At 36.0% G+C, this 72,089-nt stretch overlaps 3 protein-coding genes and 1 long non-coding RNA gene across 4 annotated transcripts; 2 read left to right on the top strand and 2 right to left on the bottom strand.

The window, feature by feature from the left end:
* Positions 1-42,410: 42,410 nt before the first annotated feature.
* LOC113313690 lies at positions 42,411-44,146 on the bottom strand. The gene is made up of 3 exons (XR_003341994.1): positions 44,091-44,146; positions 43,855-43,967; positions 42,411-42,447 (listed from the first exon to the last, which is right to left on the bottom strand). It is a non-coding gene; the product is annotated as an uncharacterized LOC113313690 (long non-coding RNA).
* A 616-nt stretch (positions 44,147-44,762) lies between these two features.
* On the top strand, positions 44,763-46,173 carry LOC113308741 (annexin-like protein RJ4). Its single transcript, XM_026557207.1, has 6 exons — positions 44,763-44,893; positions 44,979-45,124; positions 45,215-45,436; positions 45,496-45,708; positions 45,788-45,877; positions 45,976-46,173. The coding sequence occupies exons 1-6, from the start codon at positions 44,818-44,820 to the stop codon at positions 46,171-46,173; spliced, it is 945 nt and encodes a 314-aa protein (XP_026412992.1). The 5' UTR covers positions 44,763-44,817.
* Positions 46,174-47,263: 1,090 nt separating this feature from the next.
* LOC113314071 (magnesium-chelatase subunit ChlH, chloroplastic-like) lies at positions 47,264-52,836 on the top strand. The gene is made up of 4 exons (XM_026562850.1): positions 47,264-48,885; positions 49,143-49,225; positions 49,790-51,592; positions 51,759-52,836. Exons 1-4 carry the CDS (start codon positions 47,484-47,486, stop codon positions 52,611-52,613), a joined length of 4,143 nt encoding a protein of 1,380 aa, XP_026418635.1. The 5' UTR covers positions 47,264-47,483; the 3' UTR covers positions 52,614-52,836.
* Positions 52,700-54,337, bottom strand: LOC113314073 (probable protein phosphatase 2C 33). The gene has a single exon (XM_026562851.1). It carries the CDS (start codon positions 54,155-54,157, stop codon positions 52,940-52,942), a length of 1,218 nt encoding a protein of 405 aa, XP_026418636.1. The 5' UTR covers positions 54,158-54,337; the 3' UTR covers positions 52,700-52,939.
* Between the last annotated feature and the right edge of the window lie 17,752 nt (positions 54,338-72,089).

Raw genomic sequence — 72,089 nt, 5'->3', positions numbered from 1 at the left:
GTCTCTCTATGCAGTCAGGGAACATCGAGTCACCGACGTCCTGAAGGCGTTGTTGCTCTCAATCTTACGGAGAACCTCTCAATTACGTTATTCTACATAGAGGTCATGATGAAATGCGAGGTATCGAACGCTCAGCTAGTGGAGGCCTTTCGAGAAACATATTCATCATGGCTCGTAAAATATGAATCGTCACATGTCGGAAGTCGTGCAAGAAACATGCAGTATCATGATTTTACGATTTTGACCTTTGTTGAAAATCCACTATCTACACTGCTATTCAGCCAGAAGATCACAAATTTGAATTCCAATAATTTAATGTTTCTTTCAAAAAAAAAACTCAAGCTGGAACATATGAATATTACGGTTGTTGATGAAGCAATAAGTTCATGGGCGACAAACCCAAAAAACTGTCGTCCAAGGTATGGAGATACTATCACCGGAAGAATAAAAGTTGATCTGAGTTATCCTCTTCTCAGAGGTGGATGGTGGGATACAAGTATGAATTAAATATTATTGGGATTTTCAACCTCATAATATTTATCCTCTATGTGATTGATCACATTGAAGAGAATTGTGCAATTGTAGCATATCACTTATTTCCTAATGGACTTACCCTTAGAGAATATGCTAAACATCAAGAAGAACATCTTGAAGATCGAGAAGATATAGATTCATATGAAAATGATGTTGAATACCGTAAAGACCGGAGAATAGTGGAATTTGACGGAAAAGATGAAGCTGATCGTAGGCAGTCTAAAAGAATGAGAAACTCCACTCTGAAGGATGAGCCTTATAATAATCCCCATGACATCCACATCAAACCCCCCATGCATAACACCAACATGTGTTAGAGAAATGCTCGGCTGAACCCCATGAGTTTTGCTATCTCAAGCTTGTTATCAATGTTAAATGATTAACACTATATCTTGATTTATAGTCTACTAATTCAAGTCTCGGACTAAGTTAGAATTTGGTAATTAAGTATCAGACATTATCCTTGAAGACTAAACACAGACAAAGACATTTTAAGAACTTTATTAATAAGGTATATGAAGACTGAACCGTTCTATTTTACTCACTATCTTACCATTATATCTTTTGAGCCTATTTCGTATGACTTCTAGTAGATTTACAAAGAAGAAATTTCGAGTCAAGCTTGTCTTGTTAAAAATCTTAAAATATGATTCAAACATAGATGTTCAAAGATCATTAACAATATTAGTTCAAAACAATTTATTGTTCAAGAATTTATTTTTAGATCAATTGAAAATATCTCATGCAAATGATTTTATCATTTGGGAATCTTTCAAGCATCAAAAGAGAGAAATTCAGAACTTTTGATATTTCTGCTCAAGGTAGGTTGGCAAACCACTTCGAAAACCATAGATATCTGAGTTCCACAAATACATAAAAGGTTGGCGAACCAGTTCGCAAACTGCAAGTTCAGTTGGGAACAATTCAAGAAACGTGGTGAACTGAATTTTGATATTGGTGTAAAAGGTGTAAGGTTGGCGAACCCAGTTCACGAAGTGTGTTCAACTACGGTTGGCGAACCCAATTCACGAATAATGTACATCTGAGTTTGTTAGAGCATTGCTCGGTCGAACTCGCATGCGTTGCTATCTCAAGCATGTTTGTCAATGTTAGTGATCAAAATTATAAGTCTTGATTTCTAGCCTACATAGCTAAAGGTCTCAGACTAGGATAGAAAGTATAGTTGAGCTCAAGACTCCATGGCAATCATCATGGAGATGGCTCACGGAAGGAGTTCACAAACTCCAGCAGAAATTATCGGATCGAGAATTTCCGCCGGTTCGCGGACTTGGCTCACGCCACATTCCGTTTCTCTTGATCAACAAAGTTCGCAAACTTTGGTTCAAGGAATAAGGAATTATACATATATGTGTTTCCACAACAATGCTTATATCCTACCAATGGTTATGTAATCTAAACTCTCATTTCAATCATTGAACATTCTCAGAGGACGTTATATAGCCGTTATTCACAGACCATTTTTCGTCAGGGCAATTTCCAAAGTGATTGAAACATAACATGACTTTCGTCACTAGGTAAACATGTCTCCTCATACCTTTTAGTAGATGAAGATCCACCAGTTCCTTGAGTAGTCCTTCGTCTTGTATGATGATTTCCATGGAGTCTTGAGCTCAACTACACTTTCTATCCTAATCCGAGACCTTTAGCTATATAGGCTAGAAATCAAGACTTATAGTTTTGATCACTAACATTGACAAACATGCTTGAGATAACAACGCATGCGAGTTCGACCGAGCAATGCTTTAACAATCTCCCCCTTTGTCAATTTTAGTGGAAAAACTATTGATACATATGGAATACAAAAAAAAAAAAAACTTTTGTAGCTCCTATTCCACATGCCTAATCTTCAACATTACTCGAAATCTTCGTTACTTCCAAGTATTCCTATGATCCCAAAGGTTGTAAGTTTAGCATCATCGTTGTTGAAAATCCATAGCTATAACAACAAGAAAATAATAGTTCTCAATCATTGTTATACAGTGTCATAATATCATTACACAACGTCAAAGTCCAATTGCATCACAACTTCAACAACAATACTATGGTGATATGTATCACTCCCCCTTAGTCAATACTCCATCTCACATGGAAACCACTCCCCCCTACATAATGATCCGAAAACCTTATGTATTTGTAGTGTGAACCACATATTAATTCTCCCCTTTTTGTCAATAAGATTGGCAAAGGTACAAGAACGGGATCCTAATGAAATTTCGGAAAGAGACATTTATTGACTAGAAGAAAGCAAAAATATATCATCTTTTTCTTTAGATGCAATCATAAAGCCGAAGCTAAATGCATTCATCAAGGAGTTTATAAAGATACAAGATAACCCCTATAATATTCCACAGCCGCACTCCCCACAAAGATTTGGCAATTAAGTGCAAGTTCAAAAGAACTCTCCCTCATTAAATGTCATTCCCGAAAGAACAACAAGAGTGACCTTAATTTCGAAAGAAAAGAAGGATTTATTTGGACATTAAAAATCACATACGAGTATGAATTTGAATCCAAAATACTCAATTAAATTAACCACAAGAGAACCCATGATTAATTTAATCGAAAATGCTCAAACATAAGTGAACTTAAGGAGACTCAAAATTGTACAATTAGATTAATCACAAGAGAACCCATAATTAATCTAATCGAAATACACAACCAAACTAATCACAAAAGTAATCAATTTAATTGGTCATGCTCATCATAAGAAAACTTACGGAGCAACAACTAAATAACCAAACAAGATGATTAATTTAGTTGTAAATGCTCGATATAAAGTACCTCACGGAACAACAACATAGCTAATCATAAAATAATCAACTTGTTTGTTTAATGCTCAACATAAGACACTTTACGGAGCCTCACGGTAATACATAAAATATGGATCAGGGAAGATTAATTACTGCGGAATACACAAGTTCATTCTATTTTCCATCAATATTCGCATAACGACATTCAATAGACATAATCCTTGTAAACAAAGGATTTTAACCTATCTTCCATCAATACTTGACATAATAGGCTTAACTTTTGTATTTGTCAAAAGTCCATTCATTCATACGAAATACTTTACTTTTGACAAGATACGGAATAGTCAAGTTCACGGACGTAAACACACAAATCCCATAAAAAATTGCAATATATAAAACCATAAAGATTAATACTTCAAAAATCATCTTCCAAACAAATTTAGAATTTAAACTAATAAATCTAAAAACATGAAGATGAAAATGTCGGACATAGCTATGTGTAATCACAATATTGGCTATTCCAAACTCTAGTTATTCTTCTAATAAAAACAAGAAAATAGAAGATTTACTAGACAATAAGACCTTTGAAGAATTCTTTATCGTCTCCGAACTCCTTGTCGTCAACATCCATTGAGACATAAGGTTCATTAAGGTAGGAGTTTATATCAATAAACCTTCTCGGCTGATGTTGTCGAACCAGGGCCTTCTGAATCTCATGAGTCTTATATACAAAAGCCTTTATTTGTTGAATCTCCTTTCGCATCTCCTTCAACTCTTCAAGAACACCAGAAAACTTCTGAGAGTTTGAAGGAACGGCTCTTGGCTTCCTCACATTCCTTCTTTTTCGTTCAAGGTAGGAGATAACGGAGATTTTTCTTTTTCCTTCATGATTGATGGCTTAACAATCATATTAACATCTTTTCCATCAAGACATCATGCTTGGAGTATCCATAACGTATGGGTTTGTGAGAGGAAATCACAAATTTAACTCAACAAGTAGTCTTGGGATAAAAAGAGGTTTTGAGGAAGGAAAAAAGAATGTAGGGTTTCGAAACCTTTAACAGGTTCGCACAGGTCCAACTCACGACCCTATAAAGAGTGAAATTGTCGATAATAACCCTCTTTTGTTGATAAACAGGAAAGAACAAAAACTAAGAAAAAAAAGAAAAACTTTTCCTAAGGCTTGAGAGGTATAAAATCATTGTCTCTTTTGATCAGGCACATGAGACAAGATTTCGAAATCAACACAATCAAGTTACGTTGCAGTGAACAACAATTTTTCCACCATTTTCCACTTGAGAGGAACCCACAAAACCTCTGTCTATCAAAACGATTCGACCATACTCTCTTTTCTAATGGTCTTGGTTTATCCTTGGAAACTAACTTCTTAGAAGAAGATAACATCCTGCATACCTCAGCGGTCTTATGAGCAAGTTTAAGCTTATTTGCTAGTTGATTTGCTCTTCGTTGAAGTTTGCTGACGTGCCTCAATTGGTGTTTGTACTTGTAACACCTTGAAAGTTCATGACCCTTCAGAGAACAATACGAGCACGTCAAACTAGGATAAAAGTCAGGCTTCTGAGATGTGCACGCAGCTAGACACATGGTGGAACCTGAAACATTAGAAACAGAGTTTCCAAGAATTGGGTCAATTTTTTCTTCCAGATTAGTTGGGTTCTCTTCTGAAAGAATATTGAGATTGATGTATGTATTGCTACAGTTATCAAAATCAATATTTTCACAAAGTAGTGCAACACTTGATTTCTCGTCTTCATTAGAATCATAGTTGTCAGACATTTCATCAAGAGTTGCAGCAAGACCTTTGTTCCCAGTGTATTTTCTACGATTTGGGCACTCGTTTGCAAAATGACCAAATCCCTTACACTTAAAGCACTGAGGCATATCCTCATCATAAGTTTCATATGTTTCTCAGTTTTTAGGAGGAATACGATTATGAGGTTTAACTGATGCTTTAGCTTATCTCTGGAGAACCGTTTACTTCTCTTCAACAGAAGATCCCTAAACTGTCTTGTGATCATCGAGACCGAGTTGTCAAGATCTTCATCTGATGAATCTGTCTCAGATTGATCATCTTCAGAGATATACACTTTTTTACTCTTATCAAGTAATTTAGTGTCCTTTTGTGCTTTGAATGCAACATCCTTAGTTTTGGACGAATGTTCGTGATCAAAGATCTTAAGCTTCCCAACTAGCATATTTCTGGAGAGATTATCAAGGTTATTTCCCTCAACGATCACATGCTTCTTAGAATCGTATCTGGATGGCAGCGATCTGAGAATTTTCATCACAATGTCCTTTCAAGGAATAGTCTTACCCAATGCAAAAGATGCATTAACAATTTCAGACACTTTTTGATTTAACTCATCAAATGTTTCTTCATCTGCCAGACGAAGGTTTTCCCAATCGGAATTAAGGTTTTGAAGCCTAGATTCCTTTCCACTGGAGTTACTTCGAATACGGTTTCTAAGATATCCCAAGCTTCTTACGACTTAGTGAAATTAGACACATGGTGCTGAAGATTTGGGGTAATGGCATGTATGATAGCATTCAAACCGTCGGAATTTTGCTTTGTAGCAAGTATCTCAGAAGGGCTGTATTCACCAATAGGTTTGGGAACGTTTACATCTCCAACTGCCACGACGGGAGGATCATAGCCATTAACAACATATACCCATAATTGAAAATCACGCGCTTGAAGAAAAGCTCGCATAGCAATTTTCCACCATAAGTAACTAGAGTCATCGGAGACTGGTGGTACGTTAATAGAGATAACTCCTCTGTCCATAGAGTCAGATCGCTACAAACACAGACTTGTAAGGTCTTTAACGTGTTTGCCTGCTCTGATACTAATTGAAAAAACGGGGGTACAACGACCACACCCAATATTTCGCTTAGCAATCTGTATGGACAAACTCCAATATACTTTCTAGAGAATCAACTAGAAAGTCAGACTCAATCTAGATAAAAGTATATCAAAGAGTTTATATCTCAATCTCTCGATTTGATATATACTCAAGCAAATAGAAATCTGCAAGTATTTATCAAATACTGGAGAGATAGCTTAGATGGTACCAAAACCAATATCCAAGTGTCAATCAATAAATCAACAACCAAAAGGTCGGATATTCTTATTGATTGAACAACTCACAACCTGTGATATTTCAATTATATAAACAAATATAATGCGGAATAGAAATAACACAGACACCAAAATTTTGTTAACGAGGAAACCGCAAATGCAGAAAAACCCCGGGACCTATTCCAGATTGAACATACACTGTATTAAGCCGCTACAGACACTAGCCTACTCCAAATTAACTTCGGTCTGGACTGTAGTTGAACCCCAATCGACCGAGAAATGCTCTAACATTAGGCTCTGACTCGACTTACTGAGGTTTCCGGATAACTTCTAGGACATCCCCGCTGGATAAACTGGTTATTCTACCTCTAAGCCTTTTCGACAGACTCCTAGAACATCCTTTCGAGATACACTGGTCTTGTTTGCTCACTATATGGACACGCAATTGATTCCTAGCACATCTCTACAAGATACGCTGATCAAAGACAAGTGAGCCAAGACGTTAATTGGGCGTACAAAGCCTTTTTCTCTTTCTCTCCAGACCTAGTCCCAGCTGACTGCAGGGAGATACGGATCCGTTAAGAAAATCTTTAGAAAGATTTTTGAGCTGTCCGCAAAAATCTCTGAGAGATTCAAAATCTCTCTGCAAAAATCACAGAGAGATTTTTGAGTTGTCCGCAAAAATCACAGAGATATTCAAAATCTCTCTGCAAAAATCACAGAGAGATTTTTGAGTTGTCCGCAAAAATCTCTGAGATATTCAAAATCTCTCTGCAAAAATCATAGAGAGATTTTTGAGTTGTCCGCAAAAATCTATGAGAGATTCAAAATCTCTCTGCAAAAATCTCTGAGAGATTCAAAATCTTTCTGCAAAAATCACAGAGAGATTTTTTAAGAGGCGCGCGCCTTACCTAGCGCTCAAAGCCTATTTCTCAGCCTCTCAAATACACTCACGGCTAGTAAATTAAGCCTGAATTATACATGGCTATCCAATAACGTGGATAGGCTCTCTTGAGCACCGCATGCTTATCAAAGGGACCTACAAACAATAATATGGTTTTCACATGACATGTGTGACCGGCGGAGAGAGGGAGATCAACATCATCTCCTCTCACACTATGCACACGATTCTTAAGGAATTTCATTCCTTTTCATGTGACTCATCCTAGTCATTCTCACAAATCAGAGAATATCTCTCTATCTTGGCCAAATCGGCTAAAGAGAATATTTCTCTCTCAAATACGTCATCACAAAGGCTGATTCAGCTTCACATAAATTGGGGGATATCAATTAGGGTTTTGGTCTGGCGGTCTACAACACGTGTGAGAAATATCCGGATTATTTCTCGCCGCAGAAGAGAATAAAGACGGTGGAATAATGAGATAAACTCAACTAAGTTTATCCCTATACCTGAAGAGACGGGAGAATTATTCTGCACCGCACGGAAAGCAATCCTTATCTTCATCGACTTGAGATTAGAGAATCTAGCCATAAATAGGTTATCTATTTTCCAAGCTACGATCATCTTTCTCATAAACTCTCAGAACAATAACTTGTTCTCTGATCTCTCTCTCCATCTGCTTCCCTCCCTAAGACCATCCCTAATCCTTCTTCCCTGTGACTGAAGCAGCCTTTGAATGGCCACTGTGCGTGGTTTAGGACAAGACTGTTCATGCTCAACCTCTCGTAACTCACTTTCAGAAAGCCTAGAATCCCATCTCTAGCCTCTCACCGATTTTAGGTAACTACATCTTGGCGACCACAGTGAGAGGTTGTCCACTCAGTCACAGTTCCAAATCAATCCCAGATCGTATTCATCAATCTTCATCATGGTCACAACTAGGGGAAATGAAGTCGAGACGACAAAGAAGAACGATGTTGCTGCTAGAACTGTTGGGATTAAGACCAACATCGAATGTCCTGTAGTTACGGAACGTTCTAACGTTAATCCTGCTATTACCGAACGCCCTGTTATTACGGAGCGTCCCAATATTGGTCATGTTGTTACGGAACGACCTGTTGTTACTGAAAAGCCTAATATTGGTACTACTGGTATTAATATTGGTAAAAAACGTCCTGATAATCCTAATATGGTTAATGCAAGCACTAAGCGTCTTGTCACCAGCCTCAAGTGTCATGTTGAAACCACCCAGTCAGATCCACCGACTCTGTAAAGTTTGGCTACAAATAAGGAACAACTTTATGAAGCACAGAAGAATATGGGAGAAACTCAAATCGCAATTTTGGATAGTTTGAAAGCTCTGATCGAGAAATCGGCAATCCTTGATTCTTCGCGAGGGCAGTTTCGTCCTTATAAGCGCAGAGAACCTGAGTCTTCCAGAAATAATGATAGCGGAAGCCCGTGTACACCGATCCTATTCGTGATGACGTCAACTATAATACTAGTGATACTCGTGAGCCCCAGAAAGATAAACAGTCACCTGAATATTTGACACTGGCAGATCTGGAGAGGTTGATGAACGCTCGAGAAAGAGATAGAGAGAATGTTTATTTGCTACATAAAGTGACTTCATACGTAGGTTTTCCTCAGAATCCTTTAGGATAGATTCGTTAGAACGATTCGAAACATAAACACCTGCGTAACATCTTCTCAATTTCTTGTTTGCACGATAGAGATTAAAGGTGTGACATGAGAAGTTTTAATCTTCTTCTTTTCCATGGAATCCAATAGCTTAACATACTCCGAGACTTCCTCATCAACATCTCTATCAATATCTGAATCACCTTCATCCAACTGTTCTTATAGGCATGATTCCCAGTTATCAACAGTTTCTACATAAAGAGAATGTTTAGATATTGACCTAGATGTGACAGTTCTCTCAGGTGAATCCAAGATTTGAAAAACATATGGTAATTTATGAACTGGTACGTTATTAGAGATAGACTTGTCCATAAATCAGATTGCTAAAACACAAACTTATGAGGTCTTGAATGTGTTTCCCTGCTCTGATACCAATTGAAAAAGCAGGGGTCTAACAACCTCACCCAATATTTCGTTTAGGCAATCTGTATGGACAAACTCCAATATAATGACAAGTGAATCAACTAGACAGCCAGACTCAATCAATGGAATTATATCCAAGAGTTGTATCTCAATTTCTCAAATTAATCTGCAATTGAACAGATGGAAATCTGTGAGGCAGATTAATATGAGAAATAACTTGGATGGTACCAAAGACCAATATCCAAGTATCAATCAATTTATATCAACAACTAAAAGTTGTATTATCTAATTGATTGAACTACGCACAACCTGTGATATTTCAATTATATAAAAAAATATAATGCGGAAATGAAATAACACAAACACCGGAAATTTTGTTAACGAGGAAACCGCAAATGCAGAAAAACTCCGGGACTTAGTCCAGATTTGAACACCACACTGTATTAAGACGCTACAGACACTAGCCTACTCCAAGTTAACTTCAGACCGAAATGTAGTTGAGCCTTAACCAATCTCACACTGATCAAGGTACAGTCGCGTTCCTTATTGAAAAAGCGGGGGTCAGAAACCACACCCAATATTTCGCTCAACAATCCGTATGGACTAACTCCAATATAATTTTGAGAGCACCAACTAATAAAGCGATCTCAATCAAGAAATATACCAAAGAGTTCGTATCTTTGTTTCTTAATGTAATCATCAAATCAAATAGATAGAAATACGTGAGCCTGATTAATATAAGAAACAACTTGGACGATATCAAAAACCAATATCCAAGTGTCAATCAATTTAATCAACAATCAAAGGTTGGATTCACAATTGATTGAACTTACACACAACCTGTGATATTTCAGTTATACAAACAAATATAATGCGGAAAACAAATAACATAGACACCAGAAATTTTGTCAACGAGGAAACTGCAAATGCAGAAAAACCCCGGGACCTAGTCCATATTTGAATACTATATTGTATTAAGCCGCTACAGACACTATCCTACTACCAAGCTAACTTCGATCTGGAATGTAGTTGATCCCTAATCAATCTCACACTGATCAAGAGACAGTTTCGTTCTTTACGCCTCTTGAACTACGCCGGATTCTGCGGAATTGGTTCCCTTAGATGATCTCACCCATAACTAAGAGTTGCTATGACCCAAAGTCGAAGACTTGATAAACAAATCTGTCTCACACAGAAAAGTCTATATAATAGATAAATCTGTCTTCCACATATATACCTATGAGTTTTGTTCCGTCTTTTGATAAATCAAGGTGAACAGGAACCAATTGATAAAACGGACTTATATTCCCGAAGAACAACCTATTATTATCGATCACCTCACAATAATCTTAATCGATTAAAGAAACAAGATATTGTGGAATCACAAACGATGAGACGAAGATATTTGTGACTACTTTTAATCTTTCCTACCGGAGAATAAATTTCGAGTAAATCTTAAAGAAGATAGTACTCAACACGATAGAAAACAGCAAGATCAGAACACACAACTACAGAGAAAATAGTTGGGTCTGGCTTCAGAATACCAATGAAGTCTTCAAGTCGTTAACCTACAAGGTTTCCTGAAAAACCTAAGGTTAAAGGAGAATTGACTCTAATCGCAACTAGTATCACACATGAGGTGTGAGGATTAGGTTTCCCAGTTGCTAGAGTTCTCCTTTATTGGTAACAAAGCATTCAATATTCACCGTTAGATGAAACCTTGATTAGATTCAAGCTAATATCTTTCAACCGTTAGAACGAACTTAGCTTGTTATACACAAATGAAATGTACCATCATTTAGATAAAGGTAACCGTACCTAAACGTGTTCACTTAGTCGGTTCAACAATAGTTAACCAATGGTTAGCTATATGAGAACTTTCATATCAACCTTATTCATCTTTTTCATCACTAGTTCAAATGACTCATATGTAACTAGTTAGAGAGTTGTTCGATTGTTTATATTCTCATAAAAGTATACAAGAAACAATTAAAGCAAAATCGATTTTGATTCAGTCAAATCATTTCATGAACATTATACCCACGGTTTGTAAAAGATTGCATTCCTTATTATATAAATATATTAGTTTATGAACAAATCGATTTTAGAACATAACCTACTTCAGTATGCAAACGGGTACGCATACCTTAAGTAGCCGGACTGAGTTTGGTTACGCCAGTATGCGTACGGGTACGCATACCATTTTACTCTTCCAAACTCTAGCAGAAATTCACGGAACTTGAATTTCCACCAGTATGTGTACGAGTACGCACACCATGGTTCCCGGCTTTGGACTTTACACAAATGTGAATACACACTATGTTTAAATCCAATCATGGTTATATGTTCTAAACCCTCATTTCAATCATTGAAACATTCTTGGAATAAGACAATAGCTGTCTCACACAAACTATTAGCTTCAAAGCAATTTTTAAGTGATCGAATGATCAATACGAAACATTCTGAGTCTACATCAAATGACTGTCTCACACAAATCATGTAAGATGTTACAAGGCAATTTTCACATGATCATCTTTTGACTTTCGTCACGAATAAAAAATGAACTTGGTTAAAGCGAAAGCTTACCAACACATATTTCGAGATATAGATAAGCGAGATAAACTCGTCTCGAAATACCAAATGTGTATAGTTGAAGTCTATATAGCTATACGACTTATTGTCTCAAATAGGAGATAGAGTAGATAGACTTTTGAGTGATAGATGAGTTCAAGTCTCCACATACCTTTTGTTAATGAATTTCCACAAGTTCCCTTGAATAGTTTTTCGTCTTCATTCGATGAACGCCGTGAAGTCTAAAGCTTAACCGCGCTTACTATCCTAATCCAAGACTTAGCTATAAGTAGACTAGAAATAAAGACTTATAGACTTGACGAACAAGCTTGAGATAGCAACGCCTGCGAGTTCGACCGAGCAGGGCTCTAACAGTCTCCCTCTTTGTCAATTTTAGTGATAAAACTATCAATACATATGGATTACAAAATAAATAAACTTTGTAGCTTCTTATCCAAATGCTTGATCTCCTTGGTTCTTCAACATTACTCGAAATCTTCGTCACTTCCAAGTACTTCAATGATTCTAAATGAGTTCAATTCAGCATTATAGTTGTTGAAGATCCGTAGCTATAGCAATGAGAAAACAATAACTCTCAATAATTGTTATATAGTGTCGTAGTATCATTACAAAGTATGAAAGTTCAATTGTATCACAACTTTGATAAAAATACTATTGATATGTATCACTCCCCCTTAGTCAATACTTCATCTAACATGAAAACCACTCCCCCTTACATAATGATCCGTAAACCATATGTATTTTTCGTGTGAAGAACTACACATTAATTCTCCCCCCTTTTTGTCAATATAAATTGGCAAAGGTACGAAAACTAGTGGAATCCTAATGAAATTTCCATAGAGATACTTCATGACCAATAGAGAACCACATATCAACTTTGTTTGGATGCAATCATATAGCCGAAGCTAAATGCATTCATCGAGGAGTTTATAAAGATACAAGATAACCCCTATAATATTCCACAGCCACACTCCCCAAAAAGATATGGCAATTAAGCACAAGTTCAAATAAGAAATCCCCCCCATAAAATGTCATTCCCGAAAGAACAAAAAGAGCGACCTCACTTTCACAAGAAAATAAGGATTTCTTTGGACATTAACAAATCATATGAAACATGAATTTGTATCCAAAATACACAATTAAATTAACCACAAGAGAACCCATGATTAATTTAATCGGAAATGCTCAACATAAGAAAACTTGTGGAGCCGCACGGTATTTACACAAAAATGTAGATCAGGGAAGACCAATACTGCGGAATAAACAAAGATCCGTTCTATCTTTTACCACTATTTGCATTGAGACATAATAGACTTAATCTTTGTAAACAAAAGTTCATCCTATCTTCCATCAATATTTGCATAATGACATAATAGGTTTAACTTTTGTTGTCAAAAGTTCATTCTATCCTTTATCAATATTTGCAAAATGACATATGAAAGACTTAACTTTTGACCATGTATGGGACAATCACAGTTCACGGACGCAAACACACATATCCCATAACAAGTTGCAATATATAAAAACATAAAGATTAATACTGCAAAATCATCTTCCAAATAAACGTTGGAATTTAAATAAATAAATCTCATAAGAAGTTTCCTAGAAATTAAGACCTTTGAAAAATTTGTTATCGTCCCCGAACTCTTTGTCATCAACAGTCATTGGAACATAAGGTTCATGAAGATAGGAGTCAATTTCAACGAACCTTCTTGACTGATGTCGAACCATGGCCTTATGAATTTCAAGAGTCATAAACACAAAGGCCTTTATTTGCTGCATCTCTTTTTTTGTTTCTTTCAACTCTTCAAGAACACCAGAAAACTTCTGAAGATTTGAAGGAACAACCCTTGGTTTTCTCACATTCTTCCTTTTTTTTTTTCAAATTTGAGGGTAAGGGAGATACCAGTTTATATTTTTCCTTCATGATTGACGGCTTAGCAATCATATTAACATATTTTCCATCAGAAGTCATGATGCTTGGAGTCTCCATAAAAATGGGTTTGTGAGAGAAAATCACTGAACAAGCTCTACATCAAACTTGTGATAAAAAGAGTTTTTTAGAGAAGGAAAAAGGAATGTAGGGTTACGGAACATTTATACAAACTAAGGATTCATATATGCTCAATTCTCAACCCTAAAGAGGATATAATTGTCGATTTGAACCCTTCTTTTTAAAGAAAAAGGTTGTTAGAGAATTGCTCGGTCGAACTCGCATGCGTTGCTATCTCAAGCATGTTTGTCAATGTTAGTGATCAAAACTATAAGTTTTAATTTCTAGTCTACTATACTTAAGTCTCGGACTAGGATAGTAAGTGTAGTTGAGCTCAAGGACTCCATGGCGATTCATCATACAAGACGAAGATCTACTCAAGGAACCGGTGGAACTTCTCGACAAAAAGGTATGTGGAGACTTGAAATTATATGTCACTCAAAAGTCTATCTATTCTATCTCCTATTCTTTGAGACAAAAAGTCGTATGCTATATATATAGACTATGATTATACACATTTGGTATTTCGGTCCGAGTATACCTCACCTATCTATATCTCGAAATATGTGTTGGTAAGATTTACGCTTCAACCAAGTTTATCTTTACGTAGTGACGAAAGTCATGATATGTTTCAATCACTTTGAAAATTGCTTTGACGAGAAATGGTGTAACAACTATATAACGTCCTCTAAGAATGTTTCAATGATTGGAATGAGAGTTTAGATTACATAACCAATAGTGGACATAAGAATTGTTGTGGAAACACAGTTATGTATAAGTCCTATTCCTTGAACCAAAGTTTTCGAACTTTGTTGATCAAGAGAACCGAAAGAATGGCAAGTGCCAATTCCGCGAACTCAGTCCGCGAACTACCGAAGTTCTCAAACCCGAGAATTTCTGCTGGAGTTGACAAACTACTTGCGTGAAACTAAGTCCGCGAACTCAGTCTGCGAACCAGCGAAGTTCTCATCCCGAGAATTTCTGTTGAAGTTTGTAAACTATGTCCGGTATCTTAAGTCCGCGAACCTAATCTGCGAACTTGAGAAGGTTATATATCTAGAGATGATTTCTGAACTTAAACTTAAAAAGACTAAGGAATGCTATTTGCAAACCGTGGCTATAAAAGTTCATGAACCGATTCGAGTGAATCAAATCATCTTTGCTTCAATTGTGTCTTGTGTAGTTACATAAGATTTCCTTGCAATTGAACAACTCTCTAACTAGTTGAATTTAGTCATTTGAACTAGTTATGGTGAAGAAGAACATGGTTGATATGAAATGCTCATATGGCTAACCTTTTGGTTGACTATTGTTGAACCAACAATGTACACGTTTGGGTACATTTAACAAACCTAGAAGCGTGCATTTCATTTGTGTATAACAAGCTAAGTTTTCGATCTAACGGTTGAGAAATATTAGCTTGAATCTAAATCAGGTTTTCATCTAACGGTGGATATTGATTGTTTTGTTACCAAGGAAGACTATATAAAAGGACATCTAGCAACTCTGCAAAACTAATCCCCACACCTTACGTGTGATATTAGTTTGCGTGCTAGAGTCGGTTCTCCTTTAACCTTTGGTTTTCTTCTTCTAAAACCAGGTTAAACGACTTAAAGACTTCATTGGGATTGTGAAGCCAGACTGATACTACTTTTATCGTAGTTGTGTGATCTGATCTTGCATCTTCTATCGTACGAGTACAATCATATTGATTGGCTTGAGATTGATATCTCCGATAGGCAAGATATAAAAAGTAATCACAAACATCTTCGTCTCATCGTTTGTGATTCCGCAACATCTTGTTTCGCTACCATACGATTAAGATTGTTGTGAGGTGATTGATAACTCTTGGCTGTTCTTCGGGAATATAAGACGGGATTATCAATTGGTTCCTGTTCACCTTGATTATTATCAAAAGACGGAACAAAACCTTTTAGGGTTTATCTGTGGGAGACAGATTGATCCTTCGATAGACTTGTCTGTGTGAGACAGATTTGTTTGTCATCATGTCTTCGACTTTGGGTCGTAGCAACTCTTAGTTGTGGGTGAGATCAGCTAAGGGAATCAAGTGTGCAGTATCCTGCTGGGATCAGAGGCGTAGGGAGTACAACTGTACCTTTGATCAGTGGGAGACTGATTGGGGCTCAACTATAGTCCAGTCCGAAGTTAGCTTGGAGTAGGCTAGTGTCCGTAGCGGCTTAATACAGTGTGTATTCAGTCTGGACTAGGTCCCGGGGTTTTTCTGCGGTTTCTTCGTTAACAAAATTTCTGGTGTCTGTGTTATTTCAGTTTCCGCATTATATTATTTTATCTTTATAATTGAAATAATACAAGTTGTGCATTTAGATCATCAATTAGTATAATCCAAACTTTGGTTGTCGATTGTCATTGATTGATCCTTAGATATTGGTCTTTGGTACCGTCCAAGTTATTCCTTGTATTTGATTAGAACTCGCAGAATCTACTTGAGTAAATCAAATCAAGAAAGAGATATAAACTCGTTGATATAATTTTAATTGATTGAGTGTTGTTGATTCTCTTGAAAGTATATTTGAGTTTGTTCATACAGATTGTTAAGCGAAATATTGGGTAATGTTTTTAGACCCCCGCTTTTTCAATTGGTATCAGAGCAGGCAAACACGTTTAAGACCTTACAACTCTGTGTTTGTAGCAATCTGACTCTATGGACAGAGGTGTTATCTCTATTAACGTACCACCAGCCTTCGATGGCTCTAATTACTTATGGTGGAAAATTGTTATACGAGCTTTTCTTCAAGCACGTGATTTTCAATGATGGGTATATGTTGTTAACGGCTATGATGCTCCCGTTGTGGCTGTTGGAGATGTAAACGTTCCCAAACCTATTGGTGAATACACCCCTGCTGAGATAAATGCTGCAAAGCAAAATTCCGATGGTTTGAATGCCATCATACATGCCATTATTCCAAATCTTCAGCACCATGTGTCTAATTGCAATCGGTCTAAAGATGCTTGGGATATCTTAGAAACCGTATTCGAAGGAAACTCCAGTGAAAAGGAATCCAGGCTTCAAACCTTAAATCCGATTGGGAGAACCTTCGTATGGCAGATGAAGATACATTTGATGAGTTTAATCACAGAGTGTCTGAAATTGTTAATGCATCTTTTGCATTGGGTAAGACTATTCCTGAAAAGGACATTGTGATGAAAATCCTCAGATCGATGCCATCTAGATACGAGTCTAAGAAGCATGCCATCGTTGAGGGAAATAACCTTGATAATCTTTCCAGAAATACTTTGGTTGGAAAGCTAAAGATCTTTGATCATGAGCATACATCCAAAATCGGAAAGGATGTTGCCTTTAAAGTACAGAAGAACACTAAATTACTTGATAAGAGTAAAAGTGTCTATGTATCTGAGGATGATCAGTCTGAGAGTGATTTTTCGGATGAAGATCTTGACAAATCAGTCTCCTTGATCATAAGACAGTTTAGGGACCTTCTATTGAAGAGAAGTAAACGGTTTTCAAGAGACAAACCTAAGTCGTCAGATAAACCTCATAATCGCATTCCTCCTAAAAATAGGGACGCTGAAGAGGCTGATGACGAGGATATGCCATATTGCTTTAAGTGTAAAGGTTTTGGTCATTTTGCAAATGAGTGCCCAAGTCGTAGAAAGTACACTGGGAACAAAGGTCTTGCTGTAACACTTGATGAGATGTCTGAGATCTATGATTCTGATGAAGACAGGAAATCAAGTGTCGGTCTTCTATGTGGAAACATTGATTTTGATAACTGTAGAAATACATATATCAATCTTGATGGTTTCGATGAAGATGATAACCCAGTCAAGCTGGAAGAATCAATTGACCCATCCTTTGGAAACTCTATTTGTAATGTTTCAGGATCTACCTTGTGTCTAGCTGCGGTCACACCACAGATGCCTGAATATTATCCAAGATTGACGTGCTCGTTTTGTTCTCAGAAGGGTCATGAACTATCAAGATGTTACAAGTAAAAACATCAATTAAGGCACGCCAACAAACTTCAACGAAGAGCAAATCAGTTAGCAAGGAAGCTTAAACTTGCTCAGAAGATTGCTGAGGTATGTAGAATTTTATCTTCGTCTAAGAAGTTAGTTTCCAAAGACAAAATAAGACCATTTGAGAAGAAAACATGGTCAAATTGTTTTGATAGACAGAGGTCAGAAGATTCCTCTCAAGAGGAAAATGGTGGACAAATTATTGTTCACCACAGCACAAATTAATTGTGTTGGTTGGTAAATCTTGTCTCATGTGCCTGATTAAAAGAAACAAGGTTGTAAACGCACAGGCTTTAGGAAAATTGTTTTTTCTTAGGTTTATTCTTTTCTGTCTATCAAATAAAATGAAGGGTTATTATCGGCAATTCTACTCTTTATAGGGTTTAGAGTTGAAAGTCCACAAACCTGTTTAAAGGTTTCAAACCCTACATTCCTTTTTCCTCTTTGATATTCTTTATATCTCAAGACTGCTTGTTGAGATTGTGAATTCCAATCACAAAAAACCAGTTGGTTATAACTGTTCTCATATAAGCATCATGTCTTTGGATGGAAAGGATGTCAACATGATTGTTAAGCCATCAATCAAGGAAAAAGAGAAATCTCCAGTAACTCCGTCCTTGAAAAGAAAAAGGAGGAATACAAGAAAGCCAAGGGCTGTCCCTTCTAACTCTCAGAAGTTCTCCGATGTTCTTGATGAGTTGAAGGAAGTAAGAAAGGAGATTCGTGAAATAAAGGCTTGGGTTTTAAGATCTTTGGAAATTCAGAAAGCCCTGGTTCGACATCACCAACCAAGACGATTTTTTGATATTAACTCCTTTCTCCACGAACCTTATGTACCAATGGTTGTTGATGACAAGGAGTTCGGGAATGATAAAGAATTTCTCAAAGACATTGTTGCCTAGTATGTCTTCTTTTTGGCTTAGTTGGAAGAATAACTAGTGCTTTGAATAGCAATAATTGTGACTACACATAGCTATTATTTTCATCTTCATGTTTTTAGGTTTTTGGTTTAAATTCTAAAACTGTTTGGAGGATGATGTTTTGCAGTATTTAATCTTTATGATTTGTTATATTGCAACTTGTTATGGGATACTGGTGTTTACGTCCGTGAACTATGTTGTCCCATATTTTGTCAAAAGTAAAGTCGTTCATGATCGGTATTCGTTTATTGATTAAGGAATGAATAGACTTTTGACATATACAAAAGTTAAGCCTATATTGTCAATCTTTGATGGAAGATAGGTTAAAATCTTTTGTATCCAAGGATTATTGCTATTGTATATGCTTGTGCAAATGAATGAATCCTTGTGTATTCCACAGTATTGATCTTCACTGATCCATATTTTATGTAATACTGTGAGGTTCCGTAATGTGTCTTATGTTGAGCACGATACAACCAAGTTGATTAATTTTTGATTAGCTTTGTTGGTTGTTCCATAAGGTACTTTATGTTGAGCATTTAGAACTAAATGAATCATCTTGTTTGGTTATTTAGTGATTACTCCATAAGTTTCTCTTGTGTTGAGTATATGAACGATTAAGCCAATCACTCTCTTGTATGGTTAACTTAGTCGTTGCTCCGTAAGTTTACTTATGTTGAGCACAATCAATCAAATTGATCACTCTTGTGTTAATTTGATTGCGTATTCCGATTAAATTAATCATGGGTTTACTTATGATTGATTTGATTGAGTTTTTGGATATAAAAATCATTCTTATGGTTTTGGTGTCCAATAAAAATCCTACTTTTCTCTTGAAATTAAGGTCGCTCGTTGTTGTTCTTTCGGGAATGACATCAAATGGGGGAGAGTTCTTTTGAACTTGTGCTTAATGGTCATATCTTGAGGGATGTGCCGCTGTGGAATTTTAGAGGGTTATCTTGTATCTTTAAACTCCTTGATGAATGTTGTTAGCTTCGGATATATGATTGCATCTAAATAAGGTGATGTTTGTTTCCTTCTCTCAGTCATGAAATGTCTCTTACGAAAATTTCATTATGATCTCGTTCTTGTACCTTTGCCAATTTTATTGACAAAAAGAGGGAGAATTAATATGTAGTTCACATTACAAATACATATGGTTTTAGGATAATTGTGTAAGGGGGATTGGTTTTAATGTGAGATGGAGTATTGACTAAGGGGGAGTGATACATATCACCATAGTATTATTGTTGAAGTTGTGATACAATTGAACTTTGACACTGTGTAATACTATGCCACTGTATAACAATTATCGAGAATTATGTTTCTCATTGTTATAGCTACGGATAATCAACAACGGTGATACTAAACTTACAACCTTTGGGATCATTGGAGTACTTGGAAGTAACGAAGATTTCGAGGAATGTTGAAGATTAGACATGTGTAACAGGAGCTACTAATGTTTCATTATCTTTTTTGTATTCCATATGTATTGATAGTTTTTTCACTAAAATTGACAAAGGGGAGATTTTCAGATCATTGCTCGATCGAACTCGCATGCGTTGCTATCTCAAGCATGTTTGTCAATGTTAGTGATCAAAACTATAAGTCTTGATTTCTAGTCTACTATAGCTAAGTCTCGGACTAGGATAGTAAGTGTAGTTGAGCTCAAGGACTCCATGGCGATTCATCATACAAGACGAAGATCTACTCAAGGAACTGGTGGAACTTCTCGACAAAAAGGTATGTGGAGACTTGAACTTATCTGTCACTCAAAAGTCTATCTATTCTATCTCCTACTCTTTGAGACAAAAAGTCGTATGCTATATATATAGACTATGATTATACACACTTGGTATTTCTAGCCGAGTATACCTCGCCTATCTATATCTCGAAATATGTGTTGGTAAGATTTTCGCTTCGACCAAGTTTATCTTTACCTAGTGACGAAAGTCATGATATGTTTCAATCACTTTGAAAATTGCTTTGACGAGAAATGGTGTAACAACTATATAACGTCCTCTAAGAATGTTTCAATGATTGGAATGAGAGTTTAGATTACATAACCAATGATGGACATAAGCATTGTTGTGGATACACAGTTATGTATAAGTCATATTCCTTGAACCAAAGTTTTCGAACTTTGTTGATCAAGAGAACCGGAAGAATGGCAAGTGCCAAGTCCGCGAACTCAGTCCGCAAACTGCCGAAGTTCTCAAACCCGAGAATTTCTGCTGGAGTTGACAAACTACTTGCGTGAAACTAAGTCCGCGAACTCAGTCCGTGAACCCAGTACGCGAACCGGCGAAGTTCTCATCCCGAGAATTTCTGTTGGAGTTTGTAAACTCTGTCCGGTATCTTAAGTCCGCGAACCTAGTCTGCGAACTTGAGAAGGTTATATATCTAGAGATGATTTCTGAACTTAAACTTAAAAAGACTAAGGAATGCTATTTGCAAACCGTGGCTATAAAAGTTCATAAACCGATTCGAATGAATCAAATTATCTTTGCTTCAATTCTGTCTTGTGTAGTTATATAAGATTTCCTTGCAATTGAACAACTCTCTAACTAGTTCAATTGAATCATTTGAACTAGTTATGGTGAAGAAGAACATGGTTGATATGAAATGATCATATGGCTAACCTTTTGGTTGACTATTGTTGAACCAACAATGTACATGTTTGGGTACGGTTAACAAACCTAGAAGCGTGCATTTCATTTGTATATAAAAAGCTAAGTTTTCGATCTAACGGTTGAGAAATATTAGCTTGAATCTAAATCAGGTTTTCATCTAACGGTGGATATTGATTGCCTTGTTACCAAGGCAAAACCCTGATTTGAAAGACTATATAAGGGGACATCTAGCAACTCTGCAAAACTAATCCCCACACCTTATGTGTGATACTAGTTTGCGTGGTACAGTCGGTTCTCCTTTAACCTTTGGTTTTCTTCTTCTAAAACCAGGTTAAACGACTTAAAGACTTCATTGGAATTGTGAAGCCAAACCGATACTACTTTTATCGTAGTTGTGTGCTCTGATCTTGCATCTTCTATCGTACGAGTACGAGTACAATCATATTGATTGGCTTGATATCTCCGATAGGCAAGATATAAAAAGTAATCACAAACATCTTCGTCTCATCGTTTGTGATTTGGCAACATCTTGTTTCGCTACCATACAATTAAGATTGTTGTGAGGTGATTGATAACTCTAGGCTGTTCTTCGGGAATATAAGACTAGATTATCAATTGGTTCCTGTTCACCTTGAGTATTATCAAAAGACAGAACAAAACCTTTTAGGGTTTATCTGTGGGAGACATATTGATCCTTCGATAGACTTGTCTGTGTGAGACAGATATGTTTATCATCAAGTCTTCGATTTTGGGTCGTAGCAACTCTTAGTTGTGGGTGAGATCAACTAAGAGAATCAAGTGCGTAGTATCCTGCTGGGATCATAGGCGTAGGGAGTACAATTGTACCTTGGATCAGTGGGAGACTGATTGGGGTTCAACTATAGTCCAGTCCGAAGTTATCTTGGAGTAGGCTAGTGTTCGTAAAGGCTTAATACAGTGTGTATTCAATCTGGACTAGGTCCCGGGGTTTTTCTGCATTTGCGGTTTTCTCGTTAACAAAATTTCTGGTGTCTGTGTTGTTTCAGTTTCCACATTATATTGTTTTATCTTTATAATTGAAATAATACAGGTTGTGCGTTTAGATCATCAATTAGTATAATCCAACCTTTGGTTGTCGATTGTCATTGATTGATCCTTGGATATTGGTCTTTGGTACCGTCCAAGTTATTCCTTGTATTTGATTAGAACTCGCATGATATGCTTGAGTAAATCAAATCAAGAGAGAGATATAAACTCCTTGATATACTTTTGATTGATTGAGTCTTTTTGATTCTCTTGAAAGTATATTTGAGTTTGTTCATACAGATTGCTACGTGAAATATTGGGTGGTGTTGTTAGACCCCCGCTTTTTCAAAGGAAAGACCATTTCAATACCAATTTGTGATATGAAAGGATCAACCAATTTTTATTGAACTCAAACAAACAAATGAAAATAACCAATGAAAAACGAACAAAAATTTCCCTTTTTTTTAAAGACCTAAATGTGCTTTACTCTTGTCTCTTTGAAATTAGGCACTTGAGACAAGATGCACAGTCAACACAATTATGTCGTGTTAGGGTGAACAATGATTTGTCCACCATGAACCTTTTGGAAAGAGTTCCTAACTACTTCTTCCACAGAGTGCTTAGACCTTATTTTTTTCCGGAGAGGTTTAACTGGTTCTTTAGAAGTTAACCATTCGGAGAGGGATTTAGTTTACATACCTCAGACGATTTCTGAACAAGTTTAAGCTTGTTTGCTAATCGATTTGCTCTCCGTTGAAGTTTGTTGGCATTTCTTACTTTATGCTTGTACTTGAAACAATTTGAGAGTGTGTGACCCTTAAGAGTGCAGTAAGTACATGTCAACGTGGAGGATTGTTCAGAAATAATAGCGGAGCAGGCTACAAGACAAATTGTGGTACCTGAAACATTAGACATAGAATCTCCAGTAGATGGGAAAAAAAATCCATTTTATCCTTCAAAACTGTTGAATAAGTATCTCCAGAAAAAATATCAAGACTGATGTGAGTATTGCTACAATTATCAAAATTAATATTTTCAGCAAGGAGCGCAAAACTTGATTTTTGATCTTCGTTTGAATAATAGTGATCAGATATTTTATCAAGAGTTGCAGCAAGACCTTTGTTTCCAATGTATTTTTTACGATTTGGACACTCATTTGCAAAATGACAAAAGCCTTTTACACTTGAAGCAATGTGGCATATCCTCGTCATCAGTACGTCAGTATCCTTGTTTTTAGGAGGAACACGACTATGAGGTTTAACTGATGACTTAGGTTTATCTCTAGTGAACCGTTTACTTCTCTACAAAAGAAGATCTCTAAACTGTCTGTGATCAAAGATACTGACTTGTCAAGATCTTCATCTGATGAATCAGTCTCAGAAGGATCATTATCAGAGATGCCAACACTTTTACTTTTATCAAGTAATTTAGTGTTATTTTGTGCTTTAAAAGCAATATCCTTTCCAGATTTGGATACATGCTCATGATCAAAGATCTTTAACTTACCAATAAGAGTATTTTTGGAATGCACATCAAAGTTATTACCTTCAACGATGGCATGTTTCTTAGAACCGTACCTAGATGGCAAAGATCTGAGAATTTTCATCACAATGTCCTTTTTCAGGAATAGTCTTACCCAACGCAAAAGATGCATTAACAATTTCAGACACTTTATGATTAAACTCATCAAATGAATCTTCATCTGCCATACGAAGGTTTTACCAATCAGAATTTAGGTTTTGAAGCCTAGCTTCTTTTTCACCGGTATTCCCTTTTATATACGGTTTCTAAGATATCCTAAGCATCTTTAGACCGAGTGCACGTAGTCACATGGTGTTGCAGATCTGGGGTAATGGCATGGATGATTGCATTCAATCCGTCAGAATTTTGCTTTGCAGCAAGAGTCTTGATGGCATCGTAATCACCAATATCCTTTGGAATAGTTACAGTGCCTATTGTAACAACTGGAGGATCATAGCCATTAACAACGTAAACCCATGATTGAAAATCACACGCTTGAAGATAGGCAGGCATAGAAATTTTCCACCATAATTAATTCGATCCATGGAAGACTGGTGGTACGTTTATAGAGATAGATCCTCTGTTCATAGAGTCAGATCGCTACAAACACAGACTTATGAGGTCTAAAATGTGTTTGCCTGCTTTGATACCAACTGAAAAAGCGAGGGTCAAAAACCACACCCAATATTTGGCTAACTCCAATATAACTCTGAGAGCACTAACTAATAAAGCTAGCTCAATAAAGAAATATACCAAAGGTTTCGTATCTCTATTTCTTAATGTAATCAGCAAATCAAACCGATAGAAATCCGTGAGCCTGATTGATAGAAGAAACAACTTGGACGCTATCAAAAACCAATATCCAAGTGTAAATCAATTTAATCAACAACCAAAGGTTGGATTGATTGAACTTATGCACAACCTGTGATATTTCAATTATATAAACAAATATAATGCGGAAAAGAAATAACACAGACACCAAAAAATTTGTTAACGAGGAAACCGCAAATGCAGAAAAACCCCAGGACCTAGTCCATATTTGAACACCACACTGTATTAAGCCGCTACAGACACTATCCAACTACCAAGATAACTTTCGTCTGGAATATAGTTGATCCCTAATCAATCTCATACTGATGAAGGTACAACTGCGTTCCTTATGCCTCTTGAACCATGCCGGATTCTACACACTTGATTCCCTTAGCTGATCTCACCCATAACTAAGAGTTGCTACGACCCAAAGTCGAAGACTTGATAAACAAATCTATCTCACACAGATAAATCTGTCTCCCACAGATATACCTATGAGTTTTGTTCTGTCTTTTGATAAATCAAGGTGAACAAGAACCAATTGATAAACCGGACTTATATTCCCAAAGAAAAGCCTAATATTATAAAGTGGAAATTGAATAAATACCTCTCCTTTTCAGGGGTCTTCACAAATACCCCTGGACTTTACAAATACCCCTAAAGGGTATATTTTAAGTTTTTAGGGTATAGTTTTTGGCACACCTAAAATTATATTAAGTCAATTCAACCTCCGGAGGAGGTTGGGTTGACGTTTTCACGCGTCAAGAACATACTTGTTCATTTTTATTATCCAAAAAAGTACTAGTTCATTTTCATTATCCACTTAAAAAATACCACTTAGGGGTATTAATAAAATGGACAGGGGTATTTGTGAAGGCCTTATATTCTAGGGGTATTTAATTAATGTTCCCTATTATCAATCAACTCACAATAATCTTAATCGATTCATGAAACAAGATATTGTGGAATCACAAACGATGAGACGAAGATATTTGTGACTACTTTTCAATCTTGCCTACCGGAGAATAAATCTTGAGCAAATCTTAACGAAAATAGTACTCAACATGATACAAAACAGCAACATCAGAACATGCAACTAGAAAGAAAATAGTTGGGTCTGGCTTCACAATCCCAATGAAGTCTTAAAGTCGTTAACCTACAGGGTTTCGTAAAAAACCTAAGGTTAAAGGAGAATCGACTCTAGTCGCAAGTACTATCACACATGAGGTGTGGGGATTAGGTGTCCCAGTTGCTAGAGTTCTCCCTTATATAGTCTTCAAATCAGGGTTTGCAATCAATGTTACCTTGGTAACAAAGCATTCAATATTCACCGTCATATGAAAACCTGATTAGATTAAAGCTAATATCTTTCAACCGTTAGATCGAACTTAGCTTGTTATACACAAATGAAATGTATCATCAATTAGATAAAGGAAACCGTACCTAAACGTGTACACTTAGTTGGTTCAACAATAGTTAACCAATGGTTAGCCATATGAGCACTTTCATATCAACCTTATTCATCTTTATCATAACTAGTTCAAATGACTCAAATGAAACTAGTTAGAGAATTGTTCAATTTTTTATATTCTCATAGAAGTATATAAGACACAATTGAAGCAAAGTCGATTTTGATTTACTCGAATCATTTCATGAACATTATACCCATGGTTTGCAAAAGATTGCATTTTTTATTATATAAATGTATTAAATCGATTTTAGAACATAACCTACTTAAGTATGCAAACGGGTACGCATACCTTAAGTAGCCGAACTGAGTTTGGTTACGCCAGTACGCGTACGAGTACGCATACCATTTTACTCTTCCAAACTCCAGCAGAAATTCACGAAACTTGAACTTCCGCCAGTACGCGTACGAGTATGCATACTTAGTTTCCGGACTTCCAACAACCAACCAGTACGCGTACGGGTACGCATACCATGGTTCCCGGTTTTGGACTTTACACAAATGTGAATACACACTATGTTTATATCCAATCATGGTTATATGTTCTAAACCCTCATTTCAATCATTGAAACATTCTTGAAGACGACAATAGCTGTCTCACACAAACTATTAGCTTCAAAGCAATTTTCAAGTGATCGAATGATCAATACGAAATATTCTGAGTCTACATCAAATGACTTTCTCACACAAATCATGTAAGATGTTACAAGGCGATTTTCACATGATCATCTTTTGACTTTCGTCAAGAGTAAAAGTTGAAGTCTATATAGAAATACGATTTATTGTCTCAAATAGGAGATAGAGTAGATAAAATTTTGAGTGACAGATTAGCTCAATTATCCACATACCTTTTGTTGATGAAGTTCCACAAGTCACTTGAGTAGTTCTTCATCTTCATTCGATGAACACCTTGAAGTCTAAAGCTCAACTACACTTACTATCCTAATCCGAGACTTAACTATAAGTATACTAAAAATCAAGACTTATAGTTTTGGCAACTAAACATAACAAACAAGCTTGAGATAGAAAAGCTTGCGAGTTCGACCAAGCAGTGCTCTAACACTTACACCTCTGAATCTCAGCAAGACTCTGCGCACTTGATTCCCTTAGTTGATCCCACCCACAACTAAAGGTTGCTATGACCCAGAGTCGAAGGCTTGATAAACCAATCTGTCTCACATAGAAAAGTCTAATGAATAGATAAATCTGTCTCCCACAAAAATACCTATGAGTTTTGTTCCGTCTTGTGATAAATCAAGGTGAACATGAACCAATCGATACGCCAGTCTTATATTCCCAAAGAATAGCCTAGTAATATCAATCACCTCACAGTAATATTAATCGTATGCTAGCGAAACAAGATATTGTGGAATCACAAACGATGAGACGAAGATGTTTGTGACTACTTTTTATCTTGCCTATCGGATATTAAATCTCGAGCGAATCTTAGAGAAGATAATACTCAATACGATAGAAAACAACAAGATCAGAACACACAACTACATAGAAATTAGTTGGGTTTGGCTTCACAATCCCAATGAAGTCTTCAAGTCGTTAACCTACAGGGTTTTGGAAAAAACCTAAGGTTAAAGGGGAATCGACTCTAGTCGCAACTAATATCACACAGGAGGTGTTGGGATTAGGTTTCCCAGTTGCTAGAGTTCTCCCTTATATAGTCTTCAAATCAGGGTTTGCAATCAATGCTACCTTGGTAAAAAAGCATTCAATATTCACCGTTAGATGAAAACCTGATTAGACTAAATCTAATATCTTTGAGCCGTTAGATCGAACTTAGCTTGTTACACACAAATGAAAAGTGACGTCATTTAGATATGAGTAACCGTACCTAAACGTATGCACCTTGTTGGCTCAACAATAGTTAACCGAAGTTAGCCATATAAACACTTCGAAATCAACCTTATTCATCTTAACCATAACTAGTCCAAATGACTTAAATGAAACTAGTTCTAGAGTTGTTCAATTGTTTATATTCTCATAGAAGTATACAAGACACAATTGAAGCAAAATCGATTTTGATTCACTTGAATCAATTCATGAACATTATAGCCATGGTTTGCAAAAGTTTGCATTCCTTAATCTATAAATGTATTAGTTCATGAACAAACCAATTTTAGAACATAACCTACTCAAGTATGCAAACGGGTACGCATACCTAAGTGGCCGGACTAAGTTTGGGTTCGCCAGTACGCGAACGGGTACGCCTACTTCCAAACTCAGTTGAATTTCCAGACATGAACTTTACGCCAGTATGCATACGGGTATGCGTACTAAGTTCATGGACTTTCATTAACCAACCAGTACGGGTACGAGTATGCATACTATGGTTCCTGAACTTGGAATAACATGCAACAGTTTAGCATACAAGTATGCACACTGTGTTTTACCCAATCATGGTTAATTGTTCTAAACTCCCATTTCAATCATTGAAACATTCTTTGAACACGATAGTAGCTGTCTCACACAAACTATTAACTTCAAAGCAATTTTTAAGTGATCGAATGATCAATACGAAACATTCCGAGTCTACATCAAATAACTGTCTCACACAAATCATGTAAAATGTTACCAGGCGATTTTCACATGATCATCTTTTGACTTTCGTCAAGAATATAAGATGAACTTGGTTAAAGCGAAAGCTTACCAACTCATATTTTGAAAAATATGTAAGCGAGTTAAACTCATCTCGAAATATCAAATGTGTATAATCGAAGTCTATATAGCTATACGATTTTTGTCTCAAATGGGAGATAAAGTAGATAAACTTTTGAGTGATAAATGAGTTCAAGTCTCCACATACCTTTTGTTGATGAAGTTCTACAAGCTCCCCTTAGTAGTTCTTCGTCTTCAATCGATAAACGCCGTGAAAACTATACTTACTATCCTAATCCGAGACTTATCTATAAGTAGACTAGAAATCAAGACTTATAGTTTTGGCAACTAAAGTTGACAAACAAGTTTGAGATAGCAACGCTTGCAAGTTCGAGCGAGCAGTGCTCTAACATCATTGATAACTTGAGAATATCCTACCAATCTTCTTTGGAGTTTAGAATGTTGTAAATCAATAGACGTATCTTCAAGCTGCTTGGTAATTCTGGAAACTTGTCTTTGGGATCCCCGAGCCATATTACCAGTAGAGCCTGGGATTATGGTGAGACAAGTAAATGATAAAAAAATTGGATGACTTTGAGATTTAAGGTTTAAGCTTTTATCAGGATATCTAACAGGAGGATTGATTATTCGCAAAGAAGGAAAAACAATAATGCAATTCCGGGAAATATATCGATTTGAGTTATTTTTAGGAAGATGCTTATTGTAGATGGGGAAAAACGATTTGTTGGTTTTCATGGAATTGAGGAGACGACCGTGCGGAAGAGACTCCTTGAACCGAGCGAAATGCTTAACCTCACACAGATGCACTGCAAGAAGGGAGTGCTTTAAGTTCGAGAGATAAATCTGTAGGACGCCGGCCTAAACTAAGAAAATGGCCGTTCCAGAGTCAATTCGGTCACAAGAGAGGATGGGTCGATCTGTAGGAGGGAAGCTGAGAAATGTATGAGATCAATGGTGATCAAGGATTATTGGTGTGTTGTGTATTCTGCGTGAAAATAGTTTCTGAATGATTGAGTTTACTTAGCTGAGAATAATTGCTAAGAAGATGAGTTCGTATAGACGAAAGACTGTCTATCGAGACTTGTTTGTTGTTTCAATCATGGGTTCAGAGAATTATTTATGTTGCAAAAGAAGTAGACACATTGATCCCAGTAAGTGTGACCGTTGCTGAAGTCGAAGAGTGAGAAAGTGGGAAATCGTGTAAAACCAGTTTCTCATCGTGCGGAGGTTTGGTTGATTGTCCACCCACTACTTCGTTAACTCCTTCAATTGCTTGCACAACTTAGTCACATTCTCATCGTGGGTGAACACACGTGCCGTAGGCCTTCATACCAAAACCCTAGTTAATATACCCCATGTGACACGATTGATGTCTCGTGATTGTGGAGTCTGCAAGGCAGACGTGTATTTAGTTAGTCAATTGCTGACTTCATGGGACGATGAGTCCTTGTATTGCTGAGTCGAACGTGATTTGCAAATGTTCCAAGACTCATGAATCAGACGTGTCTGTTGAGACAGAGGTATAATTCTGTTGATAGTTAAGGCGAGCAAATATTGCTCATTCGATGGATTGTTGAATATTGATAGTTGAACCAATATTCCATGGTTTGAGCAAATGTTGCTCGTTTGATGAATTATTGGTAGCATGAACAAATAGAATATTAAATTAAAATACTGGCAACTGAACCAAGTATAATTAATAAAAATGTTGATCATGGGATCAACGTAAAATTATCAGCGTTTGAATCTGGAATTATGAATCTTGGACTCGAAAACCCTAATTTCAAATTGACGATTTATTGAAAATCAACCATGGAGTGAAGGAGGGACCGGCTACATGGGATGATGGGTCGACCATGTAGCGCCCAGATGCTTGAGTGAGCAAATACCAAAGTCTCTTGAAGACCAGTTGGTAAAAATATGATCAAATGCCAGTTTAATCATTTTTCAAATAATGTTCGTCTGAACCTTAGATGATAAAACCTAATAAATTATGAAGAGATGAAGGACCGACCAAGGGGTCATGAAACCGTCCCTGGTTGGTCACGGGATCGACTGACGATCATTTTATGAAATTCCAAGTCGTTTGGAAGAGTTCTGGACCTAATGCGTGCAATTGTGCAAATTAGGTCAAATTGTGAAAATACGTGGGACCGGATCCTTGCAAGCCAAAGAGTCAACCTTGGTCGGTCAAGGTAACATGCGCACGTCGCCAAAGTGTCCACGTCTCAGTCCTGAGAATTTTGATATTTTCTGATGTGCGTTTGAGCAACATTTTGAGAAAATATGAAGAAATCAAGGATTTTGCTGAAACTGAGGAAACTTCATAAGATGAAGGAAATAATAATAATAAAATGAAGGAATCGTGAAGTGTGGGACCGGCTATGTCCAAGGCATGGCCGTCCGACCAATGAGCCCGGTCCCATGGCACTTTTCCTAATTTTATATTATTTTAATGATTTTAGGGAAATATCATGAAATCAAGGAGTTTGTTGAAATCAAGGAATTTCCTTGAAGTGAAGGAGTTTCCATGAGATGAGGGAAACAAATAATATTAATAATAATAAAATAAGGGTGTGTGGGACCGACTTGGGCATGGTCGGCCAGCCAGGGCCCGGTCCCGTGAGTCTCCCCTAATTTTATATTATTTTCATGATTTGAAGGAAGTATCATGAAATTAAGGGATTTCCATGAGATGATGGAAATAATTAATAAAATAAGGAATACAAGGTGTGGGACCGATCACGGCTAGGGCATGGCCGGCCGGCTAGTGACCACGGTCCCGTGACACCTTTCCTAATTTTATGTAATTTTTGTATAATTTCCTTAATGTGAAGGAAATACCATGAAACGAAGGAGTTTCATAGGATTAAGGAATTTCCATGAGATGATGGAAATAATTAATAAAATAAGGAATTACAAGGTGTGGGACCGGTTACGGCTAGGGCATGGCCGGCCGGCTAGTGATTACGGTCACGTGACACCTTTCCTAATTTTATGTAATTTTTGTATAATTTCCTTAATGTGAAGGAAATACCATGAAACGAAGGAATTTCATCAATTGAAGGGATTTTCATGGGATCAAGGAAAATAATAAAACATGATAAAATAAAGGGAGAAGCGTGGGACCGACCACAGCGGCATGATCGGCCGGTCGGTAGACTTGGTCCCCTTAACGCCTTCTTTAGATATTTTATTATTATTATTTTCTCCATGGTTTGATCGTTCCTTCGTGTTATCGAATGTTCGTTCGTGCATTCAGGTGCTCGTGCATTTATTGCTGAATATACTTGCACCATTTTCTCGGGGCTTTCTCGATGGTGGCTCAGTTTCCCTACGTTGAATATTTATTACTAACCCATGGAATTCTGCTGGGAATAACCATAAATTGAAGTAACGAAATATTGTACAGAACATAGAGTATTTTTTCTAGGAATTCAATTGATGAATCTTGCGACTAGAAATAATTAATTGATGGCTCTATACTAGCAGGCATGTTGTCTAGGAGCATTATATATTCGAAAATCGAGGTATGAGCTAGCTGAAGCAGAACGCTCGATTTAAATGTTTATTCTATAAAGTCAGGGAATATTGCGACATCCTGAAGACGTTAGTGCTCTGTACTAGTGAGTAATACTTCTAGGAGCCGTCCAATCATTTCAATTCTTTACATAAGTGATTACTGAAATTGCTCAGTATTTATGAGATATGTCGTGGTCTCAGCTGAGAGACTGCATACACATGTTCTGAGGAGTAATATACTCGATCGGAGGCTTTTGAAGATATTCTGAGAGACAATATTCTCAGTCAGAGATTCTTGTGGCATGAGCTTTCATGCTTCGATGAGAGACATGAGCCTCAATACTCATTTGATGGCTGGGAGCATGTATAATTATGGTTTTACGATTTTACCCTTTGTTGAAAATCCACCATCTACACTTATTTTTCATAGAATATATCAAAAAGTGAAACAAACTAAAAATATGGTAAGAAATCTGCAAATATCTTTTGACTGGAAAAAGAGGCAAAAAGCATATTTAAAAATTCTTGGGTTGCTCAGAATGGAAAAGGTGATAAGGTTTATATGAAAATTTATGATAAAGATATTTTGTTAAAAAGATTAGAATGAGGATGAATGACATCAACTTACTGAAATAGACCATCTTAGAAAAGAGATGATTGACACTACTTTCCAAAAAGCAATATCGCTTGATAGATTCGGAGATAAATTTCCGAATTACCATAACTGATAAAACCACTCGAGAATTCCAAGAAAACCTGCAAAACATAATTACGCTATCATTAGGAAGGAAAACAAAAAAGAACAACTAAAAGTAAACTTTAAAAGAAAAGACAAAAACTAGATAATGAAAGAAGTCTTTCCACAAAGACTCTACGCACATGATCAAATAGGTTATCTAAAAATAATGAGTCAGTAAACCAAAAAGGATTGGACAAAAATCAGATCATTAGAAGAGATAAATCAAAATATGGGAGAAACTTGAAACAAATCAAGGAAAGGAGAGAGAAAGTTCGACAAAGACCAGTTTGTGTTAGAAGTCTTGTATTGGGCTTGCAAATCAATAGACTCATGTAAGATAAAATAGGGTCACCCGTTAATAAAATCTGAACCACCACCACCACCCCACCCCCATGCAAAATATTTTCATTATTGTTAAACTACGCTCGTTTAATTAGTGATTATTATCCAATTAACTAAGATAATTCTTTTGGGGGAAGAAAAAGTGAAGCAAAAAAAAAGAATTTTTTTTAAAAAAAATCCTAAGGTTTTGATTCATTCGACCAAAATAAATGATTTCAGAGAAATTTAAGGTGGGTGAATCCCTACATGATAAAGAAACCAAATTTTACATATCTCATGATGGATATTCGATTTACCTCCTTGCATGAAGTGGTTAAGAACACTAGAGATATGACAAGTTTTTAACGGAATGCCTTTACTTTTATAAGCTTGTTTCAACATCTTTAGAGAGATTCACATACTCTACCCTTTTTGCTCCCTAGATGCCAACTAGCCGTTTCTGAATGAGGATGTTAATTAACAAGCTTTATATAATTTAACAGGCATGTAATATGCTTTAATCAAATGCAATTGCTTTTATCTAATGTAGTTTTCTTTAAAAATAAAAAGGTTCAAATTAGTTATGATAGACACGAATGGTGCATATATAGAGACATTTTTCATTGATTAAACACAGAACAACACAACACCAAACTAAAACATAAAACGAAAGTGAATCAATTCTTACACTTAATAAGTCCACCCCAACTTAAAACACATAATTTCCAGAAGTGTTTTCCATATATGTGTCTTCTTCTATAGATGTGTGCAAGTGCGTATATAAGTCGCAATCAGGGTTGAGCATTCACTAATTAAGCTTGTTGGGAACTAAATTTCTCAACAGTAGTTATGCTATGACTTCTTGAACCTGCTTTAAGTTTCAAGTTTGTGCATAGTGCTGGTACCTTTTCATCTTTTTTCTCTTCACCCGATCTAGCATTTGTGGTCCTTCAAGACAATTAGGATCTTGACATTGTAAATACCTACACTTTTCTGGTTATGATTCAATGATCATTTTGATGCGTGAACAACCTTCTTGTGTACATTTGGAATACATTAAATGGTACTGAATCACACTGATTATGCATGAAACGTAATGGACAAACCTCTTTTTCTTCCATACATAATATTTTCTTTCATTTGCTTTTGGAAAACATGGATGAGAATGATTCTGGTCGGTTGTGTTTAGAATAAATTTTTTTAATGTATGGTACTTTATAAGAATAGATCAATATGTTATGATTATAGTCGTCGGTAAGTTTCAGACAAATAGTTGTTATAATTATAGTCGTTATAAATATTGTTGTTACCTAACGAGTCTCTTTGAATACTCTATAAAATTCATGTGCACGCATGTAATCCAATTTAGTTAGGTGTTATTTTGTCGCTATTAAATGTAACCCAGCTAATTAAATGTAAATATAATAAGTACCGATTAATTAAAAGTCAAATTTCTAAGCTCTAAATTTTTTTAATTAACATTGATGTAAACTTTTAGACAATCAAAACTTAAATAAAAACTTCAACAAAAATCTTGGACAATCTTTGGCCTCTTGGTTATCTTCATTTGACGTATTTTCCATTCAACGAGCTCTTAAACGTCTTCTTCTTGTTTTTGTAGCTTCTGTTGTTAACTTTCAAAACTTGAGCACTTCTTTGCCTTTTACCAGAACACTTTCCTGGATTAACTTCTAAACTTGCATTGCTCTTCTCCATTTATTATTATTATTATTATTTTAAAATTAGCACATATCATTAGAGAACTAGCTGATATATAGTATTTCCAAGATATTGGACATTTTGAGTGTTAGAAATTAAAACTTTAAACAACTTCATGTCTAACTTCACAAAAAAGTGTACAGTGAGATATTTCAATTGACTAGAACAATAGAATAAAAAAAAATAGATTTTTTTTTTAAATGAGTGAACTTTGGTATGAATTGAGTGTTCAAAAGTGAATTTAATTTATAATGGTAAAAATATAGCCGTTTTTTTACTATAGCAAATTAACCGTCGGCGGCTTGTCTTTAACCGTCCCCGACAGAAATTCAACCGCCAGCATCTCAGTTAAGGTCGCATGGTTTTGCTTTGAACGCGCAATTGGGGGATACTTATATTAGTTTGGGGATATAAATTACTACCTCATCCAATAGTGTCTACTAAGGGGTGTTTTTCCGTGCGAAAATACTAAAATACCCTTCGGTTAATTAAAAATATTATGAAAAGACTATAATACCATCCCCTCAAAATAAAAATCTAAAACTTAAAATAAAAAAACCAAATTCATATCCCCCATTCCTTCATCTGTTCCGGCACACTCTAGGTTTAGGGGTTTGAATTTTGTTTTTATTCTTCATCGTTCTTCATCGTTGATTCAAAAATTTCTTCGTCGATTACCTTATTCTATAACCATGCCTCCACGAAAGAAACCCAATCCCAATCCGAAATCAAAATCAAAATCAGTAGCTCAACAAAAACAAGAAGAAAGGATCAATCAGATTGCTTTTGAAGAAGAAGAAGAGAATTCGGACAATCAAACTCTCGAAGAAGAAATGATTTCTATGAGAAGGTAAGTGATTTTCAACTGTTCTATAAGTATTTTAATCGATTTATGCAGTGGATTTAGGTTAAAATTTCGAACCTAACTCAAACAGTTGAGTTCCAATCTCTTAGAAATTCCAACTACTTTTTATGATTTTCATTATATTCTCTGTCCACTCGCTCTTTAATCTTTCCTCTTTCATCTTATTCTTCTTCGGGTGATAGTTTGTTCTTGCGAACGCCTTCCTCTAGTTGAACAATCATTCTCTTTTTAATATCCACCTTAGTGGGTTCAAACAAAGCATGACAATATTTTATCACATTTTGACGTATATGATATGTACATAGGAAATTTTGTGCAACCGGGAAGACGTCGGATATTGCATTCATTAATGCGTCATCTTTATCGGTTATGATGACCCTCGGAATATGATTTTTCCGGAAGAATAATTTCAATTGGCGTAATGCCGAATTATAATAATAATCCTTCTCGTTTTCCAATAAACACCAACCTAATGTGAATGATACCTTGCCCGATGTTTGCCCCACGATGTTGAACAATGACATATTGTATTTGTTTGTCTTGTAGGTGCAATCCATCATAAGAACACCAAAACATGTATGAGCCAATTTTGCAAGCAAAGGATGCGAAATGAATATTGGGGCTTGTTTTCCGACCCTCTTTTAATGATACGCGTGTAGTTGTGATCCCAAGCTATCTTCTCCAATTCTTGCATAACGCTCCTACCTTCCCATTCCACATTTATAATAGTTGCTTGTGCGCTATAAATTGTATTTAGAGAAGAAACGTTCGTCGGATCTTTTTCCTTGAAGCCACTGAGAATTTTTCTTGGTTTGATACATGGTTTGGTCATTCTCTTTACATCCTCCATTTCATGAGGTTTTAGCTTCGCAACTAGGGAGTGACCAATAAAATATTCCAGATCCGGGTGGTTATGGCGGTCGAACCACACCATACGATCCCGTTCATTGACTCTTAAATGGAATACAAGCTTAAAAGGGGAAATTATCCTTCCTCGTACGAGTCTTGCATACCCTATTAGTCTTTTTTGGATATACATAACCCTTTATATTGTGGATATTCTTCTCCTTGTACAAACCACTTCTCTCGCGAGTCATATCAAAACGAATCTTTGAACCTTCGGTATTCCTCACTAGCACACACTTATTTTTACGAGCCGTCTCTTTAGCCCAATTTATTGCTTCATTTATACTTGTTATTCCCTACATAAGGACGACCACGGTAGATTATAAGGTTCATTATAAGAAATCCCTAAGTAAAGTTCAAAATACTAGGTGAAAAGTATTCTTTGGTAACATACCGGAGGAATTTTATAGTATTCCGACGTATCCCAACCAATCGGTCTTGCATTTGTTGGACCAGTATATGTCACAATCTAAGGAACGAATGAAAAAAAATTTAAATTAGTTCCGAAAAAAATTAAAATACTATGCGGACCACAGTTTCGTTATGCTCGACCAAAGTTCCGACATGTTTGAACTGAACCGAAACTGAAGACCAAATTTGAAATGCTTCCGTCATAAAAATTTCATTGGAAATCAACACCGGAAACTTTGGTGCCGGCATGCTCATTACCTAAGGTCCCACGCCGGTACAAAGCGTCGGCTTGGTCGATAATTAATCAACCACGCCGGTATTTAACTTTCAAAGTCACTTGTTCATGTATGTTTTTCTAGAGGTACCAGCATGGTAATGTTAGAATTGAACCATGCCGGTAGCATATTCCGTAGAATAGTCTGTGGTAGGTAAAAAGTAACTTTTATATCGGCATAATGTTTTGGTTGAATACAATGTCGGCTTGCATTTCAAAATGGGGGATATTATTGGCCGGCATGGCTGTAGTATGAATACTATGCCGGTAATGGTACTGCTGGCATTGTATTCATATTACGTCCATGCCGACACCGAGCTATTTCAGCTGCAAACAATGGTGAATTCAACGAAAAAAATCAAATTTTCAACACATTGACACCTTTACCTGAGTATTGGGAGTAATTGTATGTTGAACATGTTTACTTTCTTAGGTTGGTTCTTCACGAAACACTTCATGCTCATTAAAATCATGATCTAAAGGTATTGGTTCCACAAATAATTATAATTGTGAATTGTTATCATTAGCTGAAGATTCAAGATATACTCCTTGTTGTAGTTGATCTAAAGATTCAGCAGCAATTCTCTCTTCACAATTTTCTACCATTTTCACAAAAAAAAATCCTCTGTCAAATGTTTTCCCTCGTTCTACTCTCACCTCATCCCAATAATAATAAACATTAACACTTATTATCAAATAACCTTATAAATTTCCTAACTATAATTAAACACTAAACCTGATTAGTGAGAGGTAAATTAAGAATTAGCTAAAATACATAGATAAGAGGTGACCCTGATTTGATATCTAAATCCAGCTTTTATCCTTTTTCTCTATTCACCGGTTAATATAAGTATTCCGAATTATGCGTTCTTTGCTTTAGCCCCAACTTTTCTACAAGATATTACCATAATGGAAAATCCACTTAGCTCATCAACATGGCTCGTCAAATATTATTATTTGAAATGGGAAAAATATGGTTTAGTCCAAAAACCAGTCCAAAAATGCGGTTTAGTCCAGCTCGAGTCAACTAGGTACAAATTAGTCCAAATATATGAAAAATACACTAACAACCCTTAATATTTATAATTAGTACAAATATTTGTATTTTAGTCCAAAATGACTCATGATGACATCATCAATTTTAAATAATATATAAATATTTAAAAAACAATTTAACTTTCGAATCGCTCATCCAAAATTTACAAATTTTATATATTCGAAAAGCTCTTTTCGAGATCTACAAAAAGAATACCCATATGACTATAATTTTCATTTTTTTTTAATTCACACTAGTGTACAACTATGGACACATCGGCAAAAATACAGAAAAATCCAACATTCATGATAGCCAGACTGCCACTCTAGTCTGCACAGACTGACAAAAATATCAACCACGCCAAGCTCTTGCTGAATAATGGCAGGATTTGCATAGGATGGTTTAGCAGTTAACCTGCATCCAAGAAAAATCAATAAAACATAAGAAACCACATCTTGAAAAAAAAAACGATAACCTTTCACCAACAACCACATAAGAAATAAAGCAAAGAAAAAGATCAAAATAAAAAGTTAAACAGTTATTAAATTAAAGAGACACGATCCATTTGGGCCTAACTACACAAACTTAATATCAACAAATACGAACCAAAGTTTCCCTTCCTGACAAATCAGTCACATGTTGCAAACCAAATTGAAACATACTAGAGTTCAATACAACTTCCACAGAAAAACCATAAGGTCCATAACTTTCAAAACATGCATGATGCAGATCATCCACAGTCACACACAAACCTATTTTTCATGGGAATTACATAGATGCTGAGATGCACCAATATGTACACCGTTGTAAAACATGAGAAACCTATTTTTTCATGGAAAATACATGGGTACACCAGTGTGTACACTCCTGCCAAACATGCACAAAACCTATCACTCATAACCACACAAAAATGCACTTTTTCATTGAAAAAACACAGGTGCACCAATATGCAAACCACTGTAAAACATGTATAAAGACGATCATTCATAACCACACACAAACCTACTTTTTCTTGGAAATTCCACTAGTGCACCAATATGCACACCCCTCCAAAACATGAATGAAGCCTAATTTTTTAGCTAAGATATCCTAATGCACAAAATCTTATTATCAGCTGAGACCAACATCAAAGTAGGCATCAAAAAGCAGGGACGGTAGCAGGGGGTGGCATACCCTGGCTGTAGCCCACCCCAAAATGAGTAAAAACGTGATTAGGCTATTGTATTTCTTAAAAAATGAAAATTTAGCCCAGGTAAGAACTTGGATCATCCCAAGGTGTCAAGCATTACTGCATTTGTATTCTCTAGTCCCTACCGTATCCAGTATATATATATTCCTTTATCCAAGTTGGAATTGGAAGCTTGAAGAATTTCCTGTGCTGCTCAATGATCTCAGTGAGTATACTACTTGTGATTAGGCATTTCAGTAGGCAAAGTGTTCGATAAATTGTGTTACTGAACTCAAAATAGTTTCGCTCAACTTTCATTAATCTTTGTAGGTTAAGTGCTTGATACATCATGTATCCCTGAACCCAAAGATGGATTTCTCTATTTTGTTTAATTCAATCTCATCTAATATTGCGCATATCGATCTGTGTATCCATCAAAAATGATGTGTTTTGTTGCATCAATCTATACTTATGGTTCATTGTTTCTAAATGTATTATTACGTGTTCATTATTGGAGATGTCTAAAGAAGTGACCTTAACATAGAATTGAGAAGAACATATCTTATCAAACAAAAAAAGAAACTGAGAAGAATGTAGCACTTAGAAGGAAGGTAGGAAAAATTTTCACTTGCCGCTATCGTATTCTCTTTTTAACTTCATGGTTCATATGTTGTTAAATATTTTTTTAGCCCCCCCAAACATAAATTCCTGGTTCCGTCGCTATAAAAAAGGGAACCAAGTATACAATTAGACCAGATACCTATTACCATGTTGCAACATTTTGGGTTGCTAGCATAGAAACATGAGGCGAGGACCCATCTTTATCAGCTTTGACCTTCATTCCCCCTGCAATTATGTTGCAACATCTTGAGCTACAAGCATAGCAACATAAGGTGAGGTCATTTCCTAAGGCAAATGTGCTCACAACCTCCTTTATCCTCTTCAACTCATCCTCTGAGCTTATCCAATTCCTGTAAATAAGATTAGACGAACAACATTAAAATGAAATGCAAGTTAAGGAAAGATATTATATAGAAGATCATATGTATATGCACAGACCTCGCCAGCTCTGACCAAGAGGTATGAACTGACTTCAGTGTCAGGAAAAGCGACTTAAAATCAACAAGTGTACAATTATGTACACATTAAGAATGAACATGTGTACAACTATGTGCACATTAAAAATGAACATGTGTACAATTATGTACACATTAACGATCGACAGGTCAATTGTAAACTATCGACCATGCATGTACAGAATAAATGGGTAAAAACTCTTCATTTCTCTCAAAATGAACTTATGTGAAACGAAATACAAAATATTATAAAATATCGTTCATAAAAAACGGATATGTTTCTGCAAATTACAAATCAAAAATTGCACAGTTAGAAGATACTGATAAAATTAATCCAGAATTTAGAAATCTATGTGAGATTTTTCGAAAGGATTCTTACGAATACGAATTTTACGAAAAAAGGATTATTATTATTTCGTGGATTATGTCGCGCAACCAACTATAATTGAATGGGAAGAATTTCCTAAACTCTTTGTATCAATAAAAAAAATAGATTAAATGAAAATTAATTCTCACATATAGAAGTTTTGTATCATCTCCTTCATATCAACCACTCATAACCCTACTGCTGCAAACAACTATAGCACCTCAACTATTCAACTCGAATCTTCTATCTTTGTTGTAGCTTTCTAAATGTATGATATATTACTACAAAAACAAGAAAAAAAAATCTTCGAGTCAGGGACTCAATCCATACTATATGTGGTTCTCCCCATCGCCTGACTCAATCCATACCATATGTGGTTCTCCTCATCGGGTTTAGATCTCGTAGAGACCGATATGGATCATTGTAGTGATTCCTCGAGTCAGGAAGAAATCTACGTCTATTGTGTATAGACAAGTCTAAATACAAATACTAATTTGATAGTTTCAGGTTCATAATCAATGTTGAAACAAAGTGCACGAACTGGTGTACTTAAAAGTACACTGCGTACAATCACTGCACATATAAGTACACCGGTACAATAAAAGCAATGCACATAAAGGTTTTTACAGATTATCTTCACAGATTTTACAACGAAAGGAATAATTGGTCAGAGAGGCTACATGTGAATAATTTACCTCGCCAACTTTGTTATCATGAGATGCAACTCGTTTTGTTACTTCCGATATTGTTACCTATAAAAAGAAAATGTAAGAAATCATGACACACCAAGATGGGATGAAAGAAAATATAAGACAAATAAAGTAGAAAAACAAGGGTAACGAGAAAAATAACAGTGAGCATAAAATAGATTTTGCACATCGATCATTTAAAATAACTTTTCTATTTATTTATGGACTTCTCAAAAAGAAAGTATGAACTATTCAAACTACCGGTGACTCTCAAATTAACCTATGTTAAATGATGCAAAAAAAATCACCTAAACAGAAATCCACACAAAAAAAGAAGATTCTTCAGCTTCAATGCGTCTCTTAGATATGATCGATCCTCATGATCTTCAACCTGAAAATTAAAATATTAGACATCATTTAGTTGCTTTGAAGAAAAAAATATAAATAAAAAATAATTAAATTGCAAAGCTATGCCAAACTTCAAAAAGAACAACACGTGTACAACTATGTACACCATGATAATTAACATGTGTACAATTTAATACACATTAATAATTCAAAAATAAAATGTATAAAATGAGCACAAGCTACTAAGGCAAGTGTTTACTGTATCTGTAGATTGTAGAGAGCCAGATAAAAACTTGGACTAGTTGTCTCTTTAAGGTTGTTATGTTTGTTTAGCTAATAGGTGCTACCTTTTAAACCATCTCCTAATGTATAACATAAAAATTTCAAAAAATAGTCGTGCACGGCAGTTGCTCAATTATGTAATAAAGTGATTGGACACTCTGCATGAACTAATATTATGTTAGTTTAGTCATTTTTTTCGATAAATGTACTGGCGACATTCAAGTTCTCAAACAGAAGTGCAAACAGAAAAATGAAATGATAATCAACCACTATGTCTCAAGTATGCAGTTTTTGTCCCATATCCTATCTATTTGTATCTATACAAACGAGTACATTTTAAAATCCCTTCACAGAACATTACTCTTTCTGCCATGTTCTTTTCTCATTATTTTTCTGTTTCAACAAATCTTTGATATGGAAAAACAATGTATAATAAAGTACACATACTATATAAATAAAGTTTATAATTTCTTTTTATGTGTTCCTTTTACATAAGGCAAAGAAAATCCCTACACCCGTATCATTCTCAAATAAGGGTCAAGAGACTACTTCCTAACCCATCCAGCAGCAAGCCCCCGGTTCTTGAATATCACCATTCAAACATGCAATAGTTTTGCCTATTAAAAAGTACCACCACCATTATCAGTAATACACCAACATACAAGTATGGAAGATGATAAATAATTTGTACTACGAATGATAAATTGTCAAAATTACAAATTATGATCATAAGTGACTGTAATCTGGGCAACCCTCTAGGGTCAAATTCTCATGGTAACTTGTTGCTAGGGGGAGTAATCCATTCTTAGCAATGTGTAAGGAGCATGGGCATGTGTCAGGAGCATATTAGGTGAGGACAAAATACACCTAGACATGATGAAAATGAAACAAAGTAGTGCCACACATTCTAACTGAGCTGAATTCTTATTATTAAGTTCTATTCATTCATGAATATAGTTTTGAGTGTTAACACCAACAAAGCCATATGGACCATTCACCTGGTAAAAGAAATGGTATTATCCTCATAATTGACCATTCAAATTGATAAAAAATGGTGTTGTCATCATATTTAATTCACATGAGATTGCATATACACAAATCAATCAAACAGAACCATGAACAAACACCATACATACACAAATTAAAGATATGAAATAGTAATACTTACAACAGGGGTATGTATTTCTTTTTTATCCCGAATATCATCGGGACCCAAGAAGATAAAATTGGTGTTGTTGTTTGATAATAATTGTCATCATCATCATCCACATCCATATCGCCCTATTTTTGATGAGTTAATAATTGTTCGATAATAATTACAGTTTCTTCAGATCTAGAAAATCGAAGAAGAAGTAAAGTGGAAATCAATCAAATAACATAAAATGAAAGGATTAGAGCACTAACCCGAAGAACGAATCTCTGTGGAAGAACAACAATTCTAAATCGCCTCTGCGTTTATCTCTCTCTCTTTCCAAGAAAAATTCTGAGATCTAAAAAACATCGTAAAGACGAGAAGGGTAATTAAGGTAAGGTAAAATGATGGTTTTTTGGATCGGCTGAAATTTGGACTAACTCGTCCAAAGTTTGAACTAAACTGTTAATGCGGGAAAATTTTGGACTACCGTATACTGGGCTTGGAAAGGAAGGACTAGAGTTTCCAAAGCCCAGAAATAATGGGATTAAATGTTAATTTCTACATTTGAAATCCGATAGGAATCGCCCTTAGTGGGGCCGGAATATCTATCTGAAAAACCAAGGTGAAGCCCGCCAAACACCGCGAATTATACTCCACTTTTATTTACATGCTAAGCTCACGTGACATTTCGTGTTTCCTTACAGTATTCACGTGATTTTACTTCGCATCGGGGATGGTCTTCTCTTTTGAATGAAACGTTAAATTTTTATTAATTTCTAAAGTACAAAAACGCGTTCAACATCAAATGAATTAAAGAGCCAGAAACGTCACAACCATTAATCCTTGCTCAATATAAATACACATAACCACAGTGGCTCTAAACACAACATCTTATATTTTGAGTTCTAAAGTTTTTTCTTGTTTTGCAACTTTGCTCTGATCTAAACTTAGTAGAGAAAATCAAAATCAAAAACAAAAACAAAAACAAAAACAAAAATGACCACCGTTATGGTTCGTGACCCAGTTCCTACTCCCCTTGAAGATGCAGAGGCGATCAGGAAGTCTGTTCAAGGTTAAATAAAATTAACATACACATTTATAATGCATTCAGTTTTACGCAAATAACTTACTCGTTGTCTTGTGTTACATTTCGATAGGGTGGGGAACAGATGAAAAAGGCCTAATTGAAGTTCTAGCACACAGAAACGCGGAACAAAGACAAGTAATAAGATTAGCTTATGAAGAACACTATCAAGAGCATCTCATCAAAAGGCTCGAATCCGAACTTTACGGGGATTTTGAGGTTTTTGGTTAATTCATTTTCATTTCATTAATGTAACTTAATGTTTCAAAACAATGTTAAAAATTTAAAATTAATGACACTTGTATACAGAAAGCTACGTACCGATGGATATTGGAACCAGTCGAACGTGATGCGACTTTAGCTAATGCCGCACTGAAGAATAATGCATTACCTGATTACCCCGTTCTCATCGAAACGGCATGTGTGAAATCTCCTGACGAGTTTTTGGTTGTCAAACGTGCTTATCAGTGGCGTTACAAGCGTTCTCTAGAAGAAGACATCGCGTCGCACACAACAGGCGATTTCCACAAGGTTGTTTTCTTTTTCTGGTTAAATCTCCGCCAGCATGATTGTAAGTTTTACCTTTGCAGCTCTTGTTTGCATTAGCAAGTGCATACAAGTATGACGGTTTGGAAATAAATGCGCCTTTAGCAAAGTCGGAGTCCGATATTCTTTGGAAATTGATAGAGAAAAAGTCCTATAATGATGAGGAGTTGATCAGGATATTAACTACAAGGAGCAATGCGCAGCTTAATGCTACTTTCAATATGTTTAAGGATGAACACCATATTTCTATTACGAAGGTACATTTACGGAGAACTTTCTAAACACAAAATACAAACCCAGATATCGATACTAATCAGCGAGTATGTCTTATTTCAGAGTTTATTGGAAGATCCAGCGAATGAATTTTTAGCCGCTTTGCGTACTGTGATCCGCTGCATAAGTAACCCTACTAAGTACTTCGTGAAGGTAATAACACATTTTAATGAAGAAAAATTATTGATATTATAAAATTTCATATATTGGGAGCAGTTAATTTATCGGTTTCTTCTCTTGTATATGATTAGGTGCTGCGGAAGGCAATTCATCATCCTGGTACAGATGAAGACAGCCTTACTCGTGTTATAGTAACACATGCAGAGAAGGATTTGAAGGTGATCAAGGAAAAGTATTACGAGAGAGAGAATGTAACTCTTGAAGATGCAATCGCCAAGGAGACTTCAGGTCACTACAAGGCCTTCCTCCTAGCTCTACTTGGTAACTGATGATCCCAGCCCAGGATCCTTGAAAATCATTTCAGCTTCGACCAAATGCTTATCTAGCTAGCTAGTCCCCGTCGATTTGATCAGCTTCAGTTTGTTTTAGTTGTTTCTATTTATGTTACCGGGCCGATAACTAGATGTTGCTACGGCATATCTCCTGGTCTCGCGTATCTAGGTAATAAAAGGCTTCAACTTAGGTTTAGTGGTTTAATTTGCTTTCAAAGATTGTGTCCTGGTGACGATGTTGATTTTAGTAAACTGTTCTAGGATTTGTGTGTCTAGAATTGGTGGAAGCCCCAGATGCGTGTGGCGTTTAATTCAATATATTGGGCATACCCTTTTCTAAGACTACCAAGTAAAATTCAAATGTTTCCATATAGTATTTTTTTTTTTTGTTGTTGTTGTTGTTCTTTCTGGCACATCGCATAGCTCTTTTCTCAGATAAAAACACAAATTGAACACAGTCCATAAGATACGCAGCCCGGTTGATAAAAGTAAAAGAAAATTGGTGTGCAGCACAAGTCCTAATAAATACTCCCTTAATTTCAGGAAAAATGATACTTTTATCTTTTCAGTTCAACCTGTTTTTGTCTCCAAAAGTAAATAATTGAAAATATCACTTTTTTTAAAACGGAGATAGTACCGCAATGTAGGCAGAAGCAGCTGTACTGTGATGAGAAGATAATGGTGAGTTCGTTCATAATAATCAGAATCACAACAAAATTCTTAAGGTGTGGTGATGGTGGGACTTTGTAAAAGTAAGCATACATGGTCCCATATGGAACACACAAACTAGAAAAATCTCAAAATTGCTTGGCATAAGAATCATAAACACAAAAATAAAAATGAAAGAGAAATGTTTTTGGAGGGAGAGAGAAAATCTGTAATCTTGTTTCCCTCATCCTCTGGCCAATCAGTATTCCATTTGAGAATCCAAAACAACCAATAGGAACCAGCAAACTTCATCACTCTGAACCTCTACAGATAAAATCAGAAAACAATTAAATTATAACTCCATTAAAATAAAAACTCAGGAAAATCATCAAGACATTGACGTTCGTCTATCTGCCACGGGTACAACAACAACTGAAATTAACCAATGCCACAAACACTCCACTTCGCCTATCTCCACACAATTACTTTACTTATACTCTTCACCATACAACTTCCAAAGAAGAAGAAGAAGAGAAACGATTCAGAGTACATTCAAACCCACATTTTAAGAAAAATCAAATCTTTCTCCCTCTGTCTCTCCCCCAATCTCTAACTTAGTGTGGGTTCAACTTAAATTTTGAAGCTAAAGAGCTTCTTTAATGGCATCTTTAGTTTCTTCATCATTCACATTATCAACTTCTAAACCAGAACTTTCATCTTTTTCTCAAAAGCATTTCTTCCTACATTCATTCTTACCCAAGAAGTGCAATCAAGGGGGTAACAGAAATGGTGGTTTGAGAGTTAAATGTGTTGGAAATGGTTTGTTTACTCAAACCACACAAGAAGTTCGAAGAATTGTCCCAACTAGTAACAAGAATAATCTACCAAGAGTTAAGATTGTGTATGTAGTTCTTGAAGCTCAGTATCAAGCTGCTGTTTCTGAAGCTGTGAGAACTCTGAATAGAGAAGGAAAGTATGCGTCTTTCGAAGTTGTTGGTTACTTAGTTGAAGAACTAAGGGATAATTCAGCTTATGAGACATTCTGTAAAGATCTTGAAGATGCTAATATCTTCATTGGTTCTTTGATTTTTGTGGAAGAACTTGCACAGAAAGTTAAAGCTGCTGTTGAGAAACAAAGGGACAGAATGGATGCAGTCTTAGTGTTTCCATCAATGCCTGAAGTAATGAGACTCAATAAACTTGGTACCTTTAGTATGTCTCAGCTTGGTCAATCAAAATCTCCATTCTTTCAGTTATTCAAGAAGAAGAAGCAATCAGCTGGTTTCTCAGATAGTATGTTGAAGCTTGTGAGAACTTTACCGAAAGTTCTCAAGTACTTACCAAGTGATAAAGCTCAAGATGCTAGACTTTACATTCTCAGTTTGCAGTTCTGGCTTGGTGGGTCACCTGAGAATTTGGGGAATTTCTTTAAAATGATTACTGGGTCTTACATTCCGGCTTTGAAAGGTACTAAAGTCGAGTATTCTGATCCAGTTTTGTTCTTAGACACTGGTATCTGGCATCCAATGGCTCCTTGTATGTATGATGATGTCAAGGAGTATTTGAACTGGTATGGAACTAGAAGGGATGCAAATGAGAAGCTGAAAAATCCGAATGCACCAATAGTTGGTTTGGTTTTGCAGAGGAGTCATATCGTTACAGGTGACGATAGTCATTATGTGGCTGTCATAATGGAGTTGGAAGCAAAGGGCGCAAAGGTGATCCCAATATTTGCTGGGGGACTTGATTTTTCAGGGCCAATTGAGAAGTATTTGATTGATCCCATTACAAAGAAGCCTTCCGTCCATTCAGTAATATCCTTGACTGGTTTTGCGCTTGTCGGTGGGCCAGCAAGGCAGGATCATCCTAAGGCTATTGAATCATTGATGAAGCTTGATGTGCCGTACCTCGTTGCATTGCCATTGGTGTTCCAAACTACAGAAGAGTGGTTAAACAGTACATTGGGATTGCACCCAATTCAGGTGGCTTTGCAGGTTGCTCTTCCTGAACTTGATGGTGGGATGGAGCCAATTGTTTTCTCTGGCCGAGATGGTAGAACAGGCAAGTGATACATTCTCTTCTTTTAACATTCCTTATCTACTTATGGGGCTTTTGTTTATTATATTGCCTAATATCATGCTTAGGATCGACCATACTACATCTGATCAAAGGCATTGATGTTCTTTAATTTACTTCTATGACATATAACATCTTTTCACTGACTGATGCCTGTAACTGGAGTTTGTTGAAATTTTATGAAAAATTCGTTCTAGAGCATGGAGATTTAACTCAACTTCTTGGATATTGTCTTCTTGCAGGAAAATCGCACGCTCTTCATAAGAGGATTGAACAGCTTTGCACAAGAGCAATCAATTGGGCTGAACTGAAAAGGAAAACAAAGGTAGTTCTTTGCTTGACTTAGTTATACTCCTTTTGTAGTTTATGAACACATCTTATAATTTCTCTTTGTCATTGTTACATCGCATTTCATGAACACTAGAACTCTTTCTCAACTGATTTGAACTTATGTCTGACAAAAGAAAACAAATTTGCCACATAAACGTTTCAAACTGTATCCATTATAGAACTTGCTGCCTTGGGACTTACTACTTATGATCTGATATTGCTAAGTTAGTCTTTCCAATTTCTTAAGTTTGGGCATCATTAGGCTACTAGAATTCTTAGTTCTGTTTAGAGTGTAACATGTTCTCTGTTTTCATTTCAAGAACTTTCTTTATTTTTTTGATAAGCAATTGAATGTCCAGTATGAAAGGAGAATGGCATACTATGATCAATTTGTATCTACTCATATAAACCGATATTCTATTGCTGATTAATTTGAGAAAATCATGTAATTAATGTCCCCTTTGATTACAATATCTAAACCGATTTTCTCCTCAATAAAAAGGAGCATGTTAAGCAAAACCACATCTTTGTCTGATAATGTTAAAAATTCAAAATGCAGGCAGAGAAGAAGCTAGCAATCACCGTTTTCAGCTTCCCTCCAGACAAAGGAAATGTTGGAACTGCTGCTTACCTAAATGTGTTTTCTTCTATTTACTCTGTCCTCAAGGATCTCCATGATGATGGCTACACTGTTGAAGGTCTACCTGAAACAGCCGAAGCCCTAATTGAAGAAGTTATTCACGACAAGGAGGCGCAATTCAGCAGCCCAAATCTCAATGTCGCCTACAAGATGGGTGTCCGTGAGTACCAGAAGCTCACTCCTTACTCTCAAGCATTGGAAGAGAGTTGGGGTAAGCCTCCTGGTAATCTAAATTCTGATGGTGAGAACCTCCTGGTCTACGGAAAGCAGTACGGAAATGTTTTTATTGGAGTTCAACCCACATTCGGATATGAAGGTGATCCGATGCGTCTCCTCTTCTCCAAATCTGCAAGCCCACACCATGGATTTGCAGCATACTACTCATTTGTCGAGAAAGTTTTCAAAGCAGATGCTGTACTTCACTTCGGAACCCACGGATCACTTGAGTTCATGCCTGGGAAACAAGTGGGGATGAGTGATGTTTGCTACCCCGATAGTCTTATTGGGAACATTCCCAACATTTACTATTACGCAGCAAACAATCCTTCTGAGGCTACCATAGCCAAACGACGTAGTTACGCAAACACCATCAGTTATCTAACCCCTCCAGCAGAAAATGCTGGTCTCTACAAGGGTTTGAAACAGCTAGGGGAGCTGATCGCTTCGTATCAGTCACTGAAAGACACCGGACGTGGACCTCAAATTGTGAACTCCATCATCAGTACAGCAAAACAATGCAATCTTGACAAGGATGTGAATCTTCCTGAAGAAGGCACGGACCTGTCTGCTGCAGATAGAGACCTTGTTGTTGGAAAGTGTTATGCAAAGATCATGGAGATCGAATCTAGGCTTTTGCCATGTGGTTTACATGTTATCGGTGAGCCACCATCTGCGATGGAGGCAGTGGCAACATTAGTTAACATTGCTGCTTTGGATCGCCCAGAAGAAGGGATAATATCACTGCCTACTTTATTAGCTGAGACAGTAGGAAGGAAAATCGAAGATATCTACAGAGGAAGTGACAAAGGTATACTGAAGGACGTCGAGCTACTACGCCAGATAACAGAGGCATCAAGGGGGGCTATATCATCCTTCGTGGAGCAGACTACAAATGAAAAAGGCCAGGTGGTCGATGTCTCTGATAAATTAACCACAATTCTTGGGTTCGGTATCAACGAGCCATGGATTCAGTACTTATCAGACACTAAGTTTTACAGGGCTGATAGGACCAAGCTTAGAACCTTGTTTGAGTACTTAGGTGAGTGCTTGAAACTAGTGGTGGCTGATAACGAACTAGGAGCCTTGAAACAAGCTCTGGAGGGTAGTTATGTTGAACCAGGTCCTGGTGGGGATCCCATTAGGAATCCTAAAGTTTTGCCAACTGGGAAAAACATTCATGCATTGGACCCACAGTCTATTCCAACAGAGGCAGCCATGCAGAGTGCAATGATAGTGGTGGAAAGGCTATTGGAGAGGCAGAAACTCGAAAATGGGGGAAAGTATCCTGAAACAGTTGCACTAGTTTTGTGGGGAACTGATAACATTAAGACCTACGGAGAATCATTGGGTCAAGTGCTTTCTTTGATTGGGGTGAGACCTGTTGCGGATTCTGTTGGACGTGTTAACAAGGTAGAACCAATCAGCCTCGAAGAGCTTGGACGGCCAAGGGTTGATGTTGTTGTGAATTGTTCTGGAGTTTTCAGAGATCTGTTCATTAATCAGGTAGAAATCATCTTTACTTTCTCTCTATTATTTGAGTTTTGGGCATTGATGAAAATATGCAAATGATCCATGAAACAGTCTTAGATAACAGATTTTATGTGAGTTGGTGCTGTGTAAACTAGAGTTACAATAAACTAATCATTATTCATTTCAATTTTGCTTGTAGATGAACCTGTTGGACCGTGCGGTGAAAATGGTGGCCGAGTTAGATGAGCCAGAAGACCAAAACTTCATCAGGAAGCATGCAGCAGAACAAGCAGCAGCCTTAGGCATTGACGTTCGTGAAGCTGCTACTCGAATCTTCTCAAATGCCTCAGGTTCATACTCCTCCAATGTGAACTTGGCCGTTGAAAACTCATCATGGAATGATGAGCAGCAACTGCAAGACATGTATCTGAGTCGTAAGTCCTTTGCGTTCGACTCCGACGCTCCTGGTGTGGGTATGACAGAGAAGAGAAAGGTCTTTGAGATGGCACTCAGTACGGCGGATGCCACATTCCAAAACCTCGACTCATCTGAAATCTCACTGACTGATGTTAGTCACTACTTCGATTCAGATCCCACAAACCTTGTACAAGGTCTCAGAAAAGATGGTAAAAAGCCAGCTGCATATATTGCAGACACAACTACAGCTAATGCCCAAGTGAGGACATTGGGAGAGACCGTTCGGCTTGATGCACGTACAAAGCTGCTCAACCCCAAGTGGTATGAAGGTATGTTGTCAAGTGGGTATGAAGGGGTTCGTGAAATCGAGAAGAGACTTACAAACACAGTTGGTTGGAGTGCTACTTCCGGGCAAGTCGATAACTGGGTCTATGAAGAAGCTAATTCAACGTACATTAAAGATGAGGAGATGCTTAACAGACTTATGAATTCAAACCCGAACTCATTTAGGAAGTTGATACAGACCTTCTTAGAGGCTAATGGGCGTGGATACTGGGAGACATCTGAGGATAACATTGAGAAACTAAAGGAATTGTACTCTGAAGTTGAGGACAAGATTGAAGGAATTGACCGTTAAATATAATTGTTAATGTCAAGCTCTTCTAGATACAATATCAAAATTACTCCCGTTCATGGGATTAAATCTTTTCTTTTGTGCCCTTCTTGGACCATGTAACAAACATGAACTGCAAACAATTTGTGAATTTGTTTAATAGTCTTCTTTCTTTTTTACCCATTGTAATTCATATAACATTGAGAAATAATGTGAATTTGTTCAGTTAATCGGATGTAAATTTATATTTCAAATAAATGATATGGATCTCCTAAATGTTTTATTTGTGCTTCATATATCCAGCTAAACACTCCGGCTTGTAATCAGAAATGCGACAGTAATTAGGCCGGTCACGGCCATTGCTCTTTATCTTCCTCTTCCTTGCCTGATCTAGTGGTGCTTGTTGCATCCTGGATATTAGAAATGGAGGCACTGGCTGGTGGGCTGGTGCTGGAGGAAGCACTAGAGGTACAGGAGTCGCGAAAATGACAAACTACAGCAGTACAGTCATCCACTTTAGAGGTTGGGTACTTGATTTTCCAAGCTCTCACTGCTGCCTCTACCAATGCCTGAGCTTCAGAGGCCTCTGCAGGAGCAGATCTCACTATGTTTACCACTTGTTTATTGGATAACGCATCCCATATCCCATCTGTAGCCAACACTAAAAATTCATCCTTGTCAGTAAGAGGTCTGTAATAAACATCAGGCACAGAAATTACACCACACTTGTTCAGGCAAAAATCGCCAAAAGCACGAGACACTGCCAGGCCAGGAGCATCTTTATTTGGCAACCAAACTCGAGCAACATCACCCTTGAGCGCGAAGACCCTCCCTCTACGTCCCCTGATCCTCTTAGCTTCCCCGGGGAGATTTGGCTTCAAGTCCTTAGTCAACTGCACTGCAATGAGTGAATCATTTTGATCTCTCGTCCCCAGTACTGCTCTCGAATCTCCGAGGTTACCAATGACAAGATGTTGACCTTGCCTGATCATAGCAACTGCTGTAGTTCCACTGTCGAAACAGTCGATCAATTCCGGGTGTACCGTCCTCAATTCCCTATCCATAACCTCGAAAGCCTTGAGAAACGACCCTTTTAGTTGTGAAATTTGGTCATTTTCTACCATAGCCCAGTACTGGGAGAAGTTTTTTAATGGAAAGTCTCTGACTCTTTTTGACACCATGTGGCCATATCGACCATGTCCATCAAAAACACCACAGAAGATTGTACCTGGTCTGGAAGCCAAATTCTCCCAAACAATCATGGCATCCTGGTTAGTTCCTTTTGTGCCCTTCTTGGACCACAGCGAAGCAAGACCTGTAGTCCCATTCACTGTCCTCCTTCCAGGAAGTTTACGAAATTTGTCTTCCAACTCGCTAGTGTTGTCCCTGGTTGTTCCTTGCTGCTTGTTCTGCTTACAACTCCTTTTGTGCTCCCATTTTGCTGATGAAGAAGCATATCTCCTCCCCGGATTTTGATGCGCGATAACATCACTTAAACCCGATAATAATAATAAGCTTCTTCTTCCTTCGATACTTGTGAGCAAGTTGACGAACACGCATATTCCCATGGCCTTTATCTTCTTTCTTCCCCGGAAGAAACAACAGCTCTTCTGGCATGTTGTTAACAGTTTGTCGAGGTTTTATACAAACTGTTAATTTCTTTCGCATGTTGGCATGTTGTTAATTTCTTTCGCATGTTCTTAGCGGCTTTTATACAAATACTTTGTGTATTTTACGCTCTTAACAGTTTATCGAGGTTTTATTTAGAAATGTTGGGTCATAAACCGTTTCTGAATGATTTTTCTTTTTGTTGGGTTTAAAATCCTAAGTCATATAAGCTCCACGTCGCGCGGTGAGCGTCACCCATTTTAAATAAGCGTCACCCATCCTTTAGAATTGCTCCAAAATTCCTCTCTTCTAATTTTGTTCCAAAACCTAGTCCCTCAAACGAGAGAAAACCCTTTTTTTTCTCACGAAATTAACAAAATTATACGGGAGAATAAAAAAAATTGGGAAAAAAAAAAAAAGAAGAGTAAACCTGCGAAAGAAATTAAAAAAAAAAATCTCTCTCTTCTAATTTTGTTCCAAAACCCAGTCCCTCAAACGAGAAAAACCCCTCTTTTTTCTCACGAAATTAACAAAATTATACGGGAGAATAAAAAAAATCGGGAAAAAAAAAACCTACGAAAGAAATAATAAAAAAAAAACTAAACCTAAGTTTTCCTCTCCGCAGCCTTCTTCCACTCCTCTCACTGTCCTTTATTTATTTATTTATTTATTTATTTATTATCTACTAATTTTTCTTTTACAGATTTTTGATACAGCTCGGGGATAGTCTCTCGTGTGACTACCTGTATATGCTTCTCTTCGTTTTCTGTGAGTCTTCTCTTCTGAATCTGTATGATAATCTCTTCTATTACCGCTTATTTTAAAACTGCATGTTCTAATTCATAATTGATTTACTTTCTTCTTTTATTATACAGATTTAGGTATGTGGAAGATTCAGGAAACCCTAAAATGAATAAAACCTTGACCAGCTAGATATGTTTCTAACGCAACCAGCGGAAGATTCAGCAAACCCTAACAAGATAAGAGGCCTATTGATGATTGTCTTACACTGATCAAGCTTTGGTTTATATGACAAGGTAAACATCTGAATACATGGCGCGTAAACCTTTTTGAATTGAAAAAACGTCAGAACAATGGTTCAGCGCCATGAGTAACCTAAGAAAGTTTTTAATTAACTCTAACCATATCCCCACAAATGTTCATAGCTACTTTTGTTGGTGTTGTTGCAGAACAGATTCCAGTGGAATTAGCGGTATAAGTTACTATACGTATACTTTTATACAGTGATTTGCTCTCTGCTGGTGGAAATGATGTACCCATCTTGACTTTGTATGTTTTCATTTCTTTCGTATTCATCATTGCTCTTCCAGCACAGACTGAATGGTCTATTCATTTTTTCTTATGGCTATTTTTGGTATTTATGAGTTGTCATTGTGTTCTTGGAGCCAGTTGAGTCTGACAATTACTCCGAGATATGGTCAGCAAGTACTTTGATGATACACTGGTGTGTGAGGTGAGTCTTATTATCTACATTTAGTCTCCACACCTAATATGAAATATTAATCATCTGTTTTGTCTCAATAAGAGCATATTGATGCGATGATTTGTGTTAATTCTAATTCGTATTAGATTTTACTTATCTGATATTTCATCATTAGTTTTCCTTGATTTTTATTTCCAAATATATATGATATATGCAGTCAAAATTTTATGTTCTAACTAAATATTTCGTCATTCGTTATCCAGGTTTCGATATGGCTTCAAAGACAGTAATTACGTCTGCAGTAGAAGGTCATACTTTTCCAGCGATGATAAACATTTTTTCGGGGTAATTATTTCTTAGTCAACCGAAAGCTTGCACCAAAAAGATTCACAAAGGGATTGTAGGAACTTGTCATAGACCGGTCTTACTGGCAAATCTCAATGAGAGCATCAGGTTCTGCTCTCTGCAGAAAATTGTTGGGCTGATGAGGAGAGACTGTGGTTTCACTTCGATCCATGGGTCTAGGAAGCATGCAAAGTTGAACCTATAGTAAACACCTTGTGCCTTCACTACATGATAGAACTTAAGCTGAGGGACCTTGAGCCATTTAGAGTGAAGTATGTATGGTTGAAATTGGTGAAAGGTTTGGATGTCCAGGTAGATAAGAAGAATGGGGGTCAGGTAAGAACATAACTACTATTAGTTCCTAGCTTAATTTTGATTAATATCATATAAACGAGATGAACTCGACTCGAAATTTCAAATGTGTATAATACAAAATCTATATAGTTATGTCAAGTTAAAACTCTTTCTTATGTTATTTCTGTTGAACTTCTTATGTTGAACTTATTAAAATTGTTATTTTTAATGGTTCTAATAATTTTAATGGTATTTTAGCTTTGAATGATTTTATCTTCCAATTAAACTGCTAAATGTGTTAAATCCATAAAAAGTTTGGCTGAATATATATCAAAAGTTAAGTCTTCACATTAGAAGATAAAATAAAATAGACTTCTAAGTGATAGATAAGTTTAAGTCTTCACATACCTTTTGTTGATGAAGTTCCTCCAACGTTGTCTGGGATGCTGAAGACGTTATGGAAGAGTTCTCGCACCGAGCAGTACATCACTGTAGACACAAGGTAGAATCTCGTTTCAACTTACAATCCAGTTTTATTTGCTTTCAAGATGGCTCGTAAAATTAAATCCATCAACAAGAGGTTCGATGTAATTCACGAAAATTGTGTTCTTTACATGAGGCTGATTGCTACAACTAACACCCCAAGTAATCAAATTACTACAGAGCAACAGAACCGATTAACCACATCCTTTGGGGATGATCTTATATTCTTGAGGAGAGAGAGTACGATATCAGAGATACTAGAGTTAATGAAAACATCTACTTCCTCATCATCATCTGGAATTTCACAAACATCACCGAAGAATGTGTCCACTTTATCCATCGTGGGCATGGGAGGTTTGGGAAAAACTGCAGTGGCTAAAAGGGTCTATGAAGATAAATCCATACAGTTGACTTGAGATTATCATAAAAAAATATACACTCTGGTTAGGATGAACCGTAACCGAACCGTGTATAATGCCTGGCTCATAAATAGTTAGCCGAAACTAGCCAATTGAACGATAAGCTTAACCATTTTCATATAACACTTTAAGACTTTAATCCTGAGTCACAAAATGTGATCAATCTCGGTTTTCGGACTCATGATGTCGAGCATAATTTTTCAGAAGGATTGGAACATTACCCTTCCATAGACGATGATAGTTGATTCACCCACACTCAATGTAGTTAATATCAATCAATATATTGAGTAAATATCGTCTATCGGCCATTGATCGCGACGATACGTGAAGTATCGGCGATACAAGAATATCTTGATTACCATCTCGGACGTTTCGGACCGATATATGACAAATAAAATCGGTAAGGATATTATTATAATATTAATTAAAAGAATGTGTTTTTAATTTTTTATTATTATTTCCCCATATAAACCCCATGTTTATGACTATTAAGTTATGAAGTTAACTCCATTTACATGGGGGAGAGTTCTTAAATGAGCTTGTGCTTAATTTCCATATCTTTGTGGGGAGAGCGGTTGTGGAATTTGAAGGGGTTAATTTGTATCTTAATAAACTCCTTGATGAATACAATAAGTTTCATCTATGTGAAATCATCGAAAGAAAGATGATATGTTCCTTTTTAGTCATGAATTATCTTTTGAGAATTCATTATGATCCCATAGTTTTCATACCTTTGCCAATTTATATTGACAAAAATGGGGAGAATTATTTAGTGGTTCACACTACATACATATGGTTTACGGATCATTATGTAAGGGAGAGTGGATTTCATTATAAGATGAAAGTATTGACTAAGGGGGAGTGATACATATCACCATGGTATTATTTCAAAGTTGTGATGCAATTGGACTTTGATTAATCTTGAAAAGACGAGGGTACGCAAATACACCACAATCTTTTTTTTTTCAACCTATAAGTCCTCTTACCGAAAGTGATCGTCTATGGACAGAATCGAGACAATACAACTAATTGGTTCACACTTCGCGTGATTGTCTATGGATACAAAATGACAATATGACAAGAAAATATGTTACTTGATAATAGGTTCGGGCTTAACCAAACTCTATAGGATCACTATCAAGTAATGCGGAGTTAACGTTTGTGTGTTTTACTTTATTATAATAAACAATTATAATGCGGAAATCAAAGTAAAAGACACAACAAGATTTTGTTAATGAGGAAACTGCAAAAATAAGTCCAGAATTGAATACTCTCAGAATTAAGCCGCTATACAATATCTAAACCAACTTCGTATATTTGAGACCAAGCAACTACCCCTAGTTCACTTAGTTTCCTCAGTATCCTTGCGCTTCCGACTTCGAAGGTCACGCACTGGTACAATTCCTTTGGATCGTATTCCAAACAATAAAGTAACAACAAATCTGTTTGGTAACAACTCTATTGGTTCTTTCCAAGATAAAGATATCTCAAGTCATACGCAAAGGCTCTTCCGTTTAATCTAATCAACTCTTTTGCCTGGTTAGATCAATCTATCCAATAACCACAAAAGTAGTTAAGTTTAGATTCACACTCAATCAAAATAAATCTCAAAGAGATATATTGAGAATGTCGATATCACGCAACTAATCAATCGATTAAATCTGATTCTAGTTGGATCCCAGCCGACCAAGGTTTGTGCACACACAAAGATATGGGAACTAAATAAGAAATCTTCTGCGTCTTCAAATCTTCTTTAATATTCAATAAAAACCTGCACAACACCACAAATCTGTTTGGTAACAACTCTATTGATTCTTTTCAAGATAAAGATATATCAAGTCATACGCAAAGGCTCTTCCGTTTAATCTAATAAACTCCTTTGCCTGGTTAGATCAATCTATCCAATAACTACAAAAGTAGTTAAGTTTAGATTCACACTCAATCAAAATAAATCTCAAAGAGATATATTGAGAATGTCGATCTCACGCAACTAATCAATCTATTAAATCTGATTCTAGTTGGATCCCAGCCGGCCAAGGTTTGTGCACACACAAAGATATGGGAACTAAATAAGAAATCTTCTTCGTCTTCAAATCTTTTTTAATATTCAGTAAAAACCTGCACAATACCACTTGAATCTCTTGTGATCAATCACACATAGAACAGAGTCTGTTAAAAATGGATTATCACAAGATGTCTTTAGATCTACAAACAGTTCTAAAGATCCCGTCGATACTTCGATCTAGTTTGAGTGAATCTTATATCAGAAGAGAAGATTTTCAGAAATAAACAAACTAGGTGCAATCAAAGTTTCAACAACCGTTAGTCAATCAAATCAATCGAAAACTAATAATACTGAAATTATCTAGTTTCCCACCAATGGTACTCGTAGAGCTTCTTGATCCCATATAAGTTTTTAAACGAGCGGTCGTAAGAGATTTCACATAATTAGGATACTTTCCTGTCCGAATATACGGCTCCACCAGAAACAACAAGGATGAAGTTTGTCTGGCTCTTAGGATGGTTTGATAGAAATGCAAACTTAGGTATTTATAGACAAAGGATGTTTGGACACCAAGGAATTTCCAAAACCAAATATTCTCAAGATATGCAATGAATAGCAAATTTCGGTTTTCCTAACTCCAATAAATGCTTGTCAAATATTTCCGAAATCTCTCAATATAAAATCTCTAATTAGTAAATGCACATTGCTAATTTTTATTCTTTAGAGATGTGCATTTAATTGCTGGTAACTAACGCATATAAAACCAAAAACTTAATTAGAAGATTCCCAATTTATTTCGGCACAGGATCTCCTTGAGTACTTAGGAATATCTTTGAACAATAAATGATAAGAGTTATTGTACATGTTCAAAGTATATTGACATCTCTTCACTGTAAATCCTTATTCATATTTACATGGATTTATATTCTTGGAATCGGTTATACCACATTTCCAAACAAGTTTAGAATTGGTTGACCTGTATTCCAAGATAACTATGTGATTGATCAAATTACATGCATGGGTTCGCTCGGTTCTACCAATCACTAGGATCGGTTATACCTAAATATGGAAATACTTGTGATCGGTCACACAAGTTACCATGACCGGTTATATCAGTTACCAGGACCGGTTACCATATTCCCATGGTAATGCTTGTGATCGGTCACACCAGTTACCAGGATTGGTTACACCAATTACAAGTATCGACTACACAACACTCTATGATCGGTCACACCAATTACAAATATCAATCATACCATATCATGGTGATTGCTTAGTAAAAGACGAGGGTACCCAAATATACCTCAATCTATAACTTTTCCACTTATAAGTCCTTTCTCCGAAAGTGATTGTCCATGGACTGAGTCGAGACAATACAACTAATCGGTTCATACTTCATGTGATCGTTTATGGATACGAGATCGAGACAATACGAGAACAAGATAACTTGTGTGATTGACTATGGACACAAGATCGAGACAATACAACAACGAAGTATGATTACTTGATAATAGGATCAGACTTAACCAAACACAATAGGATTGCTATCAAGTAAATAGGAATTAACGTTTGTGTATTTTACTTCTAATTATAATAAAACAATTATAATTGTGGAAATAGAAAAGTAAAAGACACAACAAGATTTTGTTAACGAGGAAACCGCAAATGCAGAAAAACCCCGGGAGCTAGTCTCGAATTGAATACTCTCATAATTAAGCCGTTATACAAAATCTAAACCAACTTCGTATAGTTGAGACCAAGCAACTAAACATATAGTTCACCTAGTTCCCTCAGTATCCCTGCGCCTCCAGCTTGTAATAAATCACGCACTTGGAACAATTCCTTTGGTTCGTATTCCAAACAGTAAAGGAACAACAAATCTATTCGGTAAAAACTCTTTTCAAACAACGTGATATGAATTTGACAAAAGGCTCTTCCGTTTATCTCAATAAACTCCTTTGACAGGTTCTTAGATCAATCTAAGCAACAACTACCAAAGTAATTGTTTAGACTTATGCAATCAATACTCATAATCACAAAGAATTGTATTGATGCTGATCTACTCAACTAATCAATCAAGGTTATCACAAAGATAAACCGATTATAGTTGGATCCCTAGCCGATCAAGTTTTATGCACACCAAAGATTATGAACTCAAATAAGAAATCTTCTTTGTGTTCAAATCTTCTTAGATCTTCAATAAACATCTGCACACAATCAACTTGAATCTCTTGTGATCAATCACACACGAAACAGAGTCTGTTAACAATGGATTATCACAAGACGTCTTTAGATCTACAAACAGTCTAAAGATCCTCGTCGATACTTCGATCTAGTTTGAGTGAATCTTATATCAGAAGAGAAGATTCTCAAGCATAAACAAACTAGGTGCAATCAAAGTTCAACAACCGTTAGTCAATCAAATCAATCGAAAACTAATAATAAACTGCAATTATCTAGTTCCCTACCAACGGTACTCGTAGAGCTTCCCAATCCTAACGAAGTCTTTAAAACGAGCGGTCGTAAGAGATTTCGCCTAATTAGGGTACTTTCCTCTCCGAATAGACGACTCCACCATTAACAACACAACTATGTAGTTTTGGTGGCTCTGAGGATTAGTTTCCTAGAAATGTAAACTTCAATATTTATAGACCAAGGAAGTTGGGGAACCAAGGAATTTCCAAAACCGAATATTCTCAGAGATAAGTAATAAAGGCAAAAACGGTTTTCATAATTCCTAGAAATGCACTGTCCAAATATTATCTGAAATCTCGGTAGAAAATCTCCAATTAGTAAATGCACATTACTAATTTTTATTTTCTAAAGATATGCATTTAATTGCTGGAAATTAAAAGCATATAAAAACTAAAAACCTTAATTAAAAGATTCTCAATTTATTTCGATCCGGGATTCTCCTTTAGTTATTAAGGAATATCTTTGAACGATAAAAGATAAGAGTTATTACACATGTTCAACGTATGTCGGCATCTTTACTTTGTAAATCCTTTTTCATATTTACAATCTTGGAACCGCTTTGCCACACTTCCAAACAAGTTTAGAATTGGTTCATCTGACTTCCAAGAACTATGTGATTGATTATCCTATCAAATCACCACTGATGGGTTTCACGGTTCTACCAAAACACAAGGCCTCGGTGCTACCTCCATGTGGGTACTAGGATCGGTCACACTATCTTTCCAAAAATTGGATGACTAGGTACTAGGATCGGTGACAACATATTTATGGTATTTAACTTGTAATCGGTTGTACAAGTCATAGAATCTGTTACCAATTAAACTAAGACTTGTTGTACCTCTTACAAGGATCGATTACCAATGCTTGTGATCGGTTGCACCTCTTACTAGGATCGGTTCCCCAATGTCTAGAATTGACCATACCAATTACAAAATATCGATCATACCATCTCAGGTGATTACTTAAGATCAGTTTCACTAATAAAAGTCATACCAATACAAAAGTCAGGCATTGTGAATAGTTTTACCAAGATAATAAACAAGTTATGAGCGGTTATACTAAATACACATATAGGTAATCCAAAGATTTGCAATGAATAACAATACCAATAAGCCTAGCGATTTCCCTTTCGATTCACAAAACAAGTTTATGAATTATACTTCCTTTAAACGAATGTAAAACATTGTTTCCCAGGACGAAATCTTCACCCATACACATACATAATCACAATAGCAATTATACGATTATGTCGATGTTTTATATACGAAGTTCAAAAGATAGACATTATATTTCGTAATCCTTAATACTATGTCTAACTAGAGTATAATCATTCACAACTTTGCAGTTATTTTTCTCAATATGCACGCCTTGAAAGATGTGTTAGGAATGAAACAGTTCAAGTCAAATATTACTAACCTCAAGTGGAAGGATGATGTCGTCGTTGTAGTCCTTTACTTCACAAATTCTTCAAGTCTTCACGTAATACTTGTAAGTCTCATATCCTAGTAACTTTCTAGCTAACCTGTACGAATTTGACTCTAGTATATAATCAAGTGACTCTTAAATGAGTTTTGATTCACTAAAATATGACAACCAAACTTGACATACCAACACTTGGTGGGTTCAAACGAGTTATGCTCTAACACTTAGGATCGGTTACACTAATTAATAAAAACTAGTGATACCAAATCATAAGTCAGACACTTGTGATTAGTTATACCAAGATACATAACAAAGTTACGATCGGTTCTACCATCTCACACATATTGGTAATCCAAAGATTGAATGGTCGTACCAATAAGCCTAACGATTTCCTTTTCGATTCATAAAACAAGTTCATGAATGTACTTCTTTTAAACGAATATAAAATATTATTTCCTAGGATGAAATATTCACCATAACCCATTCACATAATCATAACAGTATATACAAGATTATGTCGATATCATATCTACGAAGTTCAAAAGATAAGCGTTATACTTCGTAATCTAATTCCCTAATACTATGATCATACAAATATGACCATGTCCCATCACTAGAGTACTATCCAATATATACATTATATGCATCTTCGCAATTATGTTTTCAATATAGCACGACTTGAAAGATACGTTAGGAATGAAACAGTTCAAGTCAATATTACTAACCTCAATAGGAAAGATGATGTCGTCGTTGTAGTTTGCTTCTTCTTCACATTCTTCAGGTCTTCCGAGTAATACTTGTATGTCTCAACATTCCTAGACTTTCTAGTCTAACCTAAACGAAGTTGACTCTAGTATACAATCAAGAGACTTTATATGAGTTTTGACACACTAAAATATGACAACCAAACTTGACATATCAACGCTTGGTGAGTTCAACCGAGCTATGCTCTAACAATTTCCCACTTTGTCGATGTTAATGACAAAACTCTTATTTACATATGGATAAACAAATTACATAAGAATTCATTTTACATACGCTTGATTCCAAGTTTCAACAACACAATAACTTGCATATATTCAATAAATAAATATCGATGTTGACATTTGAATATCAAAAGAGTTTACTCCCCCTAAAGATAAGATAGGTAAATACTCAATCCGAACATCTTTGTTATTCCCCTTTTTGTAGTCAGAATACTACAACAACAATATGATATGTTTCTCCCCCTTAGTCAATGCTTTACTCTTTCGTTAGATATAACGTTTAAGCAAAATTTACTCTTTCTTGTCAAGGCATTCGATTAGACTTGAATAACCGAATCCTTCAATTTGATAAGTCTAACTAAGATCAGAATTAACTTAGTTTCTTTTATCCGGAATCAAATTGGACTAAACAAATGATCCCGTATTTTCTTAAGCCACAAAACAATACATACAAACCAAAATAAATTGACTTGCACAACTATTTTCTTAACCGGAAGAAATAGAAACAAATATAAACATTATAGCACCGCAATTGCACCGAATTTCGTTAAGCAAAAACACTTTATACCCAACAATAAAGAAGATGCCAAACAATAAGTCAGATAAATTGACACAGTTTTCTTAACCGAAAACAATTGAATCATACACACACACACACATCCATACATAATAATGGAGGATATCAATTGTACCGAAATTTTGTTAAGCAAAAGCAAAATATATGCAATATAAACAGGCTTTTCTTAAACAGGAAAACTATTAACTAACAAATTCTTTACCTCAGATTAAGCAGCCTCTTCTCCCCAGAAAGATATATCATTAAGCGCAAGTTCAAATAAGAACTCTCCCCCAGTATGTTGTCATCCTCTCGCAAGAATAAAAGAACAACAACAAGAGCAACCTTTACCCCAGAAAGGTTGAAACGGTTTTAACTAATGTGTGTCAATAGCAAAAGTTGAAAACCCGAAACACATATGCCATGTTAAACACAACTCATGTAAACATAAATTGATTGTGACTTTTCACATATGAGTTTCAATCGGAACACCTTATGATCCTTTGATAAAGCCTACCAACATGGGCTAGAACTTAATCCCGCTAAATAAAAAATACACACAAACCATAAGGGTCACCTCATATGAGATCGAATATTAAGGTTAATGAAAACCGAAATCAGACATCCCATAAACCGAATACACATAGCAAAAATATAAACATTCATTCACGGGCTATGTAATCGGTAACTATCACAAGAAAGATTATAAAAAAAATAATTTTATTCATAAATAATGATAGTTTGATTCAAAAATAGACCTTATACAATAATTGAAGCAAATCAAAACATTGATGTCTATTTTTTCTGAAAACTGAATCTAAAGTCAAATCTCTTCATGATGTTGAGATCTCTTTCTCTTGAAAGGAATAATTCTCCGAATTCCTTGAAGAGATCCTTGATTGAATAATAATTCCTTAACCTTGAGCAAGTTAGGTTCTCCTTCGTTTACCTTCTTCAGAAGTAATTCTTGTTGTTTGAGAAGGTGAGCTTAAACAAGTAAATATTTTTCAAGAGAACGCTTCAACATCAAAACCTCTAATTTTGTTTCTTTCTCATAATTAATCATGGAATATGAGGGATTGATATGATTGCAAGAGGTGGTTCCAAATTCATTGGAGTTATTGAACTTGGAAGAATCACACGCCATTTTGTCATCATATCTTCCGAAACCCTTGCAGAGAGCTTTGCATGATAATCTGTATTGTACATAATTCTTGTTCCATAGGCATAGACAAGATTTTTCTCCTTTAAGAGACACGGATCACCGAAACATATACCAATAGTTTCTAAAGACTTAGTCACTGATTATGGAAATCAAAAATATTCTCCTTTAATATAAAAGAACCGAAATTTTCAATATTAAAGATTTTAAGAAAGTGCCTTCTTGTGAATATTTCAATAGATCTCACAAGATTTTAAGACTATTGTGCTATATACACTGAACTCATCAAACATAGTTTGAGCGCTTCATGAGCCAGTGTATTCAAACAAGATACTGAGTATCTGGTTGAGACAAATTATTCTCTTCAAGAGTCGTAGAGAATCTTCCTTTATTTGTTCTTTTAGGGATCTTACTCCTTTTGTAAGACATACCAAACTTATCATAGAAATGACTATCATCAAGATATTTAGGTATTGCCTTATGTTTTGATGAACTGGAGATTTTGCCATATTCCTTTCTGTTTGGTTCCATGGTCTTCTTTGGTATCCAATTCCATGAGTTTCTAGTCTTTTGATCCTCTTTCTTTTGTGATGAGCTACCTTTTCAGGACCCTTTTGAGGATTCTTTGATCTAAGAAAATCAATCTTATGCATGATTTTTTTCGAAAAAGGTCTCATGTTACAACCTTGACCAGAGCTTGAGCTAGGTGAATGTTGACAATTTCTAACAACATGACCTTTGATTCCACAATGAAAACATCGTCTGTAATGATGCTTATGATGATGTGGAGGACTCTGATGTGAGTAGTTCATTTTGTTATTCCTAGAGAATATAAATCTGCTTTTTGAAGATGAAAATTCATTTCGAGAACGTTTGATGTCATCCTTCTTTCTTTTTAAAGAAAAGATTGAATCATATTTTATAGATTTATCCGGGGAGGATGTAACCAACTGACTTTCTGACATTAATGAAGGCATTTCATCTTTTATCCTATTGACATGTTCGGAAACTGTCTTTATCTCAGAATCATATGAGATTTTTATGGCATTGTATTCATCTGCTGCTGTTTTCTTAAGATCTCAGTCATATTTTCTTGATCAATTTTTTTCTTTAGCTTCGCTTCCAAGGATTGTATATTCGAGGAAGATACGATCTTGAGAGAGTCTAAATCAGCTTTCAGGGTAGTTAGATCAAGATTGACTTGATCATTTTTAGCTTTCATATGACACAAGTCTTCAAGAAGCTTTCCTTCTCCATTTAGTGCAAGAGTGAGTTCGGTTGCATATGAGAGAAATTCTCCACTTAGTTTATTTAGCTGAGATGTTTTTATATTCACACAATCAATATCTTCTTTATCATTATGAAGAAATTTTTCAGAATCTGAATCATTGACTGTGAATGAAAAAGTGGGGGTACAACAACCTCACTCAATAATTCGCTTAGCAATCTGTATGGACTAACTCCAATATACTTTTAAGAGAATCAACTAGACAGTCAAACTCAATCTTAATAAAAAGTATATCAAAGAGTTATATCTCAATTTCTCGATTCAATACTTACTTAAGCAAATAGAAATCTGGAGTCTAATTGAATACAAGAGAAATTAACTTGAATGGTACCAAAGACCAATATTCAAGGATCAATCAATTTCAGTCAACAACCAATGTCGGATTTACCAATTGATCGATTCAACGACCAACCTGTGATATTTCAATTGTATAACAAAATATAATTCGAAAAATAAATAACACAGACACCAGAAGTTTTGTTAACGAGGAAACCGTAAATGCAGAAAAACCCCTGGACCTAGTCCAGATTGAACACACATTGTATTAAGCCGCTACAAACACTAGCCTACTACAAACTAACTTCGATCTGGACTGTAGTTGAACCCCAATCAATTTTACACTGATCCAAGGTACAGTTGCACTCCTTACGTCTCTGATCCCAGTAGGATACTACACACTTGATTCCCTTAGATGATCTCACCCATAACTAAGAGTTTCTACGACCCAAAGTCGAAGACTTTAATAAACAAATTTGTATCACACAGAAAAGTCTACAAGAATAGATAAATTTGTCTCCCACAGAAATACCTACGAGTTTTGTTCCGTCTTTTGGTAAATCAAGGTGAACAAGAACCAATTGATATACCAGACTTATATTCCTGAAGAACAACCTAAAAATATTAATCACCTGACAATAATCTTAATCGACTAGCTAAACAAGATATTGTGGAATCCCAAACGATGGGACAAAGATGTTTGTGACTACTTTTCCATCTTTCCTATCGGAGAAATTAATTTCAAGCCAATCTTACTATTTCACTCAATTACGATAGAAACAACAAGATCAGATCACGCAACTACAAAGAAAATATTTGGGTATGGCTTCACAATCCCAATGAAGTCTTCAAGTCGTTAACCTGCAGGGTCTCGGTAGAAACCTAAGGTTAAAGGAGAATCGACCGTAGCTTATACAACTAGAATCACACAAGAGGTGTGGGGATTAGGTTTCCCAGTTGTTAGAGTTCTCCTTTATATAGTCTCCAAACAAGGTTTGCCATCTAACTTACCTTGGTAACAAAGCATTCAATATTCACCGTTAGATGAAAACCTGATTAGATTCAAGCTAATATCTTTCAACCTTTAGATCGAACTTAGCTTGTTATACATAAATGAAATGCACGTTCATTTAGGTTTGTGTAACCGTACCTAAACGTGTACACCTAGTTGGTTCAACGGTAGTTAACCAAATGGTTATCCATATGAGAACTTTCATATCAACCTTATTCATCTTCACCATAACTAGTTCAAATGACACAAAAGAACTAGTTGGAGAGATGTTCAATTACTTAGATCTCATAGAAGTATATAAGACACAATCGAAGCAAAAACGATTTTGATTCACTCGAATCGATTCATGAACATTATAGCCACGGTTTACAAATATGAATTCCTTAGTTTATATACGTCTTAGTTCACGATTAAACCGTTTTTAGAAAATAACCCACTCAAGTATGCATACCGGTACGCATACTTAAGTACCCGGATTGAGTTTGTTTTCAGTTCACAAACTCCAGCAAAAGTTCACGGGATGTGAACTTCTGGCAGTACGCGGACTTTAGTTCAGGTTATCTTGAGCAGCAAAGTACGCATACTTTGGTTCAAGGATTTTGGACTTACACAAGTATGAGTTCACATACAATGTTTATATCCATTCAAGGTTATATATTCTAAACTCTCATTTGAATCATTGAAACATTCTTATAGGATGTTAAATAGAGGTTATTCACACAAACTATTTTTCATCAAAGCGATTTTCAAGATATTGAAATAATCAACATGACTTTCGTCACTTGTAAAGATGAACTTGGCCAAAGCGAAAGCTTACCAACACATATTTCGAGAAATAGATAAGAGAGATAAACTCGGCTCGAAATAGCAAATGTGTATAATTGAAGTCTATATAGCAATACGGCTTTTGTCTCAAGATAGGAGATAGAGTAGATAGACTTTTGAGTGATAGATAAGTTCAAGTCTCCACATACCTTTTAGTCGATGAAGTTCCACCAGTTCCTTGAGTAGTTTTTCGTCTTTGTATGATGAACGTCGTGGAGTCTAGAGCTCAACTACACTTTCTATCCTAGTCCAAGACTTATCTATAAGTAGACTAGAAATCAATACTTATAGTTTTGGCAACTAAACTTGACAAACAAGCTTGAGATAGCAACGTTTACGAGTTCGACCCGAGAAGTGCTCTAACAATCTCCCTCTTTGTCAATTTTAGTGACAAAACTATCAATATATATGGAATAAAAAATAAATAAACTTTGCAGCTTCTCTTCCACATGCATAATCTCCTTGGTTTTTCAACATTACTCGAAATCCTCGTCACTTCCAAGTACTCCAATCATTCCAAAGATATCCAATGCAGCAGCATCGTTGTTGAAGATCCGTAGCCATAACAATAAGAAAACAAAATCTTTCAATCATTGTTACACAGTGTCGTAGTATTATTACCCAGCATCAAAGTTCAATTGTATCACAACTTCGACAACAATACTATGGTGATATGTATCACTCCCCCTTAGTCAATACTTCATCTCACATGAAAACCAATCCCCCTTACATAATGATCCGAAAACCATATGTATTTGTAGTGTGAACTACAAATTAATTCTCTCCCTTTTTGTCAATAAAATTGGCAAAGATACGAAAACTAGTGGGATCCTAATGAAATTTCCATAGAGACACTTCACTTCATGACCAAAAGAAAGCACATATCAACTTTTTAGATGCAATCACATAGCTGAAACTAAAGGCATTCATCAAGGAGTTTATAAAGATACAAGATTACCCCTATAATATTCCACAGCCGCAATCCCCACGAAGATTTGGAAATTAAGCACAAGTTCAATTAAGAACTCTCCCCCATAAAATCTCATTCCTGAAAGAACAACAAGAGCGACTTTACTTTCACAAGAAAAGAAGGATTTCTTTGGACAACAAAAAATCACATAAGAATATGAATTTGTATCCAAAATACTCAACTAAATTAACCACAAGAGAGCCCATGATTAATTTAATCGGAAATGCTTAACATAAGAGAACTTACGGAGCTGCACAATATATACATAAAAATATGGATCAAGGAAGATCCATACTACGAAATAAACAAAGATTCATTCTATTCTTTATCACCATTTGCACAATGAAATATAATAGACTTAATATTTGTAAACAAAATCTCATCCTATCTTCCATCAATAATGACATAATAGGCTTATCTTTTGTTTTTCAAAAGTTCATTCAATCTTTTATCAATACATGCATATCGACATATGAAAGACTTAACTTTTGACCATGTATGGGACATTCATAGTTCATGGGCGAAACACACATATCCCATAACAAATTGCAATATGTAAAACCATAAAGATTAATACTGCAAAAATCATCTTCCAGACAAACTTTAGAATTTAAACAAATAAATCTAAAAACATTGAAGATTAAAATCGTTGGACATAGCTATGTGTAATCACAATAATGGCTATTCCAAACTCTAGTTATTCTTCTTAAAAACACAAGAATAAAATTCTCATAAGAAGTTTCCTAGGAAAAATACACAACTCTTAGAGAACATGATTCAAAAAACATTAAACACGGCCAACAACTAGAGATTGAACATGCACGAGCTTATCAGTTGCTTTCTTTAGTTCGTTTTCCAGAAAATCAAGATTCCTTTTTGCAATCCCAAGTTGTTCACGTACGACCTCAAAATCTGGAAGAAGATTTCCTACCAGTTGTGATGACATATGAACTGGTAGTTTGTTTTCATGGTCAACAGCATGATAGCAGGTTATGAAAACAGGGTTCTCGTGAAACTCGGTAGTCTTTCCCTTCTCAACATTTTCTTCCTTATAGCACCAATCCATTGTGCACACAAAAATAAGATGAACCTTTTTACGTTACGGAACGTGTATGTATCAATAAGGAGCATGATACATATATATACATATGAGTGTTTCATAGGAAACCCTAGGGTTACTCGTATATGTTCCATGTGGGTCAGGTGTACGTGTACTTATGGTTACAACCTTGGTACGAGAACATGAGAATAATGGAGCCAAATTTAGAGGAAGTCTTGAAAAACTCAAGAATCATTTTAAACAAAAGATGTTATTCTTTGTTCAACGGAACATAAGATAATTGTTGAAAGCCAAGACAATCAACCAAGGAATTATTCTCAAGAGTAAATGCTCAAAAAAATAAATATTACATCATGTAAAGTACTGCAGCAAGGCTCGACAGTTTTAAGATCACTGTTTTGAAAAGGCACGAAATATAAAAACAACTACTTTCTCAAGACACAAAGGCTTCTTGAGAATTATGAGCATCCACATTACAAGAAGGATGCTGATGAGTGCTAAAAAGTGCATATTTCTATATATTTTTCTTGGCATTTAACTCATCTTTTGTGCATTAATTCTACATTTTATCCCATATTCTGTATTTTCTTTGTTTTCAAGAATAAATATTTTTATTAATTAATTTTGCATTTTTAGGTTGTAAATAAAGTTTGGATGACTTGCGGAGCGGAAAAGAGCTGAAGAGTTGTGAAAAGCCGGAAGAAATTACGCAAGGAAGCCGCAAAGAATGGAGCGCACGTCCAAAAAGCTAGGAATGGGCTCAAGAAGGAAGAATTGTTCTTAAAGAAGATATGGGCTTGGCATACCCAAGGCCCAAAACCCTTACCCAAACCCATTTTCTATATCCATACCCGCCTCCATTATCAGCCG

The sequence above is a fragment of the Papaver somniferum genome, chromosome 9 (genome assembly GCF_003573695.1).
Source record: "Papaver somniferum cultivar HN1 chromosome 9, ASM357369v1, whole genome shotgun sequence".
In the NCBI taxonomy this organism is placed as follows: Eukaryota; Viridiplantae; Streptophyta; class Magnoliopsida; order Ranunculales; family Papaveraceae; genus Papaver; species Papaver somniferum.
The sequence above is the reverse complement of the archived record's forward strand: the minus strand, read 5'-3'. Positions and strand labels throughout refer to the sequence as shown.

Excerpts from the sequence above, each read along its gene's own strand:
- LOC113308741 (XM_026557207.1), top strand. The coding sequence starts at position 44,818 with ATGACCACCGTTATGGTTCGTGACCCAGTTCCTACTCCCCTTGAAGAT. Across the intron at positions 44,894-44,978 it reads GATCAGGAAGTCTGTTCAAG|GGTGGGGAACAGATGAAAAA; the intron begins GTTAAATAAAAT and ends ACATTTCGATAG. Across the intron at positions 45,437-45,495 it reads CAACAGGCGATTTCCACAAG|CTCTTGTTTGCATTAGCAAG; the intron begins GTTGTTTTCTTT and ends TTACCTTTGCAG.
- LOC113314073 (XM_026562851.1), bottom strand. The coding sequence starts at position 54,157 with ATGGGAATATGCGTGTTCGTCAACTTGCTCACAAGTATCGAAGGAAGA.
- LOC113314071 (XM_026562850.1), top strand. The coding sequence starts at position 47,484 with ATGGCATCTTTAGTTTCTTCATCATTCACATTATCAACTTCTAAACCA. Across the intron at positions 49,226-49,789 it reads AACTGAAAAGGAAAACAAAG|GCAGAGAAGAAGCTAGCAAT; the intron begins GTAGTTCTTTGC and ends TTCAAAATGCAG. Across the intron at positions 51,593-51,758 it reads GAGATCTGTTCATTAATCAG|ATGAACCTGTTGGACCGTGC; the intron begins GTAGAAATCATC and ends TTTTGCTTGTAG.